We start from the raw sequence: 72,089 nt of genomic DNA on the forward strand, positions 1-72,089 counted from the left end.
TTCTTTATTGAGATCTTCCTTTGGCCACGTTTTGCCTTTTCTAGACTCAATCTGAAAAATAACAGTAAGAAAACAGTGGATTTCTACACCAGAGAACCACCCAAGGCAAAGAAGTCCCATGCTGAGAGACTGTTTCATTCTCCCAGTGGGAAGGAATAGGGTCTCAGTTTATTTTAAATTAGGTGCCCTTTTATTTGCAGTTACCCATTTTGCCAGTCACAGGCTCAGCCATACAGTGCCTTTCTCCTATACTCAAAATGGAATATGTAAAACCACAAAAGGCATTCATTATCTCGTAAAAGGATCCTTTTCACTTGCTCACTGTTATATGATGAGGAAAGCAAGGAGAAACAAGCCATGGAAAACAAAAGAAAGCTGACATGTAGAGCATTGCATGTCAGGGATAAAACACTAGCGCCAGGGAATTGTCATCGCACTGGAGTTACATCAGACTATAACCATCTCCAGCACTATTTCACTAGCTCTCCCCATACACATCACTGTTGCATAGTGATCTCTCAGTCAAACGACTCTAAAAATAACAGCCAAATACTCTTGCAGCTATGGAACTCCTTCCTTCCTTGCTGTGCTATGCTTTCAAGATCTACCATGTCACTCAATCCATTGAACTGTCACTCTTTTGCAGAGCAGGGATGATTTCCAGCAGTTTAGTATCCTGGCTTTCTCCTGATGAGGCTCCAAAGAGTAAGTCTTTTGATGAGTTAATGACAGAGCACTGCATCAGGGGAAAGCCAATGGGTAAAATGTCCAGAAAACAAGAAAGTCTATTTGTCTTCAGCTCATAATAAAAAAATGGAAATTTCTTGGCAAGAAAATATTTAAAACAGTTTATGCATCCAGGAATCACCCACCACATCCCCTCCATACCCTCGGCTTTGCCATGCCTTTACACTACTCAGATTAAAAATATTCATCATTGCATATTCTCCCCTGCTCAGGCTGGCTATGGGACTAGTTGCATATCAAAACTTTGATAAGCTAAGGCTAATGGTTGGCCAAATGTTGCTTTTACAGTTTTTCCTCTAAAATAAAGAAAAATATCATAATAAAAGCACTTAGATCTTCGTAATGCTATCAGGAGGAAAGAGAAAACTTTAAAACCAATTTTCAGTCATAAAAAATGGTTACCAAACAACCCAGTGGTAAATACTATTAAAGAAGCAAACAAAAAAATAATCACCACTTACTGTAATTGTATATTGGAAATTACATGTAAGAGATACAAATAAACAAAAAATCATTTGTAAAAGGATCCTTTGCACTCTGACTGAAACTCTCAAACAGAGAATGGAAAGCCTTTTTTTCCTTCCCTGGTCCAGTTGATCCAGCTAGTCCATACATTTCAAGAGGAGCCAGGGAAAAGCACCCTGTCCTACCCTGACTTCTCAGGAGAGATATCCTGAGCTTCCCACTAGTGCCTTTTATCCCAACCACTCTCCTGGACTGTACTGCAGCTGAGGTACAGAGATCCCCATGTCTTTTAGAAAGAACCATGCATCCAACTACATTGTTAGGGCGCTGCTTGGGTTTAGGACATTTTATTGGCAGATTTAAGTGGGTAAACTGAAGTAGCCTGCTTTTAACAAAATCCAAGCAAAGAAAAGTCTTCAAATTCAGGATCATAGAGTAGTTGGATACCAGAAGAAACGTCATAGTTGTTGGCGTAGATAAATGGGAGAACCACCAGTGAAATTATCCAATGTCTTTGAGAAGCAGGAAGGCGCTACATGGAAAGTGGATTACAGTTATTTTCCTGCTCTGTGCCAAGATCCAGGCCAAAAAAATAGCAGGATATTTGAATAAAGTGGGATATTTTAAATTCCCAGTGTAGTACTTAGCTATAAAGCCAAGTACTTATAATGAAGAGCTCTTATTTCGTAATAAGTATACGATGAAACTGAAAATGGCTCCTTATGCTGCTGAGGTGTCAATAGTAAAAGTCCCTCAGGTACCTAAATATGTCTTAACAGATGAAAGTTGCAGATAGGCATACACTTGCTGCCCATAAATGTTGGCAGTCACTAGTAATAAATGCTTGCACTAATATGTTTTTCAGCAGATTAACAGGACACAGACATCTCCAAACCCACACACAGAGAGCACAGTTTGTATCATTGCGTGTTGTGATGCTACTCTGGAAGCAGAACATAGCAAGAGGGGAGGAGCTGCCACTCTAGGAACATTTTTCCAGCAACAGAAAATTTCCTTGCGTGCTGGTCGGTCTATTTGCCTTCATCTTCTGCTCTCCTTAATTCTTACCAAACATTTCACCTTGAGCAGCTTTCCCCAGGCCCTGAAGACTCTTTCATGGTAAATAGTAATTCAGTAACTTCCTCATGGACTTTGGGTAAAACAAGACATGTCAGGGAAACATGTTTCTTGTCTCTTCCCCTGCTACTAGTATGGTGGCATCAGCTAAATGTGTTGTTTATTACATTTTGCTTAGGCAGATAAGAAGTTTATGAAGGCTTGGTTAACAAAAGTGATAAACACACACAGGCTACTTGCAAGTATTTAGGCAGTATCCTGACTTCACATGTGCATAATACAGAGAGGGAACTGCCACTAGTGAAATACAGCCTTTCTTGCATCAGAGTTAGAGAAATCCCTTTTAAACCTTTTCATAATACTATTATTGTAACAATAATAAAAAGCAGCAGCACATGAGATGCAGTCCCTTTTATCACTATCCATCGCAAAGAGAATATATATGAGATCTCTATATTTTACTTCAAGTTCCCAAAGTGAAAGAGCAATTATACGGTAGAGCATCAGCTCCTGCCAGTTCTGGAAAGTGTTTTACAACATGAAAATGCAGCCTACAAATCCCTTCCTGCTCAGCCCTTTTCAGCCCCTAAGCTCTCAAACTGGATGGCCGTAGTAAAGTTTAAGTAATGGGTGGGAAGTTGTGGGCAGTGTCCGAGCCCCACTGAAACCTCATTTGGGGTATTCAAATGGAAGGGAAGGGCTCGTGGAAGGGCTCCACGAGCTTTTCTCAGTGGACATATTTATACTGAGTGCAGAAAGCACTCAAGAGGTAAAGCTCAGTGGATGCAAATATTGAAAACAAGAAAAGTTGTCCTGTTGGTTTGGTTGTGTCCTTCACTGCCTCCCACGGACTTCCATTTTACTACCAAAAACAGATATTCCTGCGGCATAAAAATAAGTTTTAGGAAGGCCAACTTTTTTTTTATTCTACCTGGCAATCAGAGGATCCAGTTTTCTTTTATACCTTTTTTCACAGATCTATCCAGGAAAAAGTTTTTTATTTATTTGTTCAGGGTTTTTTGTCCAGTATTTGTCCCTTGAAATTTTAGAGAGTGTAGATACTCATGGTCATAAATCCAGAGATGGCACATACATTGTATGGATTTGTTTTATTTTTTGAACAAGGGACAGAAAGGAAAATACCCCACCCCACAACCAAAGCAGTCATTGGACTGGAAGTTGAAGAATTTTCCTATTATTAAAGCACCAGCAGTTCTCCTGCATTTATAAGTATCATGACTTAGGAACACTTCTACTTCTTTGAGGTGGTGTTTAAAGGTATTGACACATTACAGAGAAAGCATTTAAAAATATGGCCTTATTTATCCAAAGCCTATTTGGCTTTGGCTTTTTTCTTTCCAGACTGGGGAAAGATAAAAGCATTTTGCAATTTGAAACTATTTTTGTAAACAGTGTTAAAGAAAGAAAAAATTAATTAATCCATTAATACCTTAGCCCTAAAATTTCAAGTGGTTACTGTTGCAGCTGGATGTGGTCAATGGATAAATGCTGGGCCCCTGAAACTCCAGCCCCATACTTTCTTTCTGGGTGAGGAGGAGCTGGGTTTTTTCCTCTCGCTTTGCAATTCTTATTTTCTGAAAAAAGGTTTTTCTTGAACATTTGACTTAAAACATATTATTTAACCAAGTCTCTATCAAACACCTGGAAAATCACTCTCCTTTCAACATTTTATGGCGGAAAAGCAATTACACTTTAAGCCAAAAAGTCACTTCACAAGAATCCTTTGGAAGCAAATATCAGCTTTCTCTTCTCCTTAACACCCAACGTCACCCAACAAGCATATAAACTATGGCTGATTCTATTCCTTTAAGATCTAGTAACAAAATACAGATAATTATTTTATTTTTTATTTGCAATCTATGGGTATTAGTAACTGAAATCTTTAAATACACCAGGAGAAAGTTAGTTTCAAATATTTCTATTCCTTACCAGAGTTTAAATCTGTACAATTATCAGAGCCAACTATGTCTTAAGCTTTTTCTGTACACTAAAACAAAGAGCAAATATGAATCAAAGGCCTTGAGATGAAAGAAAATGTAAATTAAAAAGTCTTTGTAAGGAAAAAAAAAGGCTTCTGGCAAGGAAATGATAAAAAAAAGGCACAAGCAAGAACCAATCCAACAGTTCATGTCTAATAGTCTATACTCATCTGAAAACATAAAGACCAGTCATCAGAGTTTGCAGGTGCATTAGGGATGGCATCAAATTGCTTTGGAGCACAAATTGCTTTTTGTTACTCTCCTGCTCTATCCCATCTTTGCCCCCCCACAGTGAAGGATGTCAAGCTGCAAGGCTATAATGTTAGGGGAGCAGCAAGAGGGGCTGCTCAGTGCAGGGGGGAGCTGAGGGCAACCCCAGCGCCAGCCATGCATTTGCTCTTTAGGGCCCTGTCCCCACACAGTACCTGAACACAATGGGTAGAAGTGGTCCTTAGATGGCCTTAAACATGGCAAGGTGTGAGCCAGATCTGGGGCTCCAAGCAGGAGACAAAGCTGGAGAAAGTTGCGCTCACAGAGAAGAAGGAGGTGCTGAGACCTGACCTTCAATGGAGCCCTTAGTTCCCTGGGTAGGATGTGTGGGTGGTGGTCCCATGTGGGGTTTCTCTGGGCAATTAAGGCTCATTAACACGCTTAATCATATTGATGATAGGTTGGGGAGTTAATCAGTTTACTGCAAGGCTGGAGCTCAGTCTCCAATTTATTATTTTGCACAGGAAAAGTGTATGCCATAAATGCAAACAGTGACATTGAGACCCTCTCGAGGTCCCAGGGACAAGCTATCTTCCTCAATTTGTCCTGGCTGAGGAAAGCTGAGGACACACTCCACAGGTGGCTTCTACAACTATTAACTGGAGCATAAACAACTTAATACAAGACACTCTTGACTTCCTCTCTTTTTCTTTTCAAGAAAATGTATTCTTTTAAAGTGTTCTGAAAGTCACTGAGTTTAAGAACAACAGATACTTTATACTGGAGCAGTGAAGGGAACAGCCTGTGCTGGGTAGGCTGGCATAATTATGCTTCAGTATCCCACAAAAGAGACAAGAGAAATTCCAAATAGTACCAAACAGTTATAGTAGGTGCAAAACTCAGGGCACGTTTCTCCAGTTTATCAAATCTCTGCAAGGAATGAAAAATAAAATTAAACTAAAAGCTATGATTTGGTCAAGGTCAAATACCTCTGAATGCATTTTACCACAGTTTAGGATTCTAACTCCTTGTTAAATCATGAGAAAACAATGAGATCACCCTTGGGATCAGTTCACTAAGCAAAAGACTGTCATTTGCCAATTAGCACATATATAAAGACACCTAACCATGAAATATTGCTGTTCATAATCTTCAAATACCCTAATGAAATTCTCTTTCTGCAGACATGAGCCTCATCAGAGTTATACTGATCCCATCAAAGACAAAGCTATTCCATAAATATATACTCCATTTACCAACACTGCAACATTTACCAGAAAAAGTACTGCTGAGGACTACAAAAGTGGAGTCTCATTTCACAGTTCCCAGGAGCGTTTAGATTGTTTTAGATTGTTCTTTGGAGCAGATGCTCACCATTTGTAAGATGTTTCTACTGTCTCCTGGATTAAAACAATCTCTTTCACAAATTGTAATGATGTTTTTTCTGTGCTATTACAGCACCTCTGTAAGCTACCCTGAAGCCTCTCCCACAGTCTCTCCGAAGAGAGATGACAGCAGCATGAGATGGGCACTTGAACTAGAGCAGTGAAGTTTTAAAATCTGGCCAAAACAGAGAACAGATTGTTGTCAGCCATAGCTCAGATAATAAATGGTGTTTTTTTCAAATGTTTTTTCTGAGCCAGGGTCATTCTATATGGAAAGCATGCATGTCAGAGGGGGACACAAACAATTCAAGTGCCCTTAAGAAATGTATCACTCATCTCCCTGGTGAAAAGTAACATAGAGATGCATCCACAGCTTACTTCCATCTCTCTTTGTAACAGATATTTTGGAATATTAAAAGTCCTCATGTTCTTCCATGTAGCATAGATGGAACACGCAAATGGAACACGCAGATGCTGTGGATGGGGAGACATGAAATCTTAATAAACAGAATTCCAAATGATTCTGATGGCCACAGGTTGGAAGCAGGACAGGCAGGAAAACAGGTAGCAGCCATTTGGTCAGGTAAATCATTGTCTACTTCCCATTTACCTCTGTGGGTGAAGCCCACACAGAGAACAGGTTTGGAGCAGAACAACTGTTAAAGAAATCCACTTACAACCAAAATGGTGATTAAGCACTTATAAAATAGCTTCTCCAGGTAACTAACTGGTTATGTAGTGGGAGAAGTTTTTTGGGGGTGCTGCTTAATCATTATAAACATGGGCATTTTGTAAAAGTCTAGATTAGAGAAATTTTAAACCCTTAAGTGATATCCAGAAAGAGAAATACCTGGGCTATGAAAACAAAGAAATATTATACCGTGAAAAAAATGAGGACAGTGTACAGCACAGACAGACTGCAATTCCTCAGTGCTGGAAGGCCATGCAAAGTCTTCCTCTGTATGCACAAGGTGCTCTTCTCTGTGAGATGTGTGATGCTGGATTTTCTGCGCATATTTTATCTGGAATATGGTGCAAAAAAAGAGCTCTAGAATACTATAGCCCTTCCAAAATGCTTCTATTTAAGGGAGAGTCCCTCATGCTGGATTAAGTTTTAGGCTCTTTTGGAAAGCTCTTACTCTTTTGAGGAGGGATTTGGGTGTGTATTTCAATATAAATTACTAAAAGAAAAGAAAAATTCACAAATATGTTTCCCTCAAGAAATCAGGGGAGGTGCATAAAACTCACACATCCTGGTCTAAGGAAAGGACTTGAGCCATTCTGATAGAAGGGAAAAAAGGCTTTCAGCACAAAAGATGGAGACAATAATTACAGCCATAATATTAGGACCAGTATCACTTCCTGCCCAGCTATCTCATGGGAATTTTCTTGCTCACCAATGTAAAGCCTGTACTTTTGTCCAGTGGAAAATATGCACCCATGTGCATGCACATATTTTTGCTCTCAAACACTGCTGCCTTGTGCTGTATATGCAGCATATTGACAACATATTAAGATGCTTAATTTCTGGAACCTTTCAAGTTATATTATCTTCATTTGTTAGGATTTGTACATTCCAGCAAATTACTTATCACCTCATCAATGGGCTCTGCCATGCTAGATTGTGCTTATGGGATCTAGAAAATTTAAGTCTTCTGAGTGAAATTTTGCTTATACCAAAGAATCAGCAACTTTTATTGCATAGGATTATTCTCACAGCTAGTAAGAACAAGTCTGTAGTGAAGCCTTAAAACAAAAGCACCTGAGTAATCCTGAAAATCATTAAGTATGAATCCATGCAAAATATTTCCCATCATAATCACTCTTCAGCCAGAGACCACGTATTTGCTCACCCATGCCCGAGGCAGCTGACAAGGCGGCTCGCCCGTTTCCCCCAGCCCAGGAAGCACTTTCCACCACACCCAGGGTTTCTTACAGGTCAAAGCTTTTTATTTCAATTATGAACCTTGGGCAAACTGTCAAACAAAACAGTTATTTGCTTAGTTTGGGCTACCACCCTCCCTCTGAAACTCCTTCCTTTCAGTTCCTCTGCTTTGGGGACTATTGTAGGACATTGCCTCCAATAGGGAGCCTCTGGACATGTTTCAGGCAGGTTTTAAAGCTGTACAGAGCTGATGGGCCAGAAATCTCTCCAGCCTGTTCAAAGACACACCTTTTTGTGGTGAGAAAACTCTATTTGGTGCAGAACACATCTTTTTCTATAGACTCAACTCTCGTGGCTTTCAGAGCTTTGTCTGGTTGATCTGAGGAAGAAGTATTCTTCTCAATACATGTATAGATATCCTGGTGCCCCTCAGACCCTCACAGCTCTACTGGAGACACTAAACCCGACACTGTACAAGCTGGACTAATAGCAGAGCCAAAAGCTGTTCCTACATCCCCATCTGAGGAATCTTTTATAGCAGATTTTTTGGACAAATTTGGGTGCAAGAACAGGATGTGGATCATCTGCCCAGATCAGCTACCTGTATTTTCCTTTCTTGTCATTTTTTTTGTGAAATATTCCCATTTTATTCTCTGCTTGTAGTGACCATCAATAACTCCAGTGGGCTAAAGTGCTTTATTTGACTTACAGGGCTCTTCTTAGGGACTAATAGCTAAGAAAACTCATTGATAAGTAATATGTAGAAGGTCAGACTGTGAAGTTCATATATTGCCATAAAATTAGGCAGGACAGATTAAAAAAAAATTCTAGCACTGCTAGTATTTTATTTTGTCCTTTTTTGGAAAAGAAAAAAAAGAAAAATAACTGTTTTAATGTTTGGTCCCCTTGGAACCCTTTGGCTTTTCCCCTCATCTTCCAGATAAGGAAATCAATCTAAATAAATACTTGGCTTAAGTTAAAGGTGATGTCTTCAGGGAAGGCCAGCAGCTTTGCTTTTTCAGTCAAGCTAATGGGATGCTGTGGCCAGCTATAGCTGTAGCTGCTGCACAGCTTGTCCCAAGTACCTCCGTTACTGTGCCTCCATTCTCCATTTCTGCTCCCACCCAGCTCTTTTCTCTGTTCAAGTATAAATTTGTTGAGTAAGGGACTCTCTGCATGTGTTAGCACAGGACCTGGACAAAAAGAGCTTTTGTCTTTCACATAGAAACATACTAACAAATAAAAAATTGTATCACAGGATTCTTACTTTTAATTCACTATCATTTGGAAGTCTTACCATAACCTCACCATCAGATGCATTGCTCTTTTTTTCCTTGTGCCTGTTTAAGAGGAACATGAAACCATCAGGGGACAGTTTGCTGTACTAACTGTAATATATCAAGGCATTTCAAACACCACGGCCACACACAAAAAAACCCTGCAATATTTTACATACGTGAAATAATTTTTCATAAGATAAAAGTTGATTTTTCTTGGACTGTGAAACAGGACAATACCAGGATTGTCAGCATTTGGCTCACAAATGACAAATGCACAGTGTCTGAATGGATTTCTTTTTTTTTTTTTTTTGGGGGGGGGGGGAGGTTGGAGGGGTGTAAATTAACATTCTGAATTAGATTTTTATTAACCACGAATATGAGCATTTACAAAAAGAACCCTTTTAGGTCTGTGCTTTCCATGACTTTGCTCTTTATTCCAAAAGCTGCTTGTGACAGCTCCTTCATTCCCTGAGATTGTTTATTCCTGCTAAAAAGAGCACACCCAACCCAGTGCAGAAATATATGTAGATAAGCAGATTTTAATGCAGAAGGGTGGAGAGTTACTTCTAGAGGACCACAAAAGGGCAACACAAAAAGATATTTCATGTGCCCTAATCCGAAACATGCCTAATTTCTGAAAAGATCCTCACTATGTTTGAAGGAACCTAGGGGCTCAATAATATTAAAAATATTGAAAAATTCTGACATAGACCAAGCAATAATTTTTTGTACGAACTAAACAGATCTTTGATAGGAACAACAGCTATATCTGGTAAATGGAGAATCTGGGGCTACTAATATTCTTAAAAATGTTTCTTGAACCCAAGGCCTTCAGATAAAGGTACTTTGAGAAAATCCGTCTACGTGGCAACTTTAACTTAGCAGCTTCCTTTTGTAGTGCTACACTGTGTAGTTTACAAAGTCACTGATGTCTTTACAGTTTGACGACTGCTGCAGCAAGCTTAGCCCAGCAAAGTCCTGAGCCACTGACCTCAGAAGAAAAACCTTCCTTGATTTTAAACCTGCCAGATGATGACATAGGACCCGAAACTCCAAGAGAAGCATGTCAGTCTAGTATGCCTGATCTGCCAAGCTGGTATTCTGACCAGAAAATATGAAGTGCTATTGCTGAATCTTGAGTTGCCAACTGTACATCATTCTTCCCCTTCTCCTGTTCCAGAAGCTGTCCATATTATGTAAAAAACTTGTTTCTTGGTTTGCTCATAGTCATATAGGTGAGGGGTCTGAAAATATCCCATCAAATCAGCAACTTGTCAGGAAAAAAAGAGTAATTTGCCAGATTTGGAAATCCAGTGGGGATTGTGTAAGGAGACCTCAGTACATGCTGATGAGGTCTTGTGCTGCAATCTAGCCCTTAGTAATTTAATCCCTTGTTTCGTCTTCCACAGTGGAATAATATAGAGGAAACTTGAGAGAGAGAGAGAGAAAGAGACAGAGAGAGACAGAGAGAGTGTTCACACAGTCTCTTGCAAGTAACTATAATGCAGATTCATTACTCAAATCAAAGGTACCCAAACCTCTCTAAGAATATGTAGACAACAGCAAGAACATGCCTTCACCCTTGAGCATGCAAACTTACTCTATGCCAAAAATTAGTTTCAGTGTATGTCTAAACTGGTGCACACTGCATGGGGTGACATGCTTGCAGTCATATATGGTATATACTAGCACGTGGGTAGAGAACACGAGCCAGGCTATGGAAGTCTTGTGTCATATGGCTTTTTCTGCTCCACTTTATGACTCAACAGCTCTTACCTGCTAAATGAGATTGAAATAAATTCAGTTATTAATGAGTAATATTAGCATAGGGCCTTCAAAACAATTCAAAGTACCTTTTACAGCATGCCCTATGTCTCAAGGCAAGAAGTAACCCACTCCTAGCACAGAATTTAACATCCAAATATCTCCTCTTGCTTTTCCATTTGTGATGAAATTGCTGGCTGCAGTTTATATAATTTACAATATTTATTCCCCCATTCCCTCATGTCTCCTAACCTGAGTTTGTTCAGCTCGCTCTTGACAGTCTTGACAATTGGAGTTATCTGAAATGAAAACTCTGAGCTCCCCCGATAAACAGAGTGGGAATCAGCAGAGGCTTATAAAACCCTAGTAGTTACTACATACATATCCAACCATCTAATGCAGCATGTACCAGTATCACATTTAGATCCCTCAATACTGGTTTTCCATCGGAAAAACCATGGCCCATACATATTTTAAACAATGACTACTATTACTAAATTTTATTAGTTCATCTAAAAGCCAAAGAAATTTTGTCTTCTAAGTGGTTTCCTTGTGGTCATCAAGTTATTAACCTCTTTAACTGTGAATGAAATTAAAAAGCACTATTCACATATGAAGGATCTAATTTCACATCAGTGGAATGTGGAGAATTTCTGAAAGGTGTAAAAGTATTAAGCACAGATGTTCTTCCATTCATTGTCCTCAAGTCAGGACATATAATATATTAGTCAGTTTTGGAAAACATCTTGCCAACTGTTGATGTACAAGACAAACCTGCAGATAATTTAGTGAGGATTGTAAATGGGTCTGTCTATAGTCAATCTGGGACACTAACATCTGCTTGAAGAATTGTTAAAAAACAATGGTATACAAAGCTAAGGGTTAATTTACACCTTCCTCTCTAAAATGCAGGAATGGAGTAAGGAGAAAGAACTTTTCTTCTCACCACTGTCACACCCATGGGACATAAAGATATCTGTCCCAGGATATGATCCAGGGACAGATTCCACAAATAGAGCTAGATAACTAGGGACACAGTGAAGGACTTTGGCAAAGCCCCATAGGCCAATGAGCTAGAACCAGTACCTCACCACAGAGTGAGAGACTTTGGGGTGTCAGAGGGTGCTGGAGTGAAAGCAGCTGAGACCCAACAGAATGAGGAAGCAGAGGGTGGAGTAGTCTCAACCCACCCATAATTCTTTACTTAAAAGGTAGTTATCTTAAGTAGGACCCCTGTTATTCAATAATCAAAGATGGATGCAGAGGAAAGAAAGGCCTACCTCTGGATTGAAGGACTCACTCTTGCAACTTGCGCACGGTCTGGTTGCTGTGACTACACAAATGACCTGGGATAATGAGATGAGAACTCAAGAATCTTCATGCATCTCATCTGGGCCAATGAATATGGAATTATTATTTTTATTTTGCTCAGAGACAAATTAAACCAAACCAAAAGATACAGATTATAGCATAGGCTCTAGGATGTTTTTCAGAGATGGAACATTCTGACCTTTGATTCTCTTCAGTATGGGAAGAAACGTCCTCTCACTTGTTGAATAATCTGACTAGGATGCTATTACAAAAATGATGGCCTTTGCTCTTCCTCTATGTTTTAGAGGCAGTGGCAGCTGTGACTTCATTTTGTGAGGAACCCAATCCTTTCTGTATGTATTAGGCACTTTTTGAAAATGCAAAACCACTAGTGGGGCACTGCTTTTATTTGTCTTTTTGTTTAGTTTTGGATTTTTTTCCTTTTCTAAGGGAATCACTATCTATGGAAGTAGGTACCATCACTGTTAGCAAAACCTGCCAGCTCCATTCAGACTTGCATGCCCCTTTGAAACAGCTTGCACAGCCAACTCTTATGCTTCATTTTGGGGACACCTATGCTACAAGATCAATTGTTCCTGATGACTTCAGGGGAAAGAACCCCACTGTTTAAAGATCTTGGTGTGTTTCACTTCCATGCTAACAGCTGGGTTTCTTATTCCTATGAAGAGTAAGGTGAAATGTTCAGAGGTACAACCCTAAGCACCCGGAGAACACACCACCAAGCAGGAAAGCTCCTAGAGACAGCAGGTACCTCCAGAGCCAAGCTGCAGCTTAGCCAACTTTTTCAGAGCAGTTTTGAATGGAGGTTCCTAAGCTGTTTAATAGCCTTTACCAATGCATTTCTTGCTGGTAGCAGTAGCAGACAGATGGTTTTTGTGAATTATTATTAAAAAAAAAAACAACAGAAAACATGCCATGCCAGTTTTCATAGATGTTCTTTCCAAGTTTCTGAAGTGTACAGCAGTTGGCACCCCCGTGAGCATTACCACCTGTAACTTCTTTTTCGTTATGCCAGCAGTGAGATTGAAAACCCAGACTACAGTCTCAAAGCCCCTCATCAAATGAAGGGACCTCATCCATTAGCTTGGAACAGCGGTCACCCTTGGTACATTAAAGAGGAGCTGTGTAATGTGTTTTAGCAGTACATCAGAGTCTGCCCACAGTGCAAGTGTGTAAATGGAGAAACCAGACTAACACCGACAATAGCTATGACTGTTCTCAGAGAGGATAGTCCCGAGTTGAACTTAGGCAGGAAAGGACTACCGTGACAGTGTGGTTGCACCAGGACAAATGTTTTCCCAACCATTCTTATGGTGGAGGAGGCCAGTTTTTTATCACATCCCCTTCAGAGTTCATTACATCTGGTTTTGGTTTTATTAAATTCATGATGCCTTTATTGCCAGAAATCCAGTCTTATAGTGACGGTTATATAGTGGTTATATAGTGGTCACCAATGCATGGTTGTAGCAAGGAATTCTGTATCTCAGGAGGTGCATCTGCTACTCATTCCTAGGCAGTCATCTGATGCTGCTAGATTATATAATGAATTTGGATCTGGCAAGAATGAACAAGAATCCTGTAACAAAACTGGAAACCTGTTTCACATACTCAAAACAGGCAAGAATGATGGAAAGAAACTTTTGAAATTGAACTTCACACATTCCGGTTGTGAAGCTTGGCAGACTGTCAAGAGACTGAGTGGAGACTCTGGTCTGGGAAAAGGGAGTGCCCTGTCACAGCAAACTCCACAACATCACAGCTGATAGCCAATGGCACAGACTCCTAATTGAAATAAGGGCTCTCAGTCATGCATTAAAATGACTGTTTGTGAGATGACAGATTCCAAATGTCAGCAAGAACCTGATTGCTTCTTTCACTTGTCCGAGCAGAGACTGGCTCTTCAGCAGCAGCACATGACTTTTGGGACTGGCAGTTAAACAGTCAGCAAAAGTTGATATGCTCTGATTTATGAACCATTATATTCCACACTGTGGATCCCAAGCATGCAAGGATGGGCAAGGATTATAGATATTCTTGAGGCAGGGAAACCAGTGACAAACAGGAGGAGCTTCTGACCTGCTTCTTGGCTGTGTGCTGCCCCACAGCTTTATGGGAAATCCAGTCCCTTGGCAAAGCTACTCCAGAGGGGTGGTTTGACCAAAGATGTGAAGAGTAAATCCTTAGCAATGAAAAAAGTAGTTGATGCTGCACTTACTCCTCTCCCATCAGTTTAGGATATCATGTAACATGAGTATCTGACTGCAATCTCGTTATTTTCACAGCAGTTTCTTCCAGAACAGATGCACAAGTGATGCTTCACTGTGCAAGTGAAGTGGCCTCCTACACATTTTACCTTCACTTCTAACTTCTTGGGTATCTATATATGTATGTATCTATCTGTATGATAAATATGCATGTTCACAAATTCTATATATTCTTCATCTATATTCATAACACACACCAACAATTCTGGAATTATTTCTTTGTGCAACAGAAGGCATGTAAAATGTAATGGATATATCTTGACCATTTTGTTCCAACAGAATGGAACCATATTTAGTAAGACCAGGCCAGTAGTGAATATATCTTTTACGCTGGTCCCTTTCCAAGCACTGGACCTTTTTAGCAAATTATCCCACATTTGGGAATAGCACTAAACTTGAAATCACTGAGCTCTGTAATATAGTTGCTGTATTTATTATTCTGATGCAGCATTGGATTCAACCACTGATCTTACTAGCACCTCTGTGTTCTCTATATGGTAAGAGAGAGGCTGAAAAAGCCTGAGGTCAAACCATGCATCTGCTGGTTTTCTCCATATGCAGAGTTCCAGTTTCTCAGCACTGTTTGAGAGGAGGACTTGTAGCCTACAGAATAACAGTGCTGTTGGCCTCTTGCTGTGTCTTCTTTGCCAAAAAAAAAAAAAAAAAATCCTTACAAAGTACATATAGTGGTGAAAAAGAGATTCCAAATAGATTCCAAATACTGAGGAGCTTGTTGCTGTAGCTGCCCCCTCGACTATTGAAAGGTAAAGCTCAGCACAGCTCAGAAATGAAATCTGACTCTGAGTTGTTATATCCATGAACCATTTCTTTCTATGGAGCTGTGCAACAGACTGGAACTCAGGCAGTAAAAATGCTTGCGTTGCCACCCACCAGGTGTCTAGAAGGTGGTCTACTATGCTCACATTCACTGAATTTGTAAGACAGCTATACTTAGAAAAGTCAGATAGTGATACCTGACTCCTGCATAGAAGCAACCAACATTTCAGTGCAACTCCTTATGGATTTTATAATCAAATCATAATTACTGATGAATCCTCTTAAAAAATCTACATTGACTCAAGTACAAATCAGAATATTTAATTGGTAGAATTAGAAACACAAAATCAAATGGATAATCAATGGTGCAAACAGAAACACAGACAAGAGATATGATTTTAGTGACTAATATGTTGCCACTATTTTCAACTCAAAGACCAAATACATACTATTTTCCCCTTTGCAGCATATGAGAAAATCCCGATTCTATGCACTTGAATTTTCATCTGTTTCATATAAAACAGTCCACTCGCATTTCTCACATAATGGTAAAAGTAAGGCTAAGCTATTCAGCAAATGACTGTCACTTCCTGAGCCTGACCCTTCAGTCTCATCTCAAACTGTGTCCCATTACAACTAAGATGGTGAAGTGTCTGAGAAGTGATGGATCAATGCCTTAACTGTTCAAAGAAAAACTATATTTTTCTTATTGCATTTGTGAAAAAAAAATATGAAAACCAGATTTTGAGTAATTTAAAAGTTGCCAAACCAATTTCTTTTAAACTTAACTAAAGCAAATAATGATTGGAACCTTACTGGGACATTTGTATCAGGACACCCACTGGGAATTAAGTTCTATGTCCAGAATGTAAGCCCCTAAATATATGGGCACATAAAGGAAGGATTGATACATCTTTAATGATGACAGTGCCAAGGTAATAAAACCTAACACCACAATGTTACCTCTTTATACCAAAAATACACAGAAATAAACAAATACAACACGCTGAGAAATTATACAGAAACTCTGTTAAACATTTTAAAGGGTAATAAAAATGCCCTTGGCCCATTAAATGTACTCTATTGACTATACGAGCCAGTGCCAAAAAGTACCAAAGCTTTTACACAGAGAAAGAAATAAAAGAAAAAGGTCCAAGAACTTGGTAGTGTATGTTCTTGATGAATAATTAAATGAATGTGCTGGGCATAACCCAGGAAAAAGCATATGGGCCTTTTCATCTTACAGAAACACAGGCACACACATATATACATGCACATATTATTACTGATATATATGTGTGTGTGTATATATGTATATATTTATACTCACAAGAACACTTGATATGGGCATAAGAACCCTGGCGTATGATATTTTGCCAGGAACACGATACAATCAACCAGCATTTTAACCAAATCTATTTAAAAATGCAATTCTTTTGACTTTCCCTACAATTTAAAACTTCAGAGTACCTTCTAAAGTTACTTTAAGAAACCTGAATCGCCTACAAAAAAATCTTTTCCCTTTTCTCTATTATTTTTACGTCTAGCACTTCGGCAAGTTTCTGCCCAGATGCAAAGAAGTGTCTCAGTCCCAAAAGCGATTTCTGAGCACTGAAAAGTCCTGAGACATTGATTTTTTTCCAGTTCTGCAAATGACAGACACTTAGAAACAAGTATTTCTTATTTTATTTCAGAACTGATTTATGGCTAAAAAAATTACATATATTAACATCTGTATCAACGTGTATTTCTCTGTCTCTTGTGCAGCAAATATATAAGACAAAATCCTAATCCCAAAACCAACCATGAAAATGACACCTATTGTAAATTCCTTCTCAAAAGTAAACTTTTTATTCTAGAGTATATTCTATACTTAAACCTAGGTCTACCTCTTTCTAAACTGCAACACTTTGGGCTTTAATACTATACATATTTCTAGTTGCAGTAATGAACATTTCGAACCTTGTGATTGTATTTGCTCTGGTATCTCTTTATGTGGCCAGAAGAGACAGGACAGGCCCTGAGCATTAAATAATAATAGGAAAACAATATGAATCAAAGTCATACTTACTTTTCAAGCTTCCTAGGTCATCTTCTCTGCTTCACATCTGCCTTGAAAAGACTGTTTATCTTTTATCAAAATTTCAGATGCCCTACTAAATGACAATAACAACCAACAATGTGCCAAACTCTCTGCCACATATGAATTACAGTCCATTAGGTTTAACCTCTTGGAGGATGACAAAGGGCTCTTCTGATATATTATTCTCAAGTCAGCTGCCTTTTTAAGGATCCAAAAGACATAAAGCATCTCCTGGAGCCACTCTAACTTAGTTTGGATGCTTTTAGTATCAGAATTATAAAATAAATCAGTATCATGAAATAAGAGGACTTGGGTAACACTGTGTAGGTGAAGGGGAAATTGATGACTTGCTTAGAAAAATCCAAAGACAAAAGAAACACACATGAAGATTTTCACTTTGCTATTTGAAACAACCACAAAGGTTGAGAAGTCAGACTGGGATTACTCCTGTGACTGTATACACTCCTCTCTTTGTGCAGGAACAGTAATTTAATCTATTTACAGTGACTTCTACCATGACCTCTGGAAGGTGTCACAATGAACTCAGAATGGATCTATGAAAAACATGTTTGAAAAATTCATATCTAACCACATGACAAAAAGTTTGGCTTCCTGCTTGAAACAGATGGAAGAGATTTCACATAAAGCCCATGTAGTTTCATTTTCTTGTGTTCAAACCCAAAACAGCTGAGGTCTAAGTGACTTTGAATCACTAAATAGTCATTTTTTTCCCTTTACTTAATTTCATTTTTCTCTTGCTGTTGAATTTATGCATCTTTCAGCTGCTAAGCTAATATGTGGCATGTTACCTTTGTGGAGTTTTCAATGAACATTGCTATGTAGGACTGGAGTCATGTCAAAACAAGTTGTATGCACACATGGAGGCAAGAATAAGCATCTCTCCTAAGCTTATACAGTTTCACCCAATTGAAACAATATTTTCCTGAAGAATTTGAAATGCTATAAATGACATAAATGTAAGGTTTCAGATTCAGTCTCTTATACATCCGTTTTTCTTCAGGTATATTATTGGAAATGTGTAAGTAATAATAACACAAAGTAATTGACAGGAAAAAGAATGGTAAAATATGGATTAGCAGCCCAGATACTGTCTTATCAGCCAAACCAAGAATAAGAATAAAGACATGAGTAAGAATTTCATAAAACAACATTTGGCAGCTGGCATAAATCATAGGTGGGATGAATGAGGTGCACCTAGAATTATTCCAGATTGGGTCTTCTGCTTTAGCAATAACTGAAGAGCTCACAATGTTGGTCATGCAATAACACACATAGCACAACCTACTGAGCTAATATAGCTCACACTACCCTGTTAATGCATTTGCCAAGCTACTCAGTCATTAACTGCTCTTGTGTTTCGTCATTTATTTAACTTCCACATTTTGTAATATTTTCATTTGCACCTAAGATCATAGAAGGCTATTAATGAAATGGAAGGTTGTTTGATATGATATTTTCAGCTACATTTCCTGGAAAGTGTGCAAAATTATATGTGAATTCAGTTAAGTCCTTGCTTTCCACCAAGAAGAGCATTTCTTGCACACAAACACAAAAAATTTTGCCTAAAAGTGTGAAATAAAAGTCATCCTCCTTTGTCGTCTTGATAAGATCACAGGACAATTTAATTTGGAAGGGACTTGAGGAGGTATCTAGCCTAACCCCCTGCTCCAAGTGGGGTCACACCAAGTTGATCAAGGCTTTCTTCAAATGGGACTCAAGAACCTTAAAGAATAGAGATTACACAACCTCTCTTGGCAACACAACATTCCAATAAGCTAGAAATTCTTTTAATACAATGCAATAAATTTCGTGGGCAAATCCATAAGTCATGATCTTTTCAAGATGTACATCCTCTTACTATATTTCCCTAAAAGTAAGAGAATTAAAAAGAACTGAAAAACATTCCCCTCTCAGGTCTTCTATTTTTCACACATTTGATTTTTTTATTAGTTGAACTCTATACAAACTATCAATGTGAGGCTTTTCTTATTTATGGTCCAAAATACACATTTTCGAAAATGAGTAGGGTTTGGGTTTTTTTTTTTTCAAATGAAAGATATTTCTCTCACCAGTTCAATGTGAATTTATCTGAAACTGCTGGGATTGCACACACTGGTTCCAGACGTACCTCTATTTGCCCACAGTGTGTGTGATAGCAATAATAAGAGCACCGGCCTGGTGCCTGCACCAAGATTGCTGCTCTCCCTGTGGCCCACTGTAAATGAATACAATTGCTCAGCTGCCATTTCCCGTAATCTTGAAAGCAAAGCTCAGCTAGACCATTTAGTCAACCATGACTATTCAGATGTTACCAGAAAAATCACATAATTTCAATTCTTTCTGCTACAAGAGACTTAGTCTGCCCATGATAGTGTTTTCAGTTTGTCCCCAATGATAGTAGAAAAGGACCTGATTAGGGCCATGAAAGTCATGCTGGTTGCAGAGGAGTTTTTAAGAAAGGTCCTGCTAGTTGGCTATTTTTATTTTCTGGCATCATTAGATGTCTGGAAAAATGCCCTGAAAAATTGAGTCCAAGCACATTGACTTCAAAAATTGTTATATATTAACCAGAAATTTCCTCTTTCCCCACCTACTTTTAAAATTTTTAATAGTGGAATATATCGAAACATGTAGAGAACTGTAAAATAGCCAAGCAGACTTACATAAAACTCACTGAAATTATCCATTCTGCAGTGGAATAAACCAGGGGAAATATCAGCTAGGAAAGAGGATATCCAAAGAAAGTGACTACAAATTACTAATTAAAATTGAAATGCAATATCCCTTTCAATTCCCATTTTTCTATTCTCAAATAGCCACAGTTAATTGGTGTGCTTTCAGAAAGACTCACATTAAATTCATTTTACTCTATAGAAACAAACAAACAAACAAGTCATACTTTTCCTTGAACCAGCACAGGATTTTTGCAGGTTGCTTACTTCAAGGGCGGATTTGTCCTTTGGTGTTGCATTCAAATGCAGTCACTTCAAGTTTGATAACAAGCATCTCCTGGCAGATGTGACAAGTTTTGAAACGTGTATGACAAACCTCATTAATCTGCCAGATCACTGCCCCCTGAACTTTATAGTCCAGCATCTTTTGTCTGCGGGGAGGAAGGGAGTGGAGTGCCTCAAAGATGAGGGCAAGGTTGGAAACTGTGATCAGAGCCCAAATGTTCTGGCATGTGTTACAAGTACAGGGAATTGAAATGATATTTCTGAGAACTCCCATTACCGTTTATAACTATGTATTCCAAGAAAACTCCCAATATAGTAGCCATCACGAACAAAGACTGCAGAGTATAAGCCACAGATGAGCTAACCTTTCTGTCTTTTGGGGCATATTTTCTTTGGCCGGGAGCTGCAGGCAGGGACAGCTGCCCTGATGCAAGGTGCAGGAGGCACTGGTGGTGAAGGGGGAGGAATGGCTGGCTCCTGCCTTGCCTCAGAGAACAGGGCACAGCTGAGAGCAGAGGACTGAAGCGTTCATCAATGACACGGCAACCATAACTGGACTGCTCCCACCTGCCCCACTTCCATAGTTTGTAACGTTCAGCAAGGGTGGGAACACTCTGGCAATACAATTAATGAGGTCTTGGCTTCAGCTTCGACTGCCCAGGCAGGCTGTGGTACAGAGTGGACATGCTCCTTTTTGGTTCATTTTCTGCCCAAGGACAGGCAGACAGGGAGCCCAAAGGAACTCCACACACATCCCGACCACCTCTCTCGTTCCAGCTTCTCAGTGTTAGCGTTTCAGAAATAAAAACCCCATGGTAGTCCTAGCCCTGCTGACAATTCCAGCACCCAGCAAGCAGGCAGTGCAGCAGTCACTTTTAACTGCTTCCCTCGAAATACTCACCGAGTCTGAGTTTTGGCTTCACTGGCATTTGACTAATCATATCAAAGTCCTTACCTACGCTTTCGTTTCTATTTTTATTTCCTCCTGCAATATTAGCTTCAGATGTCACTGTTTTGCTTACTTTTTCATTAAAGGCTTTGACATTTCGAAGCCACTTCACATTTCCTATCTTGGCAATATTCAAAGAAAGACTACACAGATGGGCAAATAATCATATTGAGATCTGAGGTAGTGCTTCTCTTCATCTTGGTCCACTTGGGTAAACTCACACCACATGCCAGTGTGAACTATTCTTGTAACAAGGGCTGTAAATCCCTGCTGAAACTTATTTAGGAAGGGTAATTTTGGCTATGCATAAGTGCCATACATTAAATATATTACAGGTGAAATCTGATGGAAAGGGCTCTGACATTTGCAAGTTAGACAGACGGTACATATTAGAGCGGCTCCAAACTCTGAGCAAATGTAAGATAATATTATTTTATATAGTAATTTTACCTGCAGTCTCTTCAGAAAGAAACACCAAACCCCTTTCAATTCTATGGTCTCCAGCCTTTACAATTAAATAATTTCCATTCAGTTATTCCTAGATATTCCGTGTGCAAATGCACTGTAATGTTATCTCATTTCTGAAGAGGTGTTTGGAAGGCTTGGACAGTATCTGTAACATGAGCTGCACAATGGTACAAACATTTACTGTCTCCTCTGTCTTTTACAAGGCACTGCATGTATCTTCTTTGTGCTTTTTCCGGGGAGAAGGAAAGCTTGGAGCACCACAAAACGGCAATGGCAGCCTGAACTATCCCCAAAATGCAGACATTGACAAATGGGATGGGGCTGATCCTACTTTGGGTGGACATGAATTAGGAACCACAGTTACAGAACCAAGTTTCTTTGCAGATTTCCATGTCCTTCTTGGCCTTCTTGCAAAGATTTTACGCCAAAACTGGCAGGTTATCCCAGCAAGCTCCGGGATATCTATTTTGTTAGAGTTATTTGCCACTGAATTAAGTTTCTCTATAAACCTTTTATTTCTTATTGTGCTCTAGTGTATTGGGGGCACCTGAGATTCACTTGTAAAACTGCAGGCGGCGGGTTTCTTGCACACAGTGTAATTCTCACATGGAGTTTTAAAAGTTATAGCCAACATGAAGGTGGTCTAATTCCTGACAGGCTGCTTGGCCCTATCTGCACACAAACTGTTTTGACACGTTGTACTCCTTTCCACGGCACTGCCTTTGGCTCCTCTGTGGAGCTCGGCACTGCATAAGGCAAACCACACCTGCCACGGGCAGATGGATGAACAAAGCTGAGGATGTGATGCACGTGATGCATGGAAACCCTCTCCAGCTTGAGCAGGGAAACTGCCAAAACACAAGATATCCCCTAGAAAAACATCTGCTGCTTGCTTATAAGAAGATGAAGTGGTTACTAGCAGTTGCAGCCACCTAGGCCAAGCCCTGTGGCGATTGCACAGTGCCCCTCTCTGCTGCTGCTGTGTCTGCACCAGAGATCAACCTGACCAGCTTCAGATGGCCTGTTTTCTCTTCACAGCATCTGTAACATTTATTGCCCCCTCTAGTTCCAGCATAAATCTCCCTTAGCTTGAATCTGCTCAGTTCAGAGACATGTTTTAGGTTTGACATCTTAAAACCCCCATGCAACAAGAATTGAGAGGTCACCGCTGTTCACTTGAAGATAGCTTTGTTACTACACAAAGGGTGCATGGGATGTAGGTAAAGACTTGGGAAGCAGCAGGATAACACAGTCCCAAAGACTGCAGCTATTTTTAGCTATGCAAACATATAATGTCAAATACTAAATAAGTCCATGGTCTGGAATCAAAAATTGCCATTTGCTGGGTCTCAGACAGCCATAAATTTCAGAAGATTCATGCTGGAACTAAATGCATGTAAGTAATTGTACTGATCCAAGATCACTTAAACTTGTTACTGTCCTCAAATTCAGCCATGCAGAGTAATAATAATGTTATGAATCATTTTGATAAAACCCATCTTCTACTCACAGTGACAAATGCAGGGAGCTTAGAAAGTGTGCAGATTGCCTGGATCTGCAAGGAAGAGAAGTAGTCTGCTCAATTTCAAAACAATAATAATAATTAAAAAAAAAAAGTTAGGAATATAAACATTGATAAACTTGCCTTACAACTACTATTTTACAGATGGCTGTGACAGACTGCTTGAAGCTTAATAAAACAGTTATCTTCAAGGGGACTCCTTGACATGTTTAAGAGGAAGCACGTGCTTCAGAGCTTTGTTGTATTCAAGGCACGTTGTCTTCATAACAAGCATTTTGCTACCTGCAGTCTCTGCCTTATTCCAACGGGCATTTCCCTCTGTCCAGATGCCAGGTCAAAAGGCTGGGAGTGCTGTAGCAGAGCTCCTCTGGTTGGAGACAATGACCAAGAATGAGAGAAGGGCTGCACGTTGCATTTTATGTTCGACACCTTTATGAGGCAGAGACAGAACGTTTTCTACTTTTGCATGCATCTGCAGAGTGTTATCCATAAGACAACTATAACAAAAGAAAGAAAATTCAGAACCAGATTGATTGGAATTAATACAAAATAAACAGTTCGTTTAATATCTCGGGCTAATTTATCGTAGGACAAAAGTGAAGCAAATGCTTTTCTCTAAGCTGGGGAGTGTGGTGGGGATTAGGAAAAAAGGAAAATCTTTAGCTTACCTCACCTGAAAGCAATCTCCTGTTTGAGCTTGTTTGGCTTGGACTGCCTGCACCGGTCTGAACCAGTTTGAACCGGTCTGAACTGGTCCGAACTGGTCTGAATTGGTTGGAACCGGTTGGAACCGGTCTGAACTGGTCTGTACTGGTACCATTCTTCTAGATGGACAGGAACTCCAAAGAGGGCAGCACTGACAAAATCCCAAAGGGGAGATCAGGCTGTGTATCCTCATGGAGTTACCATTCTCCAGCTGATATAGAGTAGGATAGGAAAATCTATGCACTGGGCTAGTGCTGGATAATGTACATAACATCACAAGAAGCAAGGATTTGTTTATCCATGAGCTACAGCAAAAAGCTTCCAGAAATTTGTCAGCTTCCCGAGCAGCTGAACGCCCCTTGCACTGAGGCATGCTTTACTCTGGTACTCAGTGCCTCATTGAACAGCAGTTTAGACAGCATTTGGAGAAGAGCAGCTCCAACTTTCCCCACAGCAGTAGGCAGCTTAATTTTAATGATTAGGTGAGGTTTTGCAATCTATTTAATTCCCTTCAAGTTATGGTACTGCACCAGTGCTGCAGCAGTTCAAGGTGCATTCTGTTCTCATAGACCCCCAGAGCTGCTCTGCAAAATCTGAGTGGCCTTAAGCAGATGTGGCCATGCCAGGAGCTGGAAGAAGTACAGAGAAGAAAAGCCCTGGGGGAATTTGAGAGAGGGCTGCTACCGACAGACAGGATGGGATGGTGGAATTTGAAGCAGCAGCCAGCACTGGTAAAGTTAAACAAATCTCACTTCAGCCCCAGACCAGATGATGACAAAAGAGGGTTTGTTTGTGCTCCCACGTACATCATGAAGATGAAAGAAGCTATTTGACCTCAAAGAAAAAGCTGGGAGAAGAAAAATGCACACAATTTGGTGATGAATATAAATGTAAAATAGCGGGAGAGAGAAAAGTCCCCTCCCAGGAGGCCGTAAGGTCTGTGCACCCTTTAGGTCCCCCTTAGGAGCATCTTCAGCTCCTGCCTGCTGTTTTACCTTGGCATCCCCCAATCATCTCCCTTTTTCAGATCACACACTCCCGAATCTCTGACAAGAAACAACTGACAAAACGGTCTGACTTGCACAAGCTCCTGGCCTTTTTCTAAAACTGTTTCCTACTGTCACTTCCTCTTTCCTCCTGTCATCATGACTCAAGTCCTGCAGCTCCACTGAAGCTCCCTTCTGTCTCTACAGTAACTGAAAGCACAACTAAAAATTGCTGCTTAACACACTTTTTCTCCCTTCCAGGAATAAGACAGGAGCTTAGTGTATATCATGGGAAGACATAAAGGACAGGACAGAAAACATTGTTACTATTAAAAAAACCTGATTTGGACTACCAATTTCCATCCTTGTTGACTTTGCATCAAACAATAGCATGCAAGATTTATATAAAATTTTGCAGCCTTATTGTAGTATCATTTTACTCCCACTCATATACACTGATTTATTTCAGAGAAAGTCCAACTTATATTCTTCTCCAGACACCACTTGTCAGAATTTCACAGTAATCCTCTACTGATGGTCAGTGAGTACAACATATGGAAAAAAAAAGTCACACAGCAAATTAACTTCATTGCAGTTGTTTAAAGCCAAGTATAAGTCCACAATTGGACCCCAGTTAAACATTAAGTTGTTCTACTTTATGCCTTACCTGCCTCCCACAGGCACAGATTGAGAACGTACAGAGAAGAGCAGGCCATATATAAACTAAATAAATAAATAATTCCCACCCTATGAAATGTAAGTTATTGTTTGCACACAGTGGGAAAGAGTGATCACTTTAAGTGTCATGATCAACACTTCCAATAATGAAAGTGAATTTGAAAAAAATCAGAAACATCTGAGCAATTCTCAATCCAACTTTAAAGAGCATTTTGAAGGCTTTACATGAATTGAAGGAACACTGCTAGGACAACAAACATAAATGGTAAGAAATGCTGAAGAACTCTTATGTGAGTAAAACCCACAGAGAATACCTCAACTTAATGCAAATACCAATAGTTTGTCTTTCATGCAGAGCCAAATTATTTATGAATTCACCATCCTTTTTATTCTCAGAGAATGTTGATCTAAGCACAGGATGAATACAAATCTTTTATGTTCTATTTGAGTAGAAATATATAACAATTTCATCAGATTTCACCGAATCAGCAAGGTGTGAGAGCAGGCAGATTAGTATCAGGGAAAGATTTTCCCTTTCTTATGTAGCCTGTTTTGGTTCATTCAGAGACACTAAACATCTGAGGTTTGAGTAATGAAATATACAGTTAGAAAGCAGACTTATTTCTTGTAGTCTGTTCCTGTCTCTGGGTAACATGGTACTCAACTGTTTCATTAATTTCCAAATGAGAGTATACCTTCAAGTAGATTTGTGACACATAATGGAAATCCTGCTAAAACCAAGGACCAAATCCTTAGTTTAATTCTGATCTTACTCACTGGACAAATGTAAGCATGAATTTAATGTAGCTTTGATACCACGCATGTTTCTTTATTTAGAGAGGAATAAGTTGAAATCAGTGAGGCTGTATCTGCTCAGGATATCAATGATTTTGGCCCTACGCTTGTTTTTATGTGTTTCCTTTTGCTTAATGGATTTCAAGGGAAATAAAGACTTTATGTGTGATATAATTACTGTTTTGGTCTAGTATCTTGAGTTATTTTTCCAGCGGAAACTTCTGGGTGGGAAAACTTGACACTTTGGAAAGAGTGCCAAAATTTAGTGCAAGTTTATATTTACCAAAGGAACATTTGACATTTCGTTGATGCATCACAAAGAGAAATAAGGGACACACCTGACAGGATTATCTTGTACTGAAATACTTTAAAACAAACAATGGCACTGCTGAGCAGTAAGAAAAAGCAAAGCAAAGGCATGAGTACTGAAAAGGAAACAACTGTGATCCTATGTAAAGTGTGAATATTACTCAGAGCACAATGACACAATCCTTATTTTTACAGTATAGGAGAAACCTTCTAAAGCATATCCAAAATACTGGATATTTTTAAATAGTTTAAGGCATTTCCAGTGTAAATACAAAAGTGCTTTATTACAACTTGCATACCCTCCCATCTGAAATATTTAAAAAGAAAATCTTATGGAAAATCTTTTATTCCAAATCTCCCATGTGTAAATTTTAGTATGGTGATCTTAAATTTCTTCAGAGACATTTTTGCTTCCACTTCACCTTATTATAACATTCCATTCTCACACAACTTTCATGACATCCCTAAAAACAGACAGTGGTTTTCTATCCCCAAACTGCCATACACAAAATAGATTGGGGGTTATCAGAGATTTGCTCTATTTTCAGTTTCCTATCTATGCCAACCTCAACTTCCATGGCAAATGGTGATGAAAAAGACCATTAGGCAAAGCAATAAAGAGTAATATAAAAGCTCATTATAAGCCCAATTCATAAAATTACAAGCTGTAGCGTGCAGTATGCACAAGTAAAACTGAAAACCAAGTTCAAGCATACCAAATGAGATTATAAACTAGCTGTTGTTTTTCTGTCTGAGAAAAGCCATTCTTTAATGAGCTTGGAAACGCAGCTAAATATTTTCTTCCATAAATTCAAGAAAAAGCCATACCACTTTTGAGACTTCTGCTGGGCAGCTTTTTCTCCTCCCTCTTTTCCTCTTTTAAATTTTAAATACTGCATAGGAACCATTTGCTCTGTAAGGTTCCCATAGTTAGGACCAAACCTTCTCAGAGGAATTTTGGCACCTTATTAATTAGTTAGTTATGAGAAGGAGCTGCACTCTTTCAGTGACTCCTATTTTGCCATCAGTAAAGTGTGATCCCATAATAAATTTCCATCAAGCAAACTATTTCTGGTAATTCCCCCTAATTAACACCAGACTGCTAATAATAAATTAGGCTCTATGTGTTTTTGATATAACCAAGATCTTGTCTGAGCCCAAGATATTAACCAATGTCCCAAGAAAGTAAAACTTGAACCTAAATTAAGTCTTTGCTGGTAAAAGGATTTATATGCAATTTTGTGAGAAACCCTTTGAAGATCTCATACAGGGCATTTTGACCAGCAAATATTTTGAGTGACAGAGAGATTTGTTCTGTGCTGAGCAGTGAAAGTGGATTTATTGTGAAAACACACCATTGAGTTTTAAGCCTATAAATCTTACACTGGATTACAGCATCTTAATGAATGAATGACAGATTTCTTTTTTTCTTGTCGGTGCATTTTAATGTTACATGACGTTGTGATTGATAGAAACCAAACCTTTGCCATTAAAACGTCAAATGTAGACTTGATGCCTTTAAAAGTTTGGCTTCTGGAGCTTAATATACTGTTTGCAAATAGACTTGCATTTGTCTCGTTCATAGCCTAAACACTGAAGGGGAGGCAAGTTTTCTGTAAAGCTGCCTCTAAATCTTATAGAGCTGTGTGCAGTGTTTTCCTTTGCTTGTGTCAATAAAGGTAGAAAACAACAGTGCATTGGCTTAGTTAAGAGATACTCAGCTAAGGAGATTCTTACCAGACTAGTATTATCATGAAGTAATTGGCCATGTTATAGTAGAAAGTTAAGTATCCCACGATGAAAGTGGAGACTGCTGGGTGCCAAGGCTAAGTACAGTATCAGGGAATGCTTGCCAGAGTAGGCAGTATTTCCTTGGACAGTGTCAACTTAGGAAAAATATTAAACACTTCTAAACAAACATTGCAAATTATTCTAGATGGGCAGTAGAATGAAGTAAAGATACCAAATAAATAGTAATTGGCCAAGATAGAGTTTTACACTGTTATATAGTCTACAGTAATCAATAGACTATTTACATCTTTAAATCCATCTTGAGAAAAGATGGAGAATCAGAGACTCACCAAGATTGGAAGGGACCTATAGAGATGGAGGACCTTGACTAGTCCAAGGGCTGTGTCCAGTTGGGTTTTGAGTATCTCCAAGTACAGAGACTCCACAATCTCTCTAGGCAACCTGTGGCAGTGTTTGACCATCCTCACAGTTGTTCTGTCACTATCTACCACTGAACCAAGTCTGGTTCCATTTTCTTGACTCCCCTGTCCAGATATTTGTATAAATGAAATTTCCCCTGAGCCCTCTCTTCTCCATGCTGAACAGTCCCAGCTCTCTCAGCCTCTCTTTGTATGAAAAATGCTTCATGCCCTTAATCATCTTCCTAGTTTTTTACTCAAGTACAGCCATGTCTCCTGTACGGATGAGACCAGCACAGGACTCGGGTCTCCAGATGTGTCTCACCAAGGCTGAGCAAAGAAGGATCACCTTCTCCAATCTGCTGTATACAATCATGGCTTTCTTTTACTGACTATGATTCAGGAAAAGAAAACATCCAGCAATCACAAAATAACTGAGGACAGATAGAGAATTTCAGGTTTTGAGTAGGGTTTATTTGCTTGTTATGTTTTTCAATCATAATTAAATTTGCAAATGTGAACAGCCAAAATTTGATGCCAAAGACTATTAAACACAAGCAAAGAAATCACTGAGACTTAACAGCTAGTAGATCAGCATAAAATAATGTTTGCAAAGCAGCTCACATGGCCAGATGATGCAAGTAGCCCTGTGAAGAATTAGGTACACAATTGAACAGACCAATACACACTGAAACACAATTCAACTTTTGCTTTTATGTTTATTGCATGTTATATTAAGCATTTATATTTACACATAATCCTGAATTATTTAGTTACAATATGCTGAAACTGTCATTGTGAATCAATTATTCACTTACAAAGACCTTCTACCTTCAAACAAAGTTAAGCCCCATTCTCTTATAGGCAGTTTTGGAAGAAAAACAATTACTGACTGAAAATGCATGCAAAAAGCTACAGTAGTTATGTTACAAACACGTCTCTCCTGACTTTCTAACATTCCCTCAAAACATGAATGTTATACATGTGTTGTATGAAAAACACTTGGGAGTCTCACGAAATCCCACACTGATGGAACTGTGCTGACTTTTGCTACGTCAAGTCTGCATTCAAATACACGTATATATGTATGTCTCTCAATGTACATGTATATGTGTGCATGTATAGAGAAAGTATATATAAACATGCACACATACACACACTCACACCCCAAAAGATCCTAGAGGTAAAGGCAGGCTTAAAAATAAAACAAAATACAAAGATACCAGGATGAAATAGTTCTAAATAAAAAAAAAAAAGTAATAAATATTCAGTGAGAAATATGGCATTATTATAAAGTGCTCTACTATAATCTCACTTATTAAAATAACGATAAAAATTATGTTCCTTTTAGTTGATTTATATAATTTGGTAAAGCCATTAAATATTCATTATGTATCAGTGACTCTATGCTTCCTTTTAAATTTTAAACAAACAGATAAAAGCAGAAATTAAAAGGCAAAGCAGCTACATGAAGCAGTTCTATTGAAGCCTTTCAGGCTTTTGTCCTCAAATTCATTAACAACTGAAAAATTTCAAACCCTAGAGCACATAGATTAAAAAATACAATTCCAATTAAAATTATGAAACTAAACAAAATTTAATTGGATTTTAAGGACAAACTTAGAAGTTTCTATCTTACATTAAAATAGCAAGGTTTGAATTGCAGAAATTACTGAAGGCCTTATCCTGTGCATTTCCACCCTCTTTCCTCACACATGTGCAATATAGTTCCACTGAAACCTAGTCTCCAGGTTTCATTTTTCCACATTCCACTTAATTTCAAAAGCAACCTGGCTTATATATTACTGTATTTTGTCCAGTCTGCTTCTACCCTTCTGATTTTCAGCCAAACTCACAGAAGGGTACATCAACGAGAGTGTAAACATTTTAAACAGTTTTATACCGTACCACTAAATTTCTTCTTATTTACAAATATTTACCAAATTTACCAAATTTCTTCTGTACCACCAGAACTTAAAAAAAGAAACATGGTAGTATTGAAGAAAAACAACTTCAGGAAATAAAGTGAAACAGCCCCACAATGTGAACCTGTCCTGCTGAATTAATAAGAAAGTCAAATATCTTTTCATATTTAAGTACAGCAATTTTGGTTTTCTTTTCTCCTCTTTTGCTGATGTTCCTCATTACAATTGCTTTAGTCAACCATGGTGATTTTTTGTGATTTTTCCCCATGGTTTTATGGATAAAACTGTCCTTTGTATCAAGACACCCTCCCCCTCTGCCCCTCCTCCCAACAACAACACTAAATGTTTTTTTTAATGTCTATTAGACAGAGTACTAAAGACTAACAATTCAGCCCTGATATCTCAGCTGAATAAAATAGCATGTAAATTCAGTTTCCTTCAGGAATCTGCTCTGATCCCAAGAGGACCCCCTTCTCTGTTGTGCAATTCTGCTGGAGCAAAATTCACCCTGTGCAGAGGGGCACCACCTTTTCCCTATCTGCTTACAGTTGCTCCATACCACTTAAGCCCTAATTTGAAGTTAAGTAGGGACTTAGCTGGTGCACAGGCCTTGTGCTGACTCTCTGTGTGGATGCAAAATTCATATTAAGCCACAGAATTGGTTAGTCTCCTGGCTCACAGTAAATGCATAATGACAGCATTGTCTCTCTGCTCCCTTCCAAGATCTGAGATACTGGGCTGCTTAACTCAATGTAGTATTATTCAACAATATATTCCCTACATCTCAAAGAAAAGAGAGAAATAAAACCCAAACTAATAAAAATCAAAACAGCTGAGCAAGAAAGTTAAATTTTCAGTATTTTACCTGGCACACCACCAATATACATATTCATGAGCTACATGGTAAAGAATGTACTGAGAGAAAAACAATGTCCTCATTTGCACTTCAGCAGTTGTCCTCATTCAATACCAGAATCTCACATTCTGGATATAAAACACTGTTACCTACAGATTCAGTGCAATTTCCCCTTTCCTTAAAGGAGAAAGGCACTTAAAGCTTTCTAAAACCTGAACTGCAAACAGAAGAGTGTAAATCCCTGTTACCTTAAGATCTGATCTGACATTTCCATCCTGTCAGCACACCTTCAGCAGCAGGATTTTTTGGCCAGTGTTCTGATAATACATGAGTTAAGGAAGAGCATCCCATTTATGTTTTCTTCTAAGTGGCATCTTCTAAACTATTCTTTTTCACCAGTATAGCCACTGGCCCACTTAACTGCTTTGTAAAAATCTCTGTCCCTTGCAAACCCATCAGAAATTTAAGTGCAAAGGCACAGGTACATGTAGTGTTGCAGGAGGCTTTATGTATATGAATATCAGATAAAAATATTAGTTTCTGAATTATAAATTTTGTGTAACCTTTGCTTTGTGTCCCTTTTAATGGAGTTTAGCTGCAATATTTTTAGACACACTTTAAAAACATCACTGCAATAAAGCAATCTGGATTGCTGAATCCAATCTCCTTTTATTTGTTCAAGAGCAGCAAAACCGAGACTTCTAATATCAGGTATTTATTTTTATAGATACTTCACTTCTCATACTGAAACAGATATAAATGTGGTCATAAAATCATGAAACTAGTACAGTAATGTGCCAAGTGTAGAGGTAAAGGCACTCTAATTGTTTGGCTTGGGTGCAGTTCCTGATTCCTCTCTTTTTATGAAGCAAAATCTTAATGATAAATGCTCTGAAAAATTAGTTTACAATACCTCTGAAAGTTTCCCCATCTCTCTTCCATTTTAGAAAAATTGTATATAAATAATTTTAACCAATTATTGAACATGGACATTTTAACCTTTCTGCTCAGTACATTTGTTACACACAATGAGCTCCGAGCATCAGATGTTGATAGAATGAGCGTGTTTCTTGCACAGTGGCTTGTCCTTCTTGGAGAAGAAAGTCTGGCCCTCCAAACTGTCACTACATACCTGAAATGGGATAAAAAAAAACCAGATCACCCAATTCAGATGGATGAATTTCACCACAATTATTCAGAATGCCAAATCATGGTATTGTTATATGCACAAATATATTAAAAGAATAAGAATTACCTTTTTCTTAAGGATACTCTTTTTGATGTAATACTAGTGGTTGGTAAGCATAATCTTTCTTTAAGACAACAGGTTTCTAACTGGGAGCAGAGTTAGGTTCAGCATTAAAAAACAAAACAAACAAAACAAACCCAACCCAATCATTAAGATTAGGATTGTTGGTTGTTTTTTTTTGGTCATACAATATTAGCAGGCAATACCTTGGCTACAGTGTCTTTATGTCAAAAGCACTCTTGCTACTTTGGAAACGCAGCCCATTCCTGTATGACCTCCAACACTTTCTCCAAAGAAGTAAACGTCATGGGTTAAATGCTAGGACACATGGTTGCAATCCGGGACAACTTCTCTTGGACCTGTGCCAAAGGCTTACAATAGCAACACACCTTCCAAATAACTTTTTGTTTGGGCCCAGGGGATTGAAAGAGGTTAGAGCTGTTAACTCCCATATTGGTCAGGTTAGCACAAGCACTGCTGCCACAGGGTTGTTTAAAATGTAGACTAGCTTTACTTACGGAGCATACAAAGCAAGTGTCATGCCAAGTGTGGCCCAGAGCCTCAAGAAACCTGTCTCCAGCTTCAATGGGGAATTCACACCCATGGCACATGGTACCAAAGAGGGCATAATAATCTGCAAAGAGATACAAACAGATTTTAAAGCATATGCAGAAAAGCAAGACTGACCCTTTGAAAACTTTGAAAGGCAATATATTTATTACATTTAACAAAAAGTATCTCTAGGGTGTCAGGATGGTTATTAGCGACCAGACTTTCTGAAGTGTATGTGCACCATTCATTTTTAAGCACTGGATTGACTTGGAGCCTCTGAAGGCTTCCTGGACTTAGCAGATAAAAACTCCTCTAGGAGTATCAGGGAGCAGCAGGGACTAAAACAAATGGCACTGAACCGTTTGTATTTCTCAACCAAGCAGAGCTTCAAAAAGAGAGAGCAGAGCAGACTAAGAGAACAAAATACATGTATAAAATTGGGTGGGAGCCACTGACAACTCACCCCTATCCCCACAGTCTTGGTGTGTGACACTGCTTTTGCCCCATCTCAAGGGCTGCAAGTCACTCCTTTGCTGCCCACCTGTGCAGGTCTAAATTTCACCTCAAGTTGTCTGGTCTTTTTCACTTATTTCAACTCTCGAACACCCCATTCTAGAAAGGAAACGATTTATTCCTGCACAGAAGACAACAGCATTCGTGCATGAGAGCATTTGGGATCAGCACACATCATGCAAACATTATGTCTTTGTAAGATGAACTACAGACTGACAGACATAATGAAGCTTTGGACTCCATCTACCAGTAAGTAAGTGTTACTGCCATAGTAACACTCTGCTCTGACAGAGAAATTAGATGCCAGGGGTTGTTTTCAAAGGAGATATATAAGGAATGAGAAAAGGGGTAGAAGTGGATTTTGTTTCTCTCTAGATTATACAGATCTGCTACAGATCTGCTGAAGTTCTAGTGCTTACTGCAGCAGAGTCAGTGGAGGATTATAAAATGTGTCAAGTCCAAGAGCAAAGTCCTGTTTTCATTTAGTGAGACTGTGTTTTGTGTGATGATCTCCCTCAAAACGCACTATCACAGGAGACGTATCAACAGGATAGGAAACACAAGTGCTCTGGAAAAGCAAAGCCCTCTGGCTGCCAGTGGCAAGAAGCTGCTTCACTGATCACCTTCATTAATCCATGCTACTGGGATGAGTTGCAAATGTTTTAAGCAGAAGAAAGACCATAAAAATATCAAATGTTAGGACGTGCTTGTGCAAAACCCCTGAAGGACATGATCTCCTGACCATACTGTTTCAGGTCTTTGCCTTTGCGTTCACACAGAATCTTACTGATATTTTCCTGGTGCCAGGAGTTAAAGCCTTTTATAAGTTGGCCTGTGGTTTGTGCTGATAAGTTTATTCGCTTTTCTTTTGAAGAAAGGGCAATAGATAAGGCAGAATGAAGGGCATCAGCTTTCTTTTGCTTTTGCATTCTTGAATTGCGACACCACAGAAGTCTTGCAAGTAAGACTTCTCATATGGTGACATATCAGTACTTCCTGCATACTGCATTTTCAAAACTAGGTTACTAACTCTGCACTTAAAAAAAGTTCAAAGTGGTAGATATTTGGACTTTTAATTTAATTTTAGCCCTGACATCCAAACCCAGAACATTTTTCAGATTAAACACCCTTAATACTAATAGCTGATGCTGTTATAATTTCAAATACAGATTTAAAATTAGAACCCTCCTTTACACTAGGAAGCAGGAAAGTTGGAAATGACATTTACTCTTTATTTCTTTAAAATTAGTCTTAGACTCATAACTCCAGCTGGACCGAAAGTCTTTGAAGAATTAATATATTTCAAATTAACATCTAGTTAGAGAACCAGAGCCATTACAAAGTATCGCTGCCAATAACACCTCACAGAATGTGTCTACATTAACTTGTGCTAGCAACTTTCTATCTTAGAAATAAACTCTGCAAGAAGCGTAGTATACTTGACATTTTATCACAGTTTTTCCTGGTCACAGTATTGAAATACGCACATTTGTGCACAGGAGTTGTAACAGTAGCACAAATCAATGCACCGCATGACATATGGATTATTTGGTGGCAGGAACAAGAACTGAACCTTAACAGAACAAACCCGGTCACAAGCTTTCCACCCAAAGGGGAGTTATTGATTCCTCCAGTACTATTTTTGAATCATCAAATGGTTCCAGGATTAGGGGCTTCAGATTGCTTCAGGATGAAATTTCACCATGCTGTCACATTGGAGGATGCTGCTTGTATACCCGTATCCTCTGCTGCTCCACGGATTCAATAGGAGCAACACGTTCCCCTACTTGTGTCACCAAGTTAGCAATAACCTACTGTGTCCTTTTGTATCTGCCAACACCTCATTAAAGCTGCTCTGACAACAGAAATTTTGGATAAATTTTGCCTGCTTTCTTTATCCTTACAGCACCTAGCATTCTCCATGGCACCCGCTGCAAACAACTGTGGGATCAGCCCAGAAGGAAATCTTAGCTCCAAAGAGGTCATCAGTATTTCATGCTAAGTCATTTCCTGGTCAATCCATTTCTACCTCTAGTTAAACTGTAATGCTCCTAAGAGTAGAAGGAAAACGATAAAAAGGGTCCAACTGTCAGTTCCAACACAGATGTAAACAGCATGCAGTGTGAAAGCAGATAATTTTGATACATTTTTGTCTCTTTGCCATTTTAAAAGGAATTGTTTTACAAATTATTTCTTTCTTTCCTAGGCCAGAGGGGTAGGAAAGCAAATTAGGAAATCAACATAAATAAAAACTGTTCATATTAATAATAATAGGTTGACAAGAAGCTCAACATGACTTGGCAATGTACGCTTGCAGCCCAGAAAGCCAAAAGTATCCTGGGCTACATCACAGGAGAAGTGGTCAGTAGACAAGGGAGGGGATTCTGCCCCATCTACTCTGCTCTGGTGAGACCCCACCTGGAGCCCTGCATCAAGCTACTGGGCTTCCAAGATAAGATGGACATGGACCTGCTGGAGCAAGTCCAGAGAAGGTCACAAAGATGCTCAGAGGGCTGGAGCACCTCTCCTACGAAGAAAGGCTGAGAGAGTTGAGGTTGTTCAGCCCGGCAAAGAGAAGGCTTCAGCAAGACCTTACAGCAGCCTTACAGTACCTGAAGTGAGCCTACAAGAAAGCTGTAGAGGGACTTTTCACAAGGGCATGTAGAAACAGGACAAGGAGGAATGGTTTTAAACTGAAAAAAACCAGGTTTAGATTGGATATTAAGAAGAAATTCTTCACTGTGAGGCTGGTAAGGCACTGGAACAGGTTGCCCAGAGCAGCTGTGGATGACCCATCCCTGGAAGTATTCAAGGCCAGATTTGGTGGGGTTTTGAGCAACTTGATCTAGTGGAAGGTGTCCCTGCCCATGGCATGTGATATTGGAACTAGATGATCTTTATGGTGCCTTCCAACCCAAACCACTCTATGATTCTATAAAAAAAGTTATAATTAGCTGGAAGTGCTAAAAAACAATCCAGAATCCCTCTGAACTTCTAAGCCACATCATTCATGTAATATTGCTCATCAGGCTTTCGAGTGCTATAATTGTTTCACCGTATTTTTCCTGACAGCCTGTTTTGTTTTTTTTTTATCCCAAGTGTATGTACAACAGATGTTATCCTTGATCCTGCAGAAAACTACCTGGACAGACTGCTTTCTCTTGGAAGTCCCTCAGGCTGTGAATGAGGCTATTCAGAGTAAAACGCATTACTACACTGGCATTTGCTTGTGTTTAGTAAATAAGTAGATTTACATAAACTTCAGATTATTTTAAACTAGAAAGTCACCCTAAAATTAACACTCTGATGTATCGCTGATACCTACAGCTGAGGGTTTCACAAGAAAAGGTAAAATCAGTGACATGAAACCTGCTGCTGCCAAAGCTGATGAAGAAATCTTCATCAGCTTCTCCTGATGCAAACCCAAAGTGTTGTCTACAGCAGTTGTTGCTACTTTGAATCGACATATCAAAGTTACATGAATCTGCTGGGGCAGTTCTGATGTGAGGCTTGAGAAAAAGAATTTATTTTTTTCCCAGCCTTATTGATCTCTGCTTCCCCACACAGCTGCAGTAAACTTTGGTTATGTTGCTTCTTACCCGTCTCACAGTAGGGATCACCATCTTCTAAGTGGAAGACATTATTGCGGATGGGGTTATGACAGGCCACACACACGAAGCAGGAAACGTGCCAAGTTTGTTTCAAAGCATTTATTACTTCCTGTGGGGATTAGAAAAAGTGTTATGAACACATTATTTTGATGTGATGACTAGATTGTGGTAACCATGCCTCCACACTTGATTCATTTCAAGAATACTTTGTTTCCTACTGCTACTTTGAAAGTGGGTTGTGCACAAAAGTTCTGCGATGTTAAACTTAATGAGGTGCTTTATTTATGGTACATCTACTTATTTTTCATGAGCAATCTTTCGGGGTTTTTGGAAGGTTCAGCGTAGAGTTGGACCGGTTTAACAACTCATTTGTTCACTTATTTAATTTTAATTACGATCTCACCTACAACAGTCCCCTGAAAAAAGAAAAGCAGCATCTCTGCCTTCTCCTGAAGTCTGTGAAGTTAATCAAAAGACATCACATAGAAAATTATGACTGCTCTGTGTTGTTTTGGAAGATGCTACAGTGCCAAATATGACTTGAGAATTGTGTTGCCAGAGCCCTGCATGACCCCAGTTACACAAGAATCCAGACACGTTGCTGTCTGCAGTAAAACAGCGGCCGATCAGCTGGCAGGCTCAAATTAGCAATATCAGTGCCGAGTAGGATAACACGTCTTTCTATCTGCATTACCACTGGGAATATTTCAGTACTTCACATCTAGCCAACCACTGTGTTCTTCAATGCTCAGTTCAGCTAAGAGGATTATTTCTTTTTATTTCCCCTCTGCCCCCATTCTGTCAAAAGCTGCCAATTAAAAACATTTTGCTCAAGAAAATTTGGTAACCAGAAAATTTGGTAATCAGAAAATTTGGTAAACAGCTACAGAACAGCTTCATGAAAACAGGAGCTGAACTTGGAAGAGCCAAGGAGACTACAGCACCTTTTCTCAAAGAGGTTGAAAAGGTTCAACATTAGAAGAGCCAAAACCACAATTTGTATGTGATGGGAGCTAAAAAGGTATGTTAAGAGTATGTTTGAAAGAATGCAGACTGGGACAGATAAAAGAGAATTTCATTGCAGAGACTCACTGAACACTGTTGTTATTGTTCCCATCAAAAAACAGGCCACTTGCTGGTCACTTACCCCGAGGATCTTCCTCTGGCACTTTGAACACTCAGGGGCAAAGAACTTCTCATAGCAGACCTCACAATACAGCATCCCTTTCTCTTCCACAAATCCAATGTAAGCCATGGAGGTTTTGCAATGGGCACAATTGAACTCCTCTGGATGCCATGACTTTCCCAAAGCCACCAAAAAGGGTCCTCTGATCGGAAAGAAGAGATATTGTCAGCAAATACTCCTAGGTTGGCTCCAGCGAAAGCTGCTAATAGGCTTAATCTACAATACCTCTGAGTCATTACTACCAGTATATACCACTGTCTCTATATTCATCTGAAAATATATTCAGCATGCTAACTTCTTTAATGGCCATATTTACTTCAGTGAGGTATCTTCAAGGTCCCACTAACACTCAACCTTCCAGAATACAGGTTTCAGGTGATCTTTGTGGTTCAAGTTTATCTCCCTCACCAGAATTCCTGTTTTTTTCTAAGGCCAATAAAGATGTCATTCTTTCAAGAACTGCATCACTTTTTTCTGATCTAATACTTCACTGCAAAAAAGAAGTGTAAGGTAATAATATCACCACCTGCTGCTAGACATTTTTTTGGAAATCAAGTAAGCTACAAGAACGTTTTCGTGTAAGATTTTTATATGAACAAAGCAATAGCAATAACGAAAAGAAAACAACAGGAAAAAAACAACAAACAACCCCCCCCAAAAACACCTTGAAATTTGCTTATGTTGACTCCAAGATAGGAATATAAGCAGGGAGAGAACAGAGGGCACCTTCATTAAGGGTAGAGGATAATTATTTTTATTTCTCTTCTACAATTTCTCTGGTAACATTATGTATTTTTAATAGGATGAGAAGTCAAAAACAAGGGACTCAAACAGATTTAGGATAACTCAAAGGCCTTGTAAGATGATGAACATATATGTAATCTGAGACAGTTTCTTCTATTCACCTCTGATTATTGGAGAGAATGCAGTGAAAAATGTCTCCTGGAGAGAGCAGCCTGTAGCCCTTTAAGGAGGAGCTGGGGCTGAGCGCAGCTCTCCAGCCCCCTGCTCCCAGCGGATGCCTGAGCAGTGCAAACACTGACCTAACCCGATACCCTCCCTGCTCTACAAGCACCTTTTTACATCAATGCCCTTTCAGTTATGTACTGATCAAACAATACAAGCCCTTATGTACAACAAAGTGCTCTCAGTGCGCCGTGTCAGCACAGGCTAATTTAAGAGATTCATTAACACGGGGCTGACACCAAAGAGGCTCTCCCGGATCTAGGTAGTATTGAGTTTCTGGCCATCTGCACCGAAATGATAGGCTCAGTTAGCTCTGCAATGGAAAGCAAGTGTGCTAGCAACAGGAGGGGAAGGAATTTTTACATCTGCTGCATTTAGCTCTCCATAGTTTACAGCTCTGACATGTTGAGGTTAGCCATTCAGGACAGTGCGCAGGACCCCAGACGGATGGGGAACAGCCTGGGAGTGTACCTACAGAGTTCCTTTCCCAAAGTCTCCAGACAGCTGTGGCTGTGCCCTGCACAATGTCTATGAGGTGTTCCATTAGCAGACTGGCTCCCTGTGCACACATGTCCAGAAGAACACTTCCTAAATACAATTTTACTTTCAATCGGGCTGTAGTTTAAACATGTCAAGCTGATACTGCAGCTTAATGATACCTGCAACCTAAAAGCTGCCCGAAAGCACGTGGAGAAAAAGAAAAAAACAACAACCCCAAACCAACACCTGCCACGTAAAATACACTGAAACGTGATATTCAGAACTTGGAGGTGTTCCCAGTCTCAGCATAATTTTGCCATCAAAATGATAGTTTCCAGCAATGAAAGGTATTTGCTGTATTAATTTGAAAAAGAGTCCCAATTTGAGTAAAGGGCATGCATGCCCACACTCATGCAATGTGACAGGAAGTCACATTGAGATAGGGGGATGAAATGTTAGGAAGATGGCTGCAGATGGCTTCAACATTCCTTCTCCATTTAAAAACAAACCCAATAAAAATCCCACATGCCTCCATCAACCAGAACATATTTTTAAAAGTACTGCTAAAAAACCATGCTCCTACCATCCACATGGGAAATGAGATGACCCAACTGGCAACAGTTGGCTATGAATGTGCCTCTATCCCAGGCTACTTTGACATGTTAAACATTTCTGAACAAACTTCTGACAATACCATCTAGGCCGCATGAAATGAACTCACAGATGAAAACGAACTAGTCACTGATTTACTATTTTTTAAAAGGGATTTTATTTTAAAAGGGATTATATTTTAAAAAGGATTATTTATGAGAGTATTTACAGAATCTTATGCCCCAAAGGATCACTATGTACAGAAATTTGGTAGTCACCTCAAACATCTGGGCTCTGCATGTAGCAATGATATTGGGAAAAATTGGAAGGAGAATTAACATACAGGGAATATAAGTGCAATTTCAATGTCTTTACACTTGTAGCTAAATATAACTTCATCAGTATGGTCGTGATGTATTATATTAGTATGCCAATAATCTAGTTTCTCATGTGGCTTATATTATGATAGCAAGTCAGAACTGAAATTTGGCAGTAGAGAGATCAAAAGGATTTCCACATCTGGCAGGTAGGCCATTCACTTTACATTTAACCATACAGCAGTCTATAGTCCCGGAATTGTGTTCCTCTCCTCACCTCAAAATGCCACAGTATACAATTTCTGTACAAGAGATGCTGAAGGGAAGCACCATTTGTACTTTTTCCCTTTTGCCTTTTGAAACAATTAAGCTTTATGAAAAGGTGGAAAGCCAAATCATCATTTACAAGCAGACATGCCAAAGAGTATGTTCTCAGTGGAGATCCAGTGAAAACACATTTGGACTTCAAAGAAAGAGCCAACTCTGCAGTGCAGAACTTGGTAAGACTGCCTGGGAACCAGAAGTCTTTATCAGGAAATGCCAGAAGTCTGCCAGACCGTCACAGCGAGCAGATCAAGAGAAATTTACTTTGCCTCCAGCTTTGATTCTACATGGAAAGAAAAGCTTACTTAATGTAGCTGTGGAAAAAAAAGGAACCTTCAGACAATCACTAAATGAATAATTAAAGATATATTAAAAAGTTATAAGGTGTCTCTATGAAAGGTTTTGCCTTGACCAGCCATGGTTATTCTATGCCCGAGTGTAAAGTAACCAACTCCAGAATGCATTTTGTTCTCAAAACAGATGTACAATGTAATGTCACTTGATCCTCCTCCTACCTTTTCATAGGTAATACTACCACTGAGGGCATGAAGTGTAATTATGCTAAAACTTGAATTAAAATGCCACTGCAATCTTCCAAATTCACTGTATGCTGTGAACATAAGGCATATTTGGCATTGATTAATGCACATCAACTCATCCTCCAATGGAAGAATGTTTGCTTTTAATAATCAAGTAGGCATTTAACATATGAAGAATTTAAACATCACCAGCAAATTACAAAGAAGTTAGACGTAGGTATCAGTTGCTACTCATGAAAAAGGTGTCACTTACAATAGGTGACAATGGCTTAAGTACTGTCAAGTAGGGCTCTGCAGTTTCTCCTCATGTATCCACTACAGAGTAACTGTTGCTCCATGGAACAATACACTCCCCTACTTACAGGGCAGCAGCTCATCTCTTTTTTAATGGTGATCGAAGCGGGAAAGTGGGGAGTAGCAGAGAGTGATTTAAGGGTCAAGAGGAGAGGTTGACTGCTCACGAGTCATCTGTAAGCTATGCTGTGAGACCCCACAGCACAGAGCATAAGCAAACCCTGCTAAACCACTGGTGCTGTAAAAGGCAATGAAGCCTCTTGCAGGAAAGATGCAGCACACAGTCAATTTTCTATGTTTGGTTTTAAAGTAAAATAACTGTAACAAAAAGGAAAGTGAATGGTTGCTTGCATATTATTTACTAGACACAAATTCAAAGCCCAGGGAACAAAAAGGTCAGCATACTAGAGACAGAATTATTATACAGGTCAAACTGTTCAAGGAATCAGATGAATCTCATCCCAAAAGTGTGTATACCTTTTTGATAGTAATTTTTCATTTTGCAAAAAGCAAAAAAAACTGGATTAAGAAGCAAAGGTGCACTTGTATTGGGAATTTGTATAGGTTTCTTCTATTGCTTCAAAGGGATTCTGATCATAAATTTTTATTTCTTCAACATATACATTAGAAGTAGGAATAACTTCTCCGAAACATCACAGGTCCATTAGTAAAGAGTGTTCTAAAATTAACCCGGTATTAACTGAACTGGTAGTGAACTATCAGACAGAAACCTAATGGAAGCAAACAAGCTGGACTCAAATGAACCCTGGAGATCAAGTGATTTGTGTTAGCTGCTGCTTCTGATGTAGAATCCAATCCAGGGCTCAAGAGGGTAAAAAAACCCATGGATTTTCTATTATACTGAATGAAAATTATACAGCTTATAGAGCTCCTTATTTTTCAGAATTTATGTTTTCTAATAAAAAGGTCTCTTTCTTAAACCATGGTGAAACATGGTGCAGGATCTCGTATTTGTCCACTGAAAACATGGGGCATAGATAAATAAACAACGATATACTTTAATGCATTACTTTCCCCTTGTAGTTCAACAATAAAAATGACTGAAAAAGCAAGAAGAAAATACTTTTAAAGAGTATATTTCTTCCAATAATCCTAGAAGATCTCTATTTTTGGGAAGAAATAAAAAGTGAAATAGATGAAAATGAGGATGATTTGCACATCGGCAATAAAAACAATTATAGTTCCCTGGATGAGACAATCACGACTAATCGTCAGAAATCACTGACTGAACAATGCAATCCAGATTCAATTCTTCCTCCATACGAAATTCTGACTAACAATAGGATATCTTGTGGGCTCAGCAAAATTTATTTAACTTAATGTCATTTGGTAAACTTGTGTTTGTGTTGCTTAATATTTTCTACCCCTGTCATACAAGTCAAGGACAGTAGCTACCATAATATCCAAAGGCAGAGAGCCCATTAAAGAGCTTGAAATCTAGCGGTGCAGGAAATTATTATTATTAATCCAGTCCTAGTAATTGTTAAAACATCACTTCATGCTTTTCTTCTGTTATTCTTCTTCTTCTCTGCTAGAAATTATGATTTCTAAATCAACATTTTTGAATAGTCTTTATAGGACTACACTCTCTGGTTTCCAATTAGGTAATATTCCCAATTCTACTGGAATGGGTGTATAAGTGAAAACGAAGTTGCTTGCTTTTGTTTAGTTTTACTTTTACTCTATAACACCCAGTTTTCTGATTCTCTGTAAAACGGGCTGTAAGACTGTGACTGTATACAGTTCACAATATTTTTCCTCCAAAGTATTCTCATTTTTGTTAGAGAAACCATGCATGAAAAAAAGTGTTCTGCCCTATTGAAATGAAGCCTTAAAATACTTGTGATTAAAGACTCAAAACCCATGAAAACAAGGCAAAGCCCTGCTGTGAGAGAGCCTTCAGGATGAACAGAATCACAGAATCCTTTAGATGGGAAAAGACCTTTAAGATCATCGAGTCCAATCATTAACCCACCATTAAGCCATGTCTGTAAGTGCCATATCTACATGTCTTTTAAATATCTCCAGGGATGATGACTCCAACACTTCCCTGTTCCAGTGCTGGACAACCCTTTCGGTAAAGAAAGTTTTCCTAATATCCAATCTAAGCCTCCCCTGTCACATCCTGAGGCCATGTTATATCACTTGTTACCTGGGAGAAGAGACCGATCCCCATCTCACTACAACCTCCTTTCAGGTAGTTGTAGAGAGTGATAAGGTCTCCACTGAGCCTCTTTTTCTCCAAGTTGAACAACCCCAGCTCCTCCTAATCAGAGTTGCATTCCAGACCCTTCACAAGCTGCATTACCCTTCTCTGGACATGTTCCAGCACCTCAATGTCTTTGCAAGGTGCAAGGTGCAGTCTCAGCAATGCCAAATATAGATCAACACTCCCACCCAACTTGGTGTCACCTGCAAACTAACAGGTCATCTCAATCCCAGTCCAGAACATTGATATTAAACAGGACTGGCCCCAATACTGAGCCCTGGGGAACACCACTAGTGATTGGCCATCAACTGGGTTTAGTTCTATTCATCACCCCTCTCTGGGCCTGGCCATAGAGCCAGTTTTGTACCAAGCGAAGAGTGTGCCCAGAAAAGAGTACAAACCTGATGACTTGATTACAGTGTGCACACATGGGAGTGCGCTTTCCCGCTGGAATATGCTCTGCTCTCTGAACCAACGTGTCTTGTTCATTTAGCTGAGGTGCTGTGTCAGGTTTTTCACTTGAGGCAGTTGTTCCAGGTGATTTAATACTGTTCGATGTCCATCCACTGGCAGGAACTGGGGAAAAAGTGCCAAAGCATTTAGAAGACCATCTTTTAGTACCAAGTAAATTAATCTGAAATACAAGCAACAAATAACATTTGCCTAACGTCTTTGTCCAATGTATACCCGCCTACTCAAATGGACAAATTAAAAAGCGCTCATTTCCCCCTCCTCCGCCATTAAGTTACAAAATCAGTCCTACCTACTTTATGAAACATCTGTGAAATAACACAGAATGCTTTTGGCTAACTTGTAGAAGTAGTGGACAAATTTCAGTATGATGAAGAAGTTAAGGAAAAGAATATACAACCTGTGAAAGCATTATTTTGCTTTAGATAGAAAAGTTGAAGCCAAGAATATCAGTGTATGAACAGAGGCAGGAGAGTATGACATACCTACTCAAAACATTTCTCACTGAGTGCAATAGATCATACATCATTACTAACAGGTTAAACAAGAGTACACATTAATACAACATGTACAGGAACTTAAAATAGAGTACTGTATAAGGAAAATATATTTCTAAATTAAAATTATACACTACTCTAGATCACTGGATTCTGCCAATCTAAAGCACTCCAAAGGTCATGTTCACATCCTCCTTATAAAAGTTATGATACAAATAAAACCCTGACATTTTCAGAAATGTACACAAGACACACTTCCATGTCTACTCAGGTTTTTAGAGTTGTAGAACAGACATAAGTTTTTGTGGAGTTCGAAAAATGCATTTACAAAAATGAAAGGCACAGATGATACTGTTGCCCAGGGTAATGAAAAAACAAACATTCCTCTGCTTTTCTTTCTCTTCTATTGATATATCTACCTTGGTAACGTACAAGCTGCAGCAACAATAGTTTATGGGAGCAGTTATTCCTGTCAAGTGGAGATACCTTTTTCTTTTTCAAGTATGCTATAAAACCCCCCACATTTCCATAGCCTTTTGTTTGCAACCACAGGCAAAAGAAACCATGAGTGTTTACTTGGTGTCTTGGCTTTAGTGCAGCCTTGCCAAACCTTGTAAATCAAAAAGTGAAATTAAGATTTGAATGGAAACTCAGAGACAAACAACAAAGCAGTGACTGAGACATCACACAGTGCAGGATGATACTTCTGCTGCAAAGATGCAGCTCTCCAACACCAGGGTCAAGGCATCGGTATGTAGCTTTGCAAAAAAACTAGTTCGTGGAGCTGGTAATCTTTGTGCTATTCATCCTCTCTCATTCTTCCTATCATCTTGCACGGAAAAGATGAAAAATTCTTTCTCATTATCTCCATTAATGTAATGCTGATCAGCCTCTGTCCATTGAAAAGTTGCAAATACCGTTCAGGCAAAACAATGCATTCCCTGCTCAGAAGGGGCATACTAATTCACAGAGAAGATGTGAATCTACAGAAAATCCAGCAGAAATGCCAATACTGTGTTATTTACAGAAGTAAGACAGCCAAGCACTACACAATTTAATCAAAGCAATACCATGAAATTTAGTTTACAACCCCCTCCTCTACTCATGCACAGGCTGAGGCAACACAGCTGGAAGAGAACTCCTTTTTAAAACCAATACTTTCGTACTATAATTACGCTTGGTATTAACCTGCTGATATGGGCTCAAAACCTACTTTTGCTTACTCTTTCTATGTATAAAGAAGCAATATATTTATACACCTTTTTTTTGTTTAAATGGTTGGTTCATCAAATTTTCTCATACCAGGTCATTTCAACACTGACATATTTTTGGATCCTTTTCAGAATCTGAAGCAGTAAAAAGTATAACAGTCCATCAGGGTTGCTTTTTTTTTTTTTTAATACAAGGTTATTCATTATATTTAATGTATAACTAATTAATTTGCAATGTCCTGAAAAAATAACATCTTAATCTTGAAACATTCAACATTTCTGAGTAGAAAGAATTTAGGAATAGAAGCACTTAATCTTGAACAAGTCACTCTGCTACTGTACTTCAGTTTATATGATAAATGCCTGCTAAGCTGAAAACCTAGGAACAGATAAAAATGAAAAAGGTGGCAGAACGGCTTTGAAGACATGAACAAAAGTGGTGTTGATTAATAGCACTTTCCTCCTCTGTCATCACACATGGCTTTCCAATTTTCAGATCCCATTTCATGAGAATACAGCAATACACACTAAAACCAAATCTGTTTGAAGACTGCTTTTGCCATAAATCAAATTGCAGCATTGCTAATTTCTGTTTATCTACTGAATCCCAAAGCCCATTGAGACACATCAGCTAGCTTATTTGCACTGTGTTGTTAAAAAAAGTCTGTCTGCTTGCTTACAGTGGAAAAAAAAAGTACAAACATCACAATTGTTCCCTTTTCTTTGGTCTCATTACAGCTTTCATTAATGCTGTTTTTATGAATGATGCTTTTCTGAACACTACCTAACTTCAAAGTTACTGCCGGCCAGGAGAAGAATTTCTCTATGTAAACCTTCTCTACAAAGCAGTCATTTCTGAGTTATTTGAAACACTAAAAAAGGAGAGAAGGAGATAGTCCATCATGTTAAAACAAAAATTCTCTTTTAAGAAAATTGTAACATAAACCACACAAATCAGTATCATGCTAAGCAAAAGCTGTGACCTAAGCAAAACCAAGCTGGGCATTTAGTGTTGAGGATCAGCAAAGGCAAATGGACCCACTCCACTTCCACTGAAAGCAGTGCACTCAAGCTCAATGCCCAGACCTTCAGCAGATGTAGGACTCCTATGAGATCACAATGCCAACAGAGTAAGAGGAATAACAAATAAGCCCTAAGCCTTCAGATCATCCTGTATTTGCCAGAGTATTTCTGGGCACTGGACAAAACCTACGTTCTAAAAGGCTTTCTACTGCCATTTGTGAATTTCTGTCACTATCTGGTCAACTATGATGGGAACAATATCTAATGAATCACTGCAGATGCCATCAGCATCTGAGAACTAAGACAGAAGAAGTTGCCTTCTGCCCAAAAACGCTTGGAAAGCGAGGACTCAAGTTTCTTTCCATTTAGATTTTTCTTCCTAAAGACAAGTCTGCTTCCATTGTCTTCAGATCCATACTCTGTAAAATACCTTCATATCTATTTCACTGCATTTATTATACTGGATTCTTTATAAACCTTCTACAGTTGTTCTCTAGATTTATTTTTCTTTCACCATAGATCATTATTCCTCTCTCACTGCTTGATTTGTCTCAGTCTTTTATCTTCCTTGTTCCATTCTGAACACCAGCAGAAGGACATCTTTTATTGGCCACTTTTGTCTTTCCATAGGCCACAAACATCCCTTTAACACTTCAGTAATTTTACCAGAGATTCATTACTTTCACTGCAGTCCATAGAGCATGTTTTTGTTTGTGGTGGCATTTTTGTTTAGTTGGTTTGCTTTTGATTTTAAAGCCCCCTACTATTAACTCCCTACTTAAATATATATGAATTCTCAGTATTTTTTTCCAACAATACTCAACCTCTTGTAGCTAGAGAATTTCAAATATTAGGTCTGTTTTTTGTTTAGAATGAACACTGATTTTCCCCACCTATTTTTTATACTTAAACAGCAAGTTTACCAGTACTGGATGAGATGTTTTTACTGCAAACAGAGAGGAAGGAGACATTCTGTGAGTTCACGTATTCTCTTCCTCTACTTTCTCTTCCCTATTCCCTTGGAAATCTTTCAAATTGAAACACAACCATTTGATTTAAAAACATCAGGCCCAGAAAACTGGTGCAGGTGGTTTTTTTTCTTGCAATGAGAAGATTTTACCAGGGCACATTAGTAGTGCCGAGGTAGGTCCAAATCATTACACTCAACCTAAGTGAAGACCTCTCAACTCTTCGCAGTCTGAGCTCTCCTGTGGTTTGTGCTTTATACTTTGCTTTTTAAATTTTACATATGTGATCAGCAGCTTTGTTCTCAAAGAGTGCTAGGGAGATGTCCTCATATCCGAGATCTGTTGTGGTGCATGCACATTTTTAATTGTGAATAATAACTGCATGGGAATGGGAAAGGAAACCACTCCAGCTTCCTCACGACACAATTTCACCCCGTAATTTTCTGGTTGGCACCTTTGCTGCTTGAAACTGAACAAAGCACAGCAACTTCTGTGGGTGGTCTGAAGATTTAAAATTATAATAATAAATACAGTTAATAAATGAAAGAAATAATTTATAAGAATTATACACCCCAGCAGGAGCTATTCTGACCCGAGTGCCAGAGAGGTTTGGGTTCTCTGCAAGTCATGAAAAGATCTCTGTGGCCAGATTTTGGAGTTTTGCAGGCTTCACTTCATATTCACTCTCTTTAATTAAACATTCTAAAGCAGTGTTGATTTGCACTAGAGTATTGTCATTACTGTTTTTTTTTTTCTAAAACAGAAAACACACTGTACCTGACTATTAACTTTCTACTTTATTAGGTTAAGTTTAGCAAACCCACGGTGTTTGCTTTCACTAAACTCCTTGGTATGGCCAGTTTAATATTTAACAGTCTTTTAGGCAAGGTAAAGAATTGGCTTTTTAAAATTTTTTTTAAAAATCCCAGTGTGACTTTGCCCTCGATAGTCTAACAATAGGCTGTTCCATCGCTGAGCACATGGATAACTGCAAACACTGGTGAAAGGTTTGGAAGACAAAGGGAGAAAGGCGGATACGCAGTGGTGCCAAAGTCACTTTGACAGAGGTTCTCCGGTGCGTAGCAACAATACAACAGCCTGAACTGTTTAACGCTCACTTAAACATAACATCAGACTTCATGTAATATCTATAAATAACAATGCTACTTTAAGCAGTGGGAGTGTCAGAGCTTCATTTTAAAGTGTTCTAACTCAGTGATTTATACACTTCTATTAAACTACTGTATTATAAATGGAAAATATAGAGCTTCGTACGTCCAATTTTCTGACTTCTCTTAATATATCTGTGGTGTAGGAAATCTTCCTGTTCCTTCCTTCCAAACCAAACATATGGCTGGATGAAGCAACGTGTCTGAAAAGCTCGGTTGTCAGCTCATTGCAGTAGCTGTATATAACATCCCATCCACTCCCAGGCCTGCAGGAAATCACACATGTTCAATGGAGAATGCTACAGGACAAGTAAGAGGTGAGAAAAAAACAAAAACAAACCCCACAAAAAACCCTGGAACCTCTGTGTTCCATAGTTGTTCTTTTGTTTCTTATGGAGTCTTGGAAACACGGTCATAGCTAAACTGCTTTCACTGATTAAAGGCAGAACAGGAAGGATTAAATGATTAAACCATTATCATGTCTTTAAATGCCGGGTGAAAGCTGGTATGCACCCGTGGAAAATCAAAACAGGTGCCACCCCGGCCCAATTTCAACAACCCTTGCAAGTAGAGGGAATAGTTCCTGCGTTAGTAACCAGCCTTTCAACTGGAAAGGCTCTGGGTAAATGACTGTAAAGCATCTTAATTAAAATGAGTATGGTGGTTTTGGCTTGCTCAGCCTGTCTCCTTGTGATTTGTTACATCACATACCATCACAAATTTGGCACAACTGGCATTGCTTTTATTGAAAATGTGACTCAAGGAGAAAGAGAAAATGAAGACCTGTACAACAGTGTTTCATTTCTTTGGAGTGAGAGTTTAGAACCTCACTTGGTAGCATTCTGCAGATAAGATTTTGCCTCCCTTGCAGTTAGCTCCTACTCTGACCTTGACAGCTTGACTATGCCTCCAGAGAGCATGTCTGTCCAGTTTCATGTAGTTTACCTGCCAGTTTCATGAAGCTGATGTTCAACACTGAATACTGATAAGAATGCACTTACCAGAGGAATACCGACTTTTCATTTATTGAACAAATATTAGGCATAATTCTTGGATGTCATACACCTGTGCATCTGAACACATCACTCCTCTGAGCTGGTGCTAGCGAATGAAGAGGAACTAATCTGATGAGTCCATAGCAAGAGGCTAGTTGCTTTTTAACAAATCAAAGAAAACGAGCATCTAGTTTTGAAAGTCAGCAAATGTTCCCACTTGATGCATGTGAAATAACCACAGAGCCAAATAATCTCTTCATCTCTGTTTAAATGACTACATAAAGAAACATGCATCTGTCCGACTTGTGCAAACAATTCATTTAAGTGAGCAGCTTGGTGCAAGAGTAAATTAGCAAATTTAGTGAATTAGGGAATTTAGCAAAATCAAATCATAGGAAAATTGTCTGAGAAAATTTGTAACAGAAAGTTGAGTTCCTATTTAGCAGATCTTGTAGTGAGGTACACCAGGGCATAATGTCTCTAAAAAGTAGATGGCACACTTCTGCATCATTACTATGATCTGCCCCTTCTTAGAGATAGACGTTAAAGTTTTAGAAACATATTAATTTTTTTGCCATGTCTACAGGAGTTAAAATTTCATACTGACATCAAGGGTAACATTTGTAAATTACTCTGGTTTCACAATAGGTTTTGCTTGGCTAAGTGACTTCACATTACTTAACTTGTAAGAAGAAACTCTTGTGGTTTGCTGTCACATGATGCTACAATCATTTAGATTAGATGAAAAATTAATAACAGTCCATAGACCAGGATCAGGAAGCTTTTGTGTTTTGACCTGTCAATCATAACATTTTTATGGACAAGGCTTTCTGTTTTCATGAATGGTAACTACACCATGAAGAAGCAATCTTTAACAACCTTTTTTGGTAAAAAATACTGGACCTTCTTATATTTTGGGACCGGTTTCTAGCAGAGGCCTTACCAACAATATAAGGATTTGCCTTAATGACTAGTAATGTTACTCCAGTTTCTTTGCCATGTTCAGACCACAGTCCTCAATGGGCAAGTAGCTTTTTGAACTCCAGTAATTAGTCCTGCCTTTAAATTCCTGTACTACAAAGGGAACAAATTAGTATATGAGGGCTCTAAAAACAAAATTGCAGAACTTAATGAAGAAGGTGATGCTGACACAATAGTTTAGTTGCCTTTTCCGTGCAAAAGTATTCTCAAAGCTGATGGGCTTTGAGAATACTTACCTACTCAGAGTAGCCTGTAAGGTCAACAGAACTGATATAGAGGCTGGGGCAATTACAAACGAAACACAGAAAAGGAAAGGTGATGAGGACAGAGAGTGTTCAGTCCATCCCTTTATGGACCTTGAGCAAGAACTTACTGGCAGTACAAGCATTTTGTGATAGCACAATATATCTCAGTGCCTTCCTCCCTCTCCCCATCTTCATACCTGATGGCCAAACTCCACAGCTTGGTACAGTCTAGATTTTTTCCCCATTTCCTTTAGGGAAGTAAGTAGCAGAATAAATAGCAAGGAAGGAGACAAAGACTCAGAGTGTCAGTATATGTAGAGCAGGATGTCAAATCACACCTAAGAGCAGTCTTTTATTTTCTTCTGCTTTTAAAATTCTAATATTATTGGGGGAATGAGATATAAAAAATAAAAAAAAAAAATGCAGCAAGATAGCTAAAGATAACTCCAGAGGAGGTAAATGCAAGGCTACCAAATACACGAAAACAACTTCAAGGCAATAGCAGAATTTTTAAAACAAATATGCCTGGGGAGCAATTTTTCTGTGCTTGCAGTCAGCTTCCAAGTGTGTTCCCTCTGCTGAAGGGAGCATGTGCTTAACACATGTGCTGGCTCAGGATTAGGCAACTGACAGTTGTGGGTATTGCAGGATATGCTGACATTCCTTAGCAGCTCTACTGGAAGGGGATTATATATCTCAGTGATATCAGCCTGAGAGAGACCCCGGGAATAAGGAGACTGTCACATGTCAGTAAACGGTCACTTAAAATGTAAGCTTTGAACACTTCTATCGCAAACTCCCCATCCCATCCTCGTAACTCAACTGCGAAGCCTAGGAGGAACGAAGGGCATCAATTACAATGAAACCCTCCTTTCCAAGAAGGAAATCAGCCTTTCTGGCCACCAGCTGTAACAGCTCCCCATGGGACCCCTGCCATCCCACTGGACCCCAGCAAGCAAGCTGCCTACACAGCACCTGTACTGGAAGGCAGGATGCAGTGCTGGCAGTGCTGTGCCCGGCGCACAGTCTCTCTCGTCCCCACTGCCCCAGCAGTTCATCCTCCAACGACAGCATTTTGAAAATGTCAGGAAAGAGAAGGCAATTTCATGTGAGAAATGTAACACTGCAAGTCCTGACCTCTTCTGACCATCACAGATCCTGCTACACTTCTTTCCATGACAACAATTCGTCTCGTGGACTTAACTCCAACTTGTGTAGCTGTGTTTGCTGGGCAATTATACTTTCTTAAATTATCCCGGCAGTTTCAATTAGCCTCGGTGCTATTCACTTCCTTTCAAGATGCCGTGAGTGTTAAAGCATGCTGACAAGCAGCTGTTATGTTTCACCCAAAAAGTGACTGCATGGCAGTGGCGAGTGAAAGCCATTCCTGTGCAAGCAACGTATCCTTGCCCAGGACTAGAAAATGCTTTGGGGTTCCTTGGGGGTAGTGATCAATGTTACATAAGTGTAGAGTAATAGTTAGTTATCAAAGAGTAGAATAACTCACTGCAATGTAGCTAGGATGCTCTGGGTAATTTCTTTTTTGTAATTTAATATAATCTTGTAAAAACCTTCTGCTTTTGGTGGGTGAGTAGAGCTTCATAGCTCAAAAAAAATGAAGTGAGAACTATTATAAATTCTAGTCTGTACACTTAACACACAGCAACAGCCACAATTTTACTTATTTCAACAACAGAAAAAAATCAACAACACAGACAAGAGAGGTTGATAGCAAATGCATTATTTGGAAACCATTGTCCAGGCAGATACCACCCCTGCACTGTGTGCCTGCCCAACCTGCTCAACTCCTTGTGCACCCAGTGTGCCAGAGATCACGCTTGTTTTGTTCATTTGTCAAGCCAGGCTTTTATCCTGCTTATCCAGCTTCTTACTCAAGCCTTAAAATAATGCATGAAGCAGTCATCCCTCATTTCCTCTACCAAACCACTAGGAATCCTGTAATATCAAGAATTTGTTCCAAAGAAGAATAAAACCTCTCTTACTTTCATAGTAGCAAAAAAAAAAAAATAAAGCACCATGCTACTTTTAATAGAAAAAACAAACAAATAAACAAACAACAAAAAAGGGGTATTCTCCGATGGCCTATCCAAGAAAGGGAGATTCCAGCTAATAATCAAAAAGATGTCGTCTACCAAATGACATATCTGTGTAGTCAGACAACTTAATGAAATCACTGGTAATATTCATGCCACACAATCAATCAGCAGCTTACAGCTTCCCCAGACACCAACAAAATCCTGTGACACGCTTGCTTTGCTATGGAAACAACTTGATATTATATACAGTATTCATTAGAAGGGTGAGTGGTATCAGAGCTACAAAACTATACTCCCAATATACTTCTGCTACTAATAGCATATAATATACATTTACGTAAGATTATATCTTCCTTCTAATTATTTCATAAGGCAGACTTCGACTTCAAATCAAGGTGTTTTTTTGTCTAAAATTTTTTTCAATGTTTTCAATGCCTGTTTCTCCTACGGTTTTTATTTCTGGTTCCCCCAATATTTTCAGGGAGAGATAACAACTTTGTTTCTTCAAAAATTAAGCAGTGTATCTCAGGACCCTACAGCAAGACAGCATAAAGCTGAGATCCTCATGACCATTTCCTTCCACCAGCTTCTCTATCGATATGACTTTCCTAAACTTTCTGTAAGTTATTTTGGAACATAAAAATTCTCTGTCTGGCTTTCCCCCTCATTTACTTACTTGGTATCTCTAATGTGAAAAAACAGTTTTTCACATTATCCAAGAGCATGGACACAGATTTTCAAAGTAGTATGGAATCAAGCATAGTTTAATTAGACCCTTTAAATCTTTCTCTTTCTTGTGTACGTCTTAAAAAAAAAAAAGTCTGTTTCAAACAACTGACTACTATTAATACTACAGTATGCTAGCAGGATTTAGCAGTGAAACACCTACCAATATACTGAAAATGGGTGTAGTACTACCAAAACCCCAAGCTGATAAGTGATTTCTGTGCAGGTAAAATAATTCATCACTTGGTGAGACAAAGTTATGTCAAACACGGAGCACAGTCAGTGACTTAACAAAAATGCAGGACTATCATATTGCCACAAACATCTGTCTTACGCACACACACTACCAAAAATGCAACTTCAAAAAGAGTTGGGGCTCTTGTTGTTGTTTTCTTTGGGGTTTTTACCCCTATAACGATAGCTAACTCAAAGAAGTTAAACAATGCTAGAATTAAAGTGATCTAAATTTAAATATTAAATTAAAAAATTCTTTACCTTGCCCTTAAAAATAGACTTGCTATTTGACAGGGAAGTACAGCAATGACAGTACATTGCCATCTTGAGGCTGGCTAGCAGAACTGCATGTCCCAACCAAAATACATCTATTTTTTTACCAACCACAACAGTAATTTAGCCAGAAGTACCAAAGCCATTATAAAACACACAGCATTAACACCCTATGTTTTTGCTTTATTTTTATGCCAGGAGTTCTGTAGTTTCTTTTCAGGATTGGATATACTTTTAAAGGGGGAAAATCCTTAACAGTAGAACAAAAGCAAACAAACAGAGCTGTTTAGCATATTAGACCCTGTCGGAAAGAGAATCAGGACTATTCATCTCATATTAGCAAGAAAAATCTGAGGTTAAAGCTTAATTAGTAATAGAGATTTCCCAGATCCTTGGAAATTACTACTCAAGTTTAGTTCATCACCAAAGAGTGATTCAGACTAAAAGATTATCCCAAATTACTACTTCGTGTAACATTACAAAAACAGTTACACAGTTACACATTACACATCTTAATACAGATATGTTTATAACATAGGAGTGTTCATAAAGAAAACAGCACGCTTTCCAGACATAAGACTTTCTGGTGTTGGTTTAAAGGGGTAAGAATCACCAAGCTACATTCAAAAGTAGTACCTATGTAAATTGCCCTTGCAAGAACCTTTACACAAATCTCTGTAACACAAACTGATGCAATAATCTGGCACCCTGCTCAAATAAAACCTACAGACGTCAAATATGTAAACACTCTAATGTTTTAGTCTTTTTTCTTTTATCTTTTTTTTTTTAAATTAACTTCTACTTCTGAAAAGATTGCTTGGAAAACACGTCTGTTGATATTCCCAACCCTGAAACAGCATGGAATATGGTTGAATTTACAGTCACACAGGAAGCACCAAGTTGAAGCTGTGAAGTGCATATATATATAATTGATTGGTATAAATGCTTTTAATAGAGGTCAGAGACATCTGATTTTGCTTGTTTGTGAAACCAATTACATCTGTGAGGCTACTTACAAGGGCTATTGGTTTACTAAAATAGTTACATTGGTTTTTCTTATCCTCTTTGTAAGCAAACTGGCCTGTACTCAAAACCCACAAATGGCTATTTGAAGCCTGTTATTTTTACACCCAAGGTGAAGTATGTTTTCCTGAGCTATCCAGAGGTCTTTAAGCAAACAAGAAAAAGCCTCTTTGAAAGTTACCTGCTTGGTTTGGAGGCTGCCAGCCTTTGGCAGAACCCAGGGGTCCCACTGGCTTGAGGGCTGCAGCAGATGTGGTGCTGGCGGGAGCAGGTCTCGCATCCGCGTTGTCCTGGCAAGCAGGCACGCTCCTTGCTGGGGTGGCCGTAAAAGCAGCGGGCTGGGTGGCTTCCAGGGAATCACTGTTCAGAAATGAGGGAAAAATAAATAAAATGCCTCTTGCTAGAACAAGAGAATTTGTGAAATGGAGATGGGGAGAGATATTCCCTCACCCTGATGCAACAAAGCAGCACCCACTGCTCTGTCATCACCAACAAACTGTTTTTTAACAACTGGACACTTGACACTTGAGTAATGTCTGCCAGAAGTCAATATAGTCAACTAAATCCCTTCATGATTTCCATTTAAAATAAGTAAATGTCAACATGATACAGGTTAAAGTAGAACCCTTGCTGTAAATTTAGTACACTCACACACATTTTCAATACCTTTTTTTTTCCCCTTGGAAACTAGGCAAATACTCATATAGGCAGATTATACTTGTACATCTTAATAAAAATCATCAATCTAAAAGTGACTGAATTAAATGTAATATTGTTCTATAGGCCAGTGCTGCCCCAAACAATTAAATATTTCAAAAGAGTTGTAAGTTTCTTTATTCATCAAACAACATGCACAATATTTTATATTGTCTCTTTAGAGTAGTTTACAGCTGCTTTTATATTTTAAGGGCTAGCAGAACTCTTTTAGCTCTTTAAAAACACACATGATGAAAACTGAACTTAATCACAATTCATGTAGAGTGTAAGGAGCCACTAATTATGCTGCCAACAGGAAAATTTTTCATTTCTCACTTGCTTTTGGGAAGCTGAAAAAAAATATTTTCATTTTAAATATTCAAAGTAGAGGAGTAATTGCTAATGAAGGTCATTTGCAAACTAAAAAGACCACAAAACCAGGAAATTAACTCAACAATGTTGCAAAATACAGCCCAAACCATTCCAAATACATATTTTGCACAATTTGAAAACCCACCAGTTAACACACCAGAAGCCTTGTATTCTTTCCTCTATTGAAGGAAAAGAAATTTACAGCACACGTGCACCATGCGTATTTCACTGGGGTCATTCACAGAATCATAGATTGTGCCAAGTTCATAAAGTAAAAATCCATGACCTATTTTTACTTTACAAGTGCTGCACATGTACAATATGGCCTTGCCCCTACAACATGCAAGAACTTGAACACAACACGAAGCCAAAACACAAGTTCATAACCTTGATTTTTTTTGTCTCTAGATTTACAGGGTAAATAATTCATGTATTTCGAATCTTCTTATGGGCAAGGGATAAAATATATTATTCACAGTTTAGAGAATATCTCTGAATGCTCAGTTTAATGAGTAACAGCTATTGTGATTGTAGGCTTTTGGTACCAGAGGTATCTGTGTTGAACTTACACTGATGGATTTTCTATACAAAGTGTGCACAAGTCCAGTGAAGCACAAAGTGAGACCCTGCATTTTGTTATGTTCAGATGCTGAAAATTATTTAAAGACATTTGTATAGTGCAAATGGAGGCCCTGAAAGTACACATCGGTCTTCTTAAAGGCCTAGGATACAATTCTTTATTATGGCAGATTTTGAGGCAGTGGAGATACACTGCATAAAAGTGCTATTGCAGATTGAAAGAAAAAGGATAGGGAAACATTCTCTGATGTGAAGTATCAGCTCAGTAGTCAAAGATGACAAGGTAGTTTGGGATTGGCTTCCACTATGAAAAAAATTTGTCTGCAATTTCATAGTTACAGAAATGTCCTTCTGTACTGTTGAGTATATTTGACACATAACCCATCAAACCCATTCCAGGCCAGAGCTCCACTGCAACTTTAAGAATTCCTCATTAACACTGCTGGTGCTAAAAAAAGAAAGTTTCCTCCTTCTCCATCCAAGAGACTCATCACTGCTTGTCAGATCGCTTTTTCAGTCTAGCTCCTCTTTACTGCCTTTGTATTATTTATGATTTATGTGTTCCAGACAAATCATCTATCATAAAAAAGGAAATCCTGCTGAGTCAGCAGCTGTCTTGTACAGAAGAGGCTCCTTGACAAGCAAAAATAGATGTAAGACAGTCAAAAAGAGTACCCTGCAGGTAGAAGGTGGTGAGGAAGCAGACTGACCACATGTCCACAAGGTTGATTGTAATGCTGATTGGAAACTCACTATTGCTATTTTTCTGGTTTATTTCTAAGGCTTGTGAATGATGTGGTATGCTAGTTCATAGTATATTCTGAGTTGGAAGGGATCCACAAGGATCATTGAGTCCATCTCTTAAGTGAATGGCCCATATACGGATCTCCTGAAGCAACAGATTATTGGAGACACTTCATTTAGAAATTCAGTGAAATCCTAATGACCCCAAACTAAAAGACAACTATAAACCCAGGTATAAACTACCTGTGATTTTTTTTATCACCTCTGGCAGCTTATGTGCCAGGAGCATATTTTGACAAAAAGCTTCTCAAGGGAAAATCTTGAAGCCATTATTCTGACAGAGAGGATCATGCTGGCCTCAGGGCAAAACTTCTGATAGGTCTTGGACATCCTTTGTACCCTGTGTCTGGTTCTTTCAAGCAAGAGTTGAATAAACTCAGGCCGCCACCATATTTCTTGAATTACAGCCTCCAATCACAGTTGCCTGAGAGTGCACATGCAGTGTTCTCTGTAGAAAGATATATCCATCTTTGTCTTCCTTTCAAAGACATGCTGCTCCTTCAGCAGAGTCTCCCTCATGAGAGGTTCAACCTTTGAAATGCTCAACTTCAGATTCATGCTGCAAAATTAATTCCTCAACATTTTACTTTATGTTCTTCTACACTAAGAAACACTCAAATTCCAATTATTTTTATCCATCTTTATAAATATAGCGATGGATCTTTTCAGAAGCACACTTACCTTCTACAAAGTGGCTGTACAATACCCACAATTAGCTCCACTAATATTTTGTAACTCACTAGGATATTGTAAAATGATGACCCAAGTTTCACTATCTAGAAACTACATGATTTGAAGAGACAAAAATATGCACTGAAATTCAAGGACATTAACAGGTTATGGAAGAGAGCTCCCATCTGCTTTTCAGTGCCATTACTAGGAAACCGAGGGAAAAATGACAAACCTTATGTATTTACCAAGTTCCATGTGAGTACTTTCTCAGACTTTCCAGCTGACACTCATTGGTCAGGCTCAGGTCAAGAACATTTTGATATCAGAACACTTGTACTATTATTAATGACACACCTACCTTCTGTCTCTAGTATTAACATTTTAACTCTGTTTCATAACTCTGAACAACTCCTTCTCCAGTTGATGAATACTTACAGCAAATGTGAAAGTTTTCCATGATGAAAACTAATGCAACCAAGAGTCACATCCCTGCAAGATGGGAATGCTCTGCTGTCAAGCTTTGGGCAAGGAGTTTTAGCAGTGCAAGAATGAAGGAATGGTGAAACATGAGTCTGATAGACTCAGTCTTGCATCCTGAAAACCTATGAGAAGTCTGATTAACAAGCTATAGGAAGATTAGTCAAAATAATTCTGGAAGTGAGTTGCAAGGGAAACAGATTGCAAAAACAGTCCCAGAAAGATTCATGGCAAAGAAGCAAGCCAAAGATACCTCTCTATCTTTTACATATGCTAGCTTGCACATAACAGACACTGTTGTTCCATGGAGAACAATTCCTATCACACAGTGCAGCCTTTTTCTATCAGAGTGAGTACATATATGGAAAACACAACTTTCTGGGGAGCCAGTCTGAAGCCTGGGGACACACACAGGGTTCCAGTGCCAGTGCAAACTTTATCCTGAGTTCACAAAAGGCTCCCTAGACTTACTCTCTCCTGATCAACAAAAACATTGTGGAAACTGGCAAAAAAGGAAAAACTCTAGAAAAAGTAATAATTCCTCCTCCTGTGTGGGAGGACGTGGGTCGAGATCACCCATGAAATAAGCACCAGTTTTTCAGAGACCAGGTTGAACACATTTCAGAATATTTTAAGAAATTTGCACTGGAAAATCCTTCTGAATGTCTTTAGAGGTTTTGATGCTCTGCCTCTCCATCCCCCCACTCTTTTTTTCTTGAAAAAGAGAAAAAAGGAAAGAGAAAAAAAAAAACAGAAAAGAAAAACTCATGATCTGTGGCTATAGATGCCTAAACCTACCTCCATCCTTCTATTGAAACTCCTATATAATGCCACCCAGAATTTCTTCAACAAACTTTAGAAAAGCTAACTCAAGCTTCTCTCCCAAGCAGGTTCAAGAGAAAAACAAAACCAAGACAAACACAATCAAAAAAAAGGGGAAAAAAATGGTTTCTGGTACAACCAAGTACAGTATGATAGCCTTGATTCTGCTTTATGTCTTCTAAAGCCAAAATGGTTTAACAAAAATAAGACTTCCCTTGCACTACATATTGCTGCCTGATGGTTCTCTGTTAACCCCAAGCAGACAACGAGCATACTCCAGAAACCTAAACAAATGACTTACAAATTATATACACAATGTTTTGCATAGCACTAAAGAGGGAAAAAATAAAAAAGGACTTTTTTAATACAAACTTTTTAAAAACATTTGTATTAATGAAACTTTGCACCTTCAAAGTAAGGAAAGGATGACTTGTCTGCCATAAAAACCCTGTAAGTAAACTGTTGCACAAATGTTCCTCCAAAGCTTTGCAGCACAATATTTAAGCTTTGCTGCTTAAGTCATACAAATCACATGATGTATTTTGTCCAGTATTAAAATACATGATAGTTGTGCCTATATACAGGATACCAGAAAAAGGTAGGTATGAGAATTATGACAAAACTCTATGAACAGGGGAAATACATATGCCTTTTTTGCAAGGGTTTTCTGGTGTAACAATAGAGAAATAGAAGATGACAAACACTGGTGCTGACCAGTGTTCCCACCCCTACAAATCCACGGTCTCAGTCAGAATTTCCTTTTCATGCTAACCTAGCACTGCTCCAGTAACATGCAAGAAAGAAGAAACGCAAAATAGAGAAACAAAGAGCAGAGAAATTCATCTGGGTGGAGGTTACTTCCATATCAAGTTACAGGGAGGGAGTATGTAACCCTTCTGTAAGCAGTGCTCTAACAGAAACAACTCAAAGTGTCTTTGAGAATAAGTTTCTCTCAGTTAACACCAATGCTCATCTCACAAGGCCAAACTGTCCTTTTTCTAAACTAATTGTATGTGACATAGTATCAGGAAGATAAACCAAAAGTCATGTCAAAAACAAAAGACATGTCAACACTCATTCTTGCTGGTGTTTCCCAAAATTTCACAGTGCTTCTGCCTTGCAATTATTTTTAAGGTAATAAAATAAGAGCTCCAATTCTTAGACATGAAAGATATTACATACATCATTTCCTTTCCTGCATATGTGTTGTTTGTTAAAAACCACAAAAGCTCCATAAACTTAAGGTTATCTCTGTTGCCATCAGGATGAAACACTTAGCTTAGTGAAAGATTTCATGGTTGTTATAAATCCAAAAAAGGCCATTACTGAGGAGTCTGGTGGGGAAGAAAACGTGTGGATGTTCAGCACAATTTCAGGCCAGTTACTAAGTCAGAAAAAGGTCAAGTTCTCTGGCAGCTACCCAGTACAGAGCAGTTTAAGATAGACAGCTTTTTGGAGCAGATGGTGAAGTGAAAGTGATAAAAGAGAGATATTTCTGGAGCACCCTTACTGCAGAACAAAATCAACACACAGTTTTTGTTATAGCTATAATCTTCTTCAGTTTTTCCACAGAGATAATGCAAAGAAGTCCAAGCTACCTTGGTAAAATAGATTCATTACCTTTTCATGGAAGTTGTACAAGATAGAGCCAAAAAACACAAACTCCAAAGCAGTTTATTTACTTGGCTTTCTTGGTTAAGCCAACTTTTTCTTTGAACAAGACAGTCTACTATATACTGTCATATACTCATCTACTGATGAGTATACGGGACATTAGATTTCAGCTCTCCTTCTTTATCAACTGTTTAATTGTGGGAAGAAGTGAGCTGCCATTTAAAATAACATTTCACATGACATTTGTGTACATATGTAATTAGGTGGATTGTAATGCAAAGACATTTTAATACCTAGTTTCTCACACTTAACGGGTATATTTCTCTCAAATCCATTATTTTTTTCTGACATAATTGATTAGTGTTGCTTGATCTTTGTTGAAATTCAATGAGAAATTCACTGACACTACATTTATCTTCTTTTATGTCCTTTTCATTCATGTTTCTCAAGCCATACAATAAAGGCCGTCCTCCTTTATTTACTAGGACGAGACAGCACAAAGCGTCATTTCTTTGGCTCCATCTACTGGTCATCTCTTCTTCCTTACCGGTGCTGGCAGCTTGGGACTAAGGACGAGAATATGGAAACCAGAAATAACTACCCTCATATGTTGTATGACATCTCCAGATCAACACCAGCTATTTTGGGAAAAATCCTTTTAAGAAAATGCAGTTTATGCATAACATTCTCTGGACTAACCATACTGCTACATCACATTTCCCAAATTTCAGGTCATAACTTATTTGGGGTGTCCCTAACAGCCTGAAAATTATATCCTTCCTTTATGACATTATGAACCAGGGTAACCTGGCTATTGCAATGGCTTAAGAGAAAATTCATTTTTCACACATTTAAAAATTACCTTTAAAATCCCCTAATAATCCATGTTTGTTTATTTCAAGCAATTCAGCCTGGATCCAATACTGATATGGTCTTTTAAGAAGGTTTATATGGTCTTATATGGTACTCCCAGTATACCTTCTGGCTCCCTGGCACATCTCTCTCCAGCTCCGTCAGTTGGAAGAGCAAAACAGATTAAAACCCTCCAAAACTAGACTTTAACTATGGAAGAAGGAATGAAGTTCTCCACTGTTTCCTGCCTTTCCCAACAGACAGTCCCATTTACTTGTAAGTGACAGCAACCAAATGGAGCCACTTTGGGAATCTCAGCTTTCTAGCAGGAGTGAGTGAGTGCATCTCCAAAGAAAAATCTTCAAAACAAGGACAATTTCTCCCCATATGGTGAGCAAATGATGGATAAACACAGAGAAGAAAGTTTCCATTCATGTAACAATCTGCCTTTACTTGCAGCTTATGCCATAAACAACACACATTAGTGAGTGAAGGAAGAAAAAAAAGGGAAGTCAGAGAATTCATTTTCACCACCAATATTAGCTCTACTAAAGTATCACCAAATAAACATTACAGCTAAAGAACAAAGTCTTGCTGGCAGCACGGCCTGGGTTTCACCTGTAGTGCACAAACAGGTATCAGAACTCCTGGAGAGGTTTTCTCTTTGAATGAGTACATAAAAAGGTTTTCTAGTAGGTATCATTCAGTGGCAAAAGTAAAATTAGTGTTCAAAGTTGTGATATATCACTACAATTCTGTTAATATTCCTTTTTGTTCTTTCTGAAGTAGATATACTACAACATTAGAAATTTTGATACAACTTAAGACTGTTTGTGCCTAATAAACTTCTATTTCCCCTCCCCAAGGTTAGGGATACTTTAGCCTTTCCTAGTGACTGAGGTCACCTCGGAATCCATAAGCAGGAGGAAAGAACTAATTCTTGTTACTCAGAAGAAGATTCTACATCAAGTGGATCTCAGCTCTACTTATAATTGGACCTTATCTCTAGAAGAGTCTAACTCTAGTGAAAATGCAAATAAAACCCCACAAATTATTTCTTCCTTAGCACAATTTAATACATACTGCCCTGTAAAATAACCAAATAGACTTCTGCCTTTGCAGCTTCCCACTTAAGCAAGAGTTAATGTAGCTGCGGTCAGGAAATGAGAACAAACAGTCCTGTGCACTGAACAGAATCAGCTCTGGAACAAAGGCCCTAGACAGCAAATAATTTTTAAAATAGTGATTTGCTGGACTGCATACCAGTTGTTTGATTTTATTCATTACAAGTGAGTTTTGAAAAATAGCAGCTCTTTGTTCCTGGAGCACCCTTGCAGCCCAACACGCCGCTTACTCACTCAAGGAAATGTTGCAAATAATTCACCCGGATAGATGTTTTAAGCCAGAATATCTTGTTTCTTCTCCAGCTGGCTATTTGGAGCAATGGTGCCTCCCTTGGAGGTTCACAACACAACACAAACAGCACCATGCATATTAGAAGGGCACTAGATGATGGTGAGGAAACCTTCACTTACTACGGTGGACTTGCACAAAAACCATCAGCAGGACCAGGGTGGAGCTTAGTTCTGCAAAGGGGTGAAATCAGTAGGATTTGGGGTTGGTGACCTCATGTCAAAGACCAGAATAGGCACACTGCTTCAAGTGTGCAGACAACAGAAACATGCTTTGAAAGAGAAGCTGGTTTCTTGTGAGTCATAAGTGCCAACCGTGCACCACACTTGGACAATACCTCTTGCTCTTTGGCAACTCCAGAGCACTTAGGGACTTCCTGGAGGGTCCAATAGCCTGCAGGGGAGGCTTAGCGACAGGTGTGGTGAGCAGGGCATCCAAGAGCGAGTGGTAGACACCAGGTTCGGAGAGTCTAGCAAGTGTTTAAAAAGACCCCATAAACAAGCTAGGTGACCACACAAAGTTCGAGTTGGCTGGGACCATTGGGAACCCCAAAACCCTTAAGAAAAGCCAAGGATAAATGATGTAGGAATTATGCCTAAACAACAAGTCCACAAAGTGGATGTTGTACACTTCAGGGGATGCACAAGACAACCCACATGAGTGTGAGAAGAATTTACTTTTTTTTTTTACCATCGATAAAGTAAAATAAAAAGTAATTGGGAAATAGTGTTTATTTGATCTTTTTCTTATCTTTTTTAATTTTCTGGTTTTGTGTTTGCTTTATAATGTACATAATTTATTAGTACATTAGGATATCTATGTAATTTAAAACATAAATGTACACATTATTGCACAATCAAAAATATTTCACTGATATGAATGGATGATTGAAAAACTTGTCAAAATTTTTACTCTTAAGCAAGCCTTTATAAAAAGCAATACAGTAAAGTCTTAGATGGAACTCAGAAAGTTATTTTCAAACATTGAAAAGTTCCTCGACAATACAGATTATTCTTTGTCACCCATGCAACACAAATGTTATTTACAGTTAATTTACTAACTGAACTGTAAAACAGGTGTCATGAGGAATAGAATGGTAGAATTACTCACCAAGGCTCAGAGTGACAGTCTGGAGGTGAGCTAAAAACAGGGCATGGGAGCCTTGGACATATTCTAATGACTTGCCTACCACACTAGTGTGAAAGAGCTGATTTCACAACCTTGCCAGGGACCAGTTATTCTTGTGTGAACTTGAACTTTCTTAAGCCAAGCTAAAAAACATTCCTTTTAAAGTTTATGTCTACCTGGCCCGGACAGCAAGAGCAGCAGACACAGTAGCAGCAGCCACGCTCTTAATTTTTGATCTCTGCTTGAAAGGAGAAAGAACTGAGAGAGGAGTGGGTCCAAGGATCGGCAGACTTCTCGAGGGATTTTCCTGCAGTACTTTTGTAGCACAGATGCTTTAAGCCAACAAAGGAGAAAACAGAGAAAGCAGGAAGATTGACAGAGACACAGTACAATATCAGACCACATTAATCACTGGAAAGTTACGTGATTGTAGGTTTCCAGCTCACAGAGATGTGAGGCAATGTTATTAGCCACTTGAATACCAACATAGAAAACAGCAATTTTGATTTCAACCACAAATAAAACCTTCCCTCCACCACATGAGCATTTAGCATCTGTCAGCCTTCAAATTCCACATCCTAGACCCCGCCTTGCAACCCTGGGTCATTCCCACTGAACCAGGCCCCAGAACACTTCATGTGGATCCACATGAGTCTCCCTGGTGTGGACAGAATGAGCCTTGAAGATAATTTATCTTCTCCTCTTTTTTCATAATAAACAGTAAACATAGAAAACTTCGGAATATTTGCTGATATAGCTTCATCAGATCCATTTTTAGCCACCTTTATCAAATTCAGCATGCCACTCACCCCCTTTTCATTTTCCCTACTTATTATATGGGTGGAAATGAATGTAAACAGACAAAAAAATCTGAAAAAACTAGACTGGCACTAGACTGGTTTCAAGGTAAGTTCTACACTAGTGAATCTGTAACTCAGGTTTTTATTTTAAAATTTCAAGATTATCCACTGAATTGCTGTATATTTTTTAAAATAACTACAGAAATCAACGGAACACTCTGAACACTTACATAACTATATATCACTTTTCAGATTTAAATGCAAAACCAGTGCCTGAATACCTTGCTTACACCTAGTGTCTTCTGTAGATATACCTTAAAAGATTTACCTTGTATGACTTATAGATGATTTAGATTGAAAGCTTGAGATTTTATTGAAAGAATTTGCTTCGCAAGTAGGCAGAGATGCTTCATGCCTGCCCAAAAGCAGCAAGAGAAGAAAAGTTGTTAATCAAACACTTATTACACCCCTGGCAATGCTAACTAAAGCTCAGGTGGAATTAATTTAAGGATTTTTTTAAACACCCTCCTTATCCATAAAAAAACAACAAAAAACCCCCACTCAACACCCTCCCCCCAAACACAAAACAAAACAAGACCCCAAAAACCAGATATGATTTAATATCCTGTAGTGTTCATTATGGAGGGAAGCACTTTCTTTCACTACTGGTATGTCCCATCACTGCACAAGTTGATGCCTGTGTTCTCTTCCAAAAACTTCAGGCTATTTGACAGTTTAAAAACACACACTCTGTAGCAAATATGACTAACCTTTGAAAGTCTGGTGAATAAGATGTGGAATATCAAAGCACCATGCATTATGCACACTGTGCCTTACCCCAAAACCTTCTTCCACACTTGGACACTATATATTCTCCTCATATCACCAACTTTTGCCAACGCAGTCCTTCTACCCGTGACTGCTTTTCCTCCTCCATCAAAGGTCTGCTTTAATTTTTAAATTATTTTTCTAACTTTTGCCTAAAAGCTACTTGAATTTCTAATTATTATGTAAATCGTCAGCAGGTCAGGAAACACCTGTAAGCTGCTCCATCATTACAGCATCATCATCAAAAAAATCAGATGAAACTGTATGACTTTAACTAAAAGAAGAGAGATTTAAATTAGATATTAGGAAGCAATCCTTGTGAGGATGGTGAGGCACTGGAACAGGTTGCCCAGAGAAGCTGTGGACGCCCCACCCTGGAAATGTTCAAGGTCAGGTTGGATGGGAATCTGAGCAACATGGTCCAGTGGAAAGTGTCCCTGCCCACAGCACGAGGTGCTGGAACCAGATGATCTTTACAGTCCCTTCAAACCAAACTATTCTGTGCTTCACTGTATGTACAATTACAGTTTCTGATCGTGCCTTCCTAACACAGGTGGGCTCGGATGTACCTGGCTAGAGCAGGAGGCAGCCCGAGGACCGTTTCCACACATGGGGCTGCAGAAGGCGGCCACCCCACTGGGTCAGCAGGCAGGGGGAACTCAGCAGTCTGCGTGGCCACAGCACACTTCATGGGGAGATGAGGTGCTTCATCAGCTGGCAAAAAGCTTGCTGCGCCTGGAGCAGGCAACTCCACAGCTATTTTCCTGGTTGATGTTAATTTCACAAGTAGTTATAGTGAGATGAAATATGGAGAAGAAATCTCTCATTTGATTAAAAATACAAAACAGCAATTGACAACTCTTTCTACCTGGTGTTTTGCATCTTTTGTAAGAAGAATAAGTGAGTAGCAGGTGAAGGCTTTTTTTCCTTCTTTCCTGCGAAGCAAATGCTCATTCCCTAGGAATCAGACAAAACTAATTTTTGGGGCATTTTCACAGCTGAAGTTTGAGCACTTGTTTAACCACAAAACCAAACTATTTGGGTAGTTTAAAGTACTTACTCAAAAGACAGCAAACTTGAACAACAGCAAGTTGTATATTAGAAACTCTACCTAGTGTAAGTAGATGACACTTTAGGCATTGTGGCTACTTGGCTGCTGGTATTTAAAATCTGAAAAATTGAATGGAGATGAGGTGTACACTTGGGTAAGACTTCCAAAAGGTTCTCAAACAAAAGTTCTATGAAATAAAAGGAAGCAAAAGGACAAGCAGCATTCTCAAGAAAGTAATATTTCTCCCCATATTTTACTTCCTCTTGCTTGTCATCAAACCAAAACAACCATTAAAGACCTGACAGTTTTAGTTTGGTCACCCTTAGACTTCCTCTTCTCCCCAGCCTGATGCTAATTTGCCAATTAAATGAGCAACTTCTGTCTTTGCAAACTCCCTTTTCCATGATGACTACAACTGACGGAAGTTGTTTAGGAAAACTGATGCAGATGTGTCAAACCTGTCAAAAAGGAGACCTGTCTGAGTTGAAGAGACTACAACAGCAGTTAACAATTCACGACAAAACAGGTGTATGCACAGATTCTACCCTTTCCTGGAGTTGACCTCAAGCTCTCCAAAACTTCACACAGCATCAATATGAAATTTTGCAAGTCATAAAAAGGGTCTTGAAGAAGATGAGGACAAGGGTGATAAGTAACACATGGTATATCCTCCAAAGGGAGAACAAGTTGACTCCAAGTCTTATTGAATACAAACTCGTTGTGTTTCCATTTTTCACTTGATTTGGCAGTAGCTAGAAAAGGACTAAGAAATTACTCTTGGAGATTTCTGCAGAGAATATTCTTGGCTGTCCACTTGTCAGAAAGTACACAACAAAAATCAAGATCAGTACCTACTATCTAGTACTACGTCTTTGTATTTATATCAGGCATAATTGCATTAAAAGAAAATATGAAACTAATTCTGTATGACTGTAAAAAGCATGTATATAAAAAAGCAATCTAAAGACCTGCTAGCATTGCATCTGCTTTACATTAGCTATGTGTTTTCTCAGGAAGTGCCAGATTCTGTGGTTTACATGGTCTAAGGTTGCCAGGATTACCTTTTAAGATGACTTTTTGCAGTTTTCTGGAAAGGCTGTAATTGCTCTTAAATATTTTACTGCTAAACTTAGAGGAGGACACTGTATATATGAAATAGACTAATAATACACTACAAATTATAGTAGTTGGCTATATTGCCATCCTACTAGTTAAGGCTTTTAATAAAGAACTAAAACTACAATAAAAAAGCATTATGAGGTCTGCCTTATAAGCAGTAAACCTAACTTTAATCCAGTAATCAAATCCAGATCCTTCATACATTTCACAGCAAGCTTTCTCCTTCTTAGTGGTTTAGTAGTGGGTGGTACAAATCACAGAGCTTCAGCCAAGGAAAGATGGAGCCCATTAGGAAAATAAGGACCTATGCCAGCCACTGACAACAAATGCAAGGCTTCAGTGGCAAGAGAAAGTCTACTGACCCGAGTGCCTGACATGGCACTCACCAGTTGCTCCATACAGATTTCCAATAGCTGCCATTTTGTAAAAAAGGGGGTTTGGAGATCAGATTTGATGTATTTCCCACCCAAAAGAGTGTTATAAAAGCAGCGACATCAGCTCAGTAACAAAACACTAACATCGAATATAGTTGCTTGTTTCATTTCAGGAGAGAATCAAGACTACACAGCTTTATCAAATAATTTATGTTCTCCTTCCCACACTCAATGCTAAACCTTTCCTCTACAGCTCTGCAGAAGCTGCTCAAATTTCTGCCCTTCTTGAGCAGAAAATTCTTATAATCTACTTTTTTGACTATTTGTATAAATACTTTGGCTCTTGTCCTGAACCACCATGAACATATCTGTCCTTTCTGATTTCTCATTTTGAAGCTGCTCTCTGGTTAGGTTAATTTTGCCAAGTAATAAATTTAGAGCCACAGGTCTTGAGTGAGAGAAGTTTTAAATTTCCTTTTCCTGGACTCAGATGCAGAGCTAGGACTTAGAAAAGACTCCTTGGTGCTCAGAACACTATAGTTGTTGTGGTATCTGCAAGGCATCCCTGCAGCTCAGTAGAATCATAGAATGATCTGGGTTGGAAGGGATCTTAAAGATCATCTAATTCCAACCTCCTTGTTGTTGGCAGAGACATCTTTCACTAAACCAGGTTGATCAGAGCTGCATCCAATCTGGTCTTGAATACTTTCAGCAATGGCACAAGTGGATGTAATCACACTAGAGTTTCATTGGTAGGCACGAAAATCAATTATTGAAGCAGTAATTTTTCCCCTGCCCTTTTCATCCCAGGTTTCCTGCTAAAATAAAAATCCTCACCAGGAGTATTGCCATACATCTTCTGCATGTATTTTTCATCTTTGGTGATTTGAGAGAACGTGTTGCTGAAACATCACAACCAAATCTTCTTTACTGTATTGGTTCAAACCAAAGGTTACCATGAAGGTACCCACACCACCATCACCCACTATCCCTTCCTGCCCACTGTCATGTTAGCTCATGGAGGTACCTGCTTCTCCCAGACAACAAAAAAGTCTTCAAAAGATGACCAAACAGACTTTTATTTTGATGTCAGGTTTCTCCTCACCTCTCAGCTAATTGAGACTACTGCTTTAAAGGTGAGACTGTCAATTCCAAATCTTAGTATTAGTTTTCTAGTTGCAGAAAGCCCACACAGGTGTAGGCAATAGTATATTCTTGTATGCTTTACAAAAGCATGAGTTTCTGTCTAGGGGCCTGGCAGGACCAGGCATTGTTAATTTAATTCTCATTTTTAAAGGAACAGCTTTGTTTCAGTTTATAACTTTGTTCTTGTGCATGTTTAATGAACACTAGCTATCTGAAACTAAAAACCACTCCTGCACAATGAAACACAAACCACCAGAAAATGTTATTGACTTTCAATAAGAGCATCATAACGCTCCAAATTACTGTCACTGTCTAGTATTCATAGATGACCTCCAAACCACCACCAATCTTGCCAAGGTAAGCATCAGTAAAGCTATCCAAGGCCAGTGACAGGAAATTTTACAAGTAATCCTGTAGTTTCTTTGATTGCATCATAGCACATCACAGTGTTATGAAATTAATAATCCACATTTTTCTATTTTTAAATTCATATTCACTTCTAAGTTGTTCAGACCACTGAAAAGCTACTCCATCCAAGTGATAGGGTGGGTACCCCCAACAATGTACACACACTAAATATTGTGTCTTACTGTAACTGGTAACCATGAGACTGTTCATGAATTTCCTCAGCTTCATTTAATTTTTCTTCTTCCCCCTCCTACTATTTCCAGGAAAATCCCTAGTCACAGCAGATTAATGAAGTTTATTTTAAGTGAATGACAAACAACTGTCTCTCCTCCAAGAGAGACAAATCCAGACTAGAACATATAGATAGACTGTTAACTGAATCACCCCCCCCCCCCCCCCCAGTGAATAATTTACCTCCCAGGAGCTGCTGTGGCAATATGTTCAGAAAGTCTGGGAGAGGGGACACTGCCAGGGCAGGAATCTGCTATTGGCAAAAGAGCAGCTGCAGGTTCTGGTTTAGTACTGTTTTCACTCCAGTCAGACAAATAAAACCAAGTGAAGACACACAGAAAAAGAGATTTTTTAATCCACATTAAAATAGTACGCAGAACAGGAAACA

The 72,089-nt window shown here is 38.8% G+C and overlaps 1 protein-coding gene across 1 annotated transcript; it reads right to left on the reverse strand.

Annotated features, from left to right (window-relative positions):
• Positions 1–29,261: 29,261 nt before the first annotated feature.
• On the reverse strand, positions 29,262–58,677 carry LOC108639888 (PDZ and LIM domain protein 5-like). Its single transcript, XM_018073600.3, has 7 exons — positions 58,638–58,677; positions 56,497–56,760; positions 44,844–45,018; positions 38,663–38,843; positions 37,504–37,624; positions 33,358–33,473; positions 29,262–32,722 (listed from the first exon to the last, which is right to left on the reverse strand). The coding sequence occupies exons 1-7, from the start codon at positions 58,675–58,677 to the stop codon at positions 32,633–32,635; spliced, it is 987 nt and encodes a 328-aa protein (XP_017929089.2). The 3' UTR covers positions 29,262–32,632.
• Between the last annotated feature and the right edge of the window lie 13,412 nt (positions 58,678–72,089).

Source organism: Manacus vitellinus, unplaced genomic scaffold (assembly GCF_001715985.3).
Source record: "Manacus vitellinus isolate BGI_N305 unplaced genomic scaffold, ASM171598v3 scaffold_0_pilon, whole genome shotgun sequence".
NCBI classification, from domain to species: Eukaryota; Metazoa; Chordata; class Aves; order Passeriformes; family Pipridae; genus Manacus; species Manacus vitellinus.

Bases quoted from the DNA above. Each gene is read 5' to 3' on its own strand.
- LOC108639888 (XM_018073600.3), bottom strand. From the start codon at position 58,677: ATGTGGTCAGTCTGCTTCCTCACCACCTTCTACCTGCAGG. The intron at 38,844-44,843 runs GTTTGTACTCTT...CTTTCCGATCAG, and splicing joins CACTGTAATCAAGTCATCAG to AGGACCCTTTTTGGTGGCTT. The intron at 32,723-33,357 runs GTAAGTAAAGCT...ATCCCATTTCAG, and splicing joins ACACTTGCTTTGTATGCTCC to GTATGTAGTGACAGTTTGGA.